Raw genomic sequence first — 65,669 nt, 5'->3', positions numbered from 1 at the left:
CCGTTTTTCCAATTTCTTTTTGGATTCATTTAGCTCTTCTCATCACTTAATTTTGGGCATTCCAAAATTCAGACAACAAGGTTTTATGTCTTTAATGATTAACAGCAGAGATAGTTTCTAAATTTAGAACATCAGCTTGTACCTCTCCCTTCAACTTCATCTACCTTTTTTTGGTTACTATGTTAGTTAATATATTTTTCCTCTGTAGACGCTTTGGCTGCACTCTCCCTACCCCCAAATTGTTGCCTCTTTACTTTTTTCACATTGTTTCTATGATTTGTTGATACACTTGAAAGGTCATTAGTTTCCATTTAGGTCTCTGTATTTTGTTTCTGTCCTTATGTTAATTATGGTTTTATTATGTTCTGGTCTTTAATGTTTAGTATTTCTACCTCTATTCTATTTTTGTAAAAATATAAAATGATGCTTAGAAATATGCATGTTCTTTAATGTTCCAATCTAACTTTAAGTTGTTTCAGTTCTTTATTTTCCTTTGTATCTTTCTGTTATCTAACTTTGAAAGAGAAACATTAAAATCTTTTTCATTTTTATTTTACTTTTTTTCTTGGAAGTCAATGTTTCCTTTGATAGTGGTGTGAGAGATACATTGAAGAGTAATGTTTAGAGGCAAGATGTTAAAAAATGTATTTCAGTAATCAAAATAGGAGATGATTAAGGCTTAAAGTATTGTGACTAGAAAAGAAAAGCTAGATTTTAGAGCTATTTGGGAATTTCATTATGAATTTAGATGTTACACCACTTGGTGTGTGTTTAGTAATGTTTTCATTGTATATGGTATCTTTTAATGTAACATTTCCCCATTTTTCTTTCTTAACATTTTGAATTTTTGTGGCACAATTATTTCAACTTGTTTTCCTGAAATCACCTCACTTGTTCTTGCCCCTTTTACTTTGCATCTTTCCTTATATATTTTTCATATACAGCAAATTGTTGCATTTACCTATTCTTTCATTTTATTGGATTAATCTATTCATGTTTATGGTTAAGAAGTTTGGTTAGTGTTTTTCTCTATTTCTTTTATTTAGGGTGCCTTGACCTCCAATTCCACATGCACGAAAGTCACACTATACTGTCTCATCTGAACTTCGAATTCCACATGTCCAAAATTGAACTTCAATTTTCTTTTCCTAATTTCCATATTTATGTTGCTGGCATTATAATTTTCCTTGCCACACATGCTCAATTTTAGGAGTCCTTTTTGATGTTTCCCTTTTTCTTACCCTCCAGTCCAATTAGGTATTAAGCCTTGCATCTACCAGCTATTCAATACCTCTGGGTATTTTCTTTATACTTATATAGTCTATAGATTATTTTAAGCCCTAATCACCCTATCATCTAACTTTCTCATCTTCCTGCCTCTAGTTTTCCCTATTTCCAATGGATTTTTCATATCACTATTAGAATAATTTTCCTGAAGAAAATTTCCTAATCTTCCTAGTGGCAGATCTAGTCATATCATTTTCTTGTTATGGACTCTTTTGTGGAGCCTCACTGCCCACTAAATGAAAACATTGTGATAGGAGCATTGGATTAGTTACAGAGGATCTGGTTCAGAATTTTAATTATTACTTTTCACCTAAGTGGCCTTGGACAAATTTCTTAACCTCTTCTATTAAATGAAGGGATTAGACTAGATGACCTCTTTTTAATTTAAGATCCATTACCAGTAACCAGCGTAGCCTTTTGTATATAATAGGTACTGAACATCATTTTCCTTTTACTTAGCATTTATTTAGTGTTTTGAGGTGTAGGGTATACTCAAGGAAGACTAGTACCTTTTCAGGGCTGTTTTCCACTGGTGATGTCCACCTGAGCCACCTAACTCTTACCTGTGGGTGGCTCCAAGAAGTTATAGCATGCATAGCGATCACACCCAGAAAACAGTAAATGGCAGGTGGGTCAAACCAGGTTGAGGGTAACTGAGGGAGTCTCAAAACTCATCGGTGAGTTATGAGGAGTATCTATCCCAAGCACGTGAAATCTTCCACTGATGGAATGGGTGGATGAGAACATTTCATTCCACCAACCATGAAGTCAGCTGAAGCAGATGCTGTGGAGGGCTTAGAGCTTGGTTAGACATGGAAAATCCAAGGTCATTCACTCATCTAGAACTAACACCAGTTGTCTTGACTCTGTCTTGCCATGCTGGATCATGGTGCCTTTTTAAGAGAGAGTAAGGCAAATTACTTCAAACAGCTCTACCTCACTTAACAATTTATGCATGCACCAAAAACATCATCCATATGTTACCATTCTTCAAATTCCTGTAGCCACAGGCAAGTGACAAAGCAACAGGTATGGGAGCTGTAGTCACAACCCTGTATACAGATAGCCCCAATGAAAGTAGTAGTGAGATTCGGCAGCCCCCGGGTGATTGAGTAACCTTTTCAAAGATTGCATTGCTCACCTCCTGATGTGAGTAAGGAACTAGAAAAGGCACCCTAAAAATTGTCTGCTTACCCAACCCTGGTTTGGTTACCATGGCAGTCAGGGATCCCACTGCACAGTTGAAACAGAAAAAAAATCTACAAAAGCATTCAAAGAAGATTCCATCCACCATTGGTACATGGAATGTAGGCACACTCACAGACAACATAAGATCCAATAGACCAGAAAGATGAACAGCTCTTGTTGTGAGAGAACTCAGCAGTATCATATCCAAATAACAGTCCTGAGTGAAACAAGGCCATCTTACTGAAGTTGGAGCTGGATACACATTTTCAGGAGAGTGTGCACTGAAGGGGGAAAGCTGTGAAGCTGGGGTAGGTTTTGAAATAGAAAATAATCTAGTCAACATTCTTTTTTTTTTTCAAGTTTCACACTAGAGTTTATTTTTTCTGTATATTACTTTAATTTATTTTTTCTCATTTTGTACAAATGTTTTTTTTTACATTAATAAAATATTCTTGTTTACAAGTAAACAAAATACCCCTCCCCCCATGAATATAGATAGACTTGCTTGGGCAAAAAAAAGTAAAGTGGAGAGAAAAAAAATTAAAATTAAAAAAATAATAGTAATAATTGTAGGTTATGGCCAGGTGGCACAATGGACAAAGCACCAGCCCTGGAGCCATGAGCACCGGAGTCCATATCCAGCCGAGTCCATATCCAGCCTCGTAAACCCAACAATCACCCAGCCATGTGACATGCAAGCCACCTGATCCCCACTGCCCTGCAAAAACCAAAAAAAGAAGAAAAAAGAAAGACCCAAAATAAAATAAAATAGTAATAATAGTAGGGGTGGCTGGGTGGCAGACAGAGCATTGGCCCTTGAGCCAGGAGCACCTGGGTCCAAATTCGGCCCCAGACACCCAAAGATCCCCCTGCTATGTGGCCCCAGGCAGGCCACCCAGCCCCACTTGCCCTGCACCCTCCCCCAAATAATCATAACAAAAAATGTGCTTCAGTCTTTGTTCCAACACCAATAACTCTGTCACGGGTGGATCACATTCTTTATAAGTCCATCACAAAAGTTACTTCCATATTTTTCCAATGTTGCCATTGTTGATTGCAACTCCCTCCTTTCTTATTTCTCCACTACCATGTACTATATTTTCTCTCTCCTTTCACTCTGACTCTGCTGTAGGGTCACTGAGTGGTGCATCAGAGAGATCCCTGGTCCTGGGGCCAAGAAGCCCTGAGCCCCCATACCACCCCTTAGGCCCAGAATCCACCTGGCCCTATGGTCCTGGGCAGGCCTTCCAATCCCAGCCCCTTGCAAGAAGTAAAAAAAGAAAATGTGTTATATCTGACCACTCTCCCTCCATGGTCCATCCTCTCCTCCTTTATTCACATCCCCACCCCTTCCCCCTGCTCCTCCCTCCTTCTTACTCCAGATGTCTATACCCCATTGAGTATATTTGCTGTTTCCTCTCCTAGCCATCTCTGATGAGAGCAAAGGTTCCCTCATTCCCCCTTGCCTCTCCCCTTCCACATCATTGCAATAGTTCATTGTAATAAAAAAAATCTTATTATGTGAAATATCTTGGACTATTCCCCCTCTCCTTTTTCTTTCTCCCATTCCATTTCCCTTTTTTCCTATTGACTCCATTTTTACACCATATTTTATCTTTGAATTCAACTTTCTCCTGTGCTTCAACTATATAAGCTCCCTTTACCTGCTCTATTAACTGAGATGGTTCATATGAATATTATCAGTATCATTATTCTATACATGCAGTTCATGCTCATTAAGTCCCTCATATTTCCCCCCTCTCCTCCAATCTCCATGCTTCACCTGAGTCCTGTATCTGAAGATCAAACCTTCTGTTCAGCTCTGGCCATTCCAAAAGGAACCTTTGAAATTCCCCTGGTTCATTGAAAGTCCATCTTTTTCCCTGCAAGAGGACATTCAGCCTTGCTGGGTAGTTCATTCTTGGCTGCATTCTCAGCTTTTTTGCCTTCTGGTATATTGTATTCCAAGCCCTACGAGCTTCCAATGTAGTTGCTGCTAAGTCCTGTGTGATCCTGACTGCAGCTCCACGATATTTGAACTGTGTCCTTCTGGCTGCTTGTAATATTTTCTCTTTGACTTGGGAGTTCTGGAACTTGGCTATAATATTCCTAGGGGTTGGTTTTTTGGGATCTCTTTCTTGGGGGGATCGGTGGATTCTCTCCATTTCTATTTTGCCCTCTGCTTCTAGAATATCAGGGCAATTTTCCTGTAGTAATTCTTTGAAAATGATGTCAAGGCTCTTTTTCTGATCGTGACTTTCAGGTATTCCAATAATTTTTAAATTATCTTTCCTAAGTCTGTTTTCCATATCAGTTGTTTTTTCAGTGAGATATTTCACATTTTCTTCTAATTTTTCATTTTTTTTGGTTTTGAAGTATTGATTCCTGATTTCTAGTAAATTTATCAGTCTCCCTGAATTCTATTCTTTGTCTGAAGGATTTGTTCTCCTCAGAGAGTTTTCTTATCTTTTTTTCCATCTGGCCAATTTTGCTTTTTAAAGCATTCTTCTCCTCAATAACTTTTTGAACTGTTTTATCCATTTGACCTAAGCTGGTTTTTAGCATGCTATTTTCTTCAGCACTTTTTTGGATTTCCTTGACTAAGCTGCTGATTTCATTTTCATGTTTTTCCTGCATCTCTCTCCTTTCTTTTCCCAGTTTTTCTTCCAACTCCCTCATTTGATTTTCAAAGTCTTTTTTGAGCTCTGTCATAGCCTGATCCCAATTTCTGTTTTTCTTGGAGTCTTTAGATGCAGGAGCTTGTGCTTCCTCATCTTCAGACTGTGTATTTTGATCCTTCTTGGGCTCATTTGCAAAATATTTCTCAACAGTCTTCCTCTTATTTCTCTGCTTGCTCATTTTCCCAGCCTGGGCCTGGTTTTGGGGTGCTTCCTGAGCTTTTGGGACACTCCCACAAGGGTCTCAGTGTGTGAGCTCTGTCCTCCCTCCTGGTCTGTGAATGACCATAAGTGCCCCCCTCTGCCACAGGGCCAAGGTGGGGGGGCCCTGTTGTTCTATGGGGGGCCTAGACTGGGATCAGGATCTGAATGTGTTCAGAGCCCCAGAGTCCTGTTCCAGGGGCAGAGGACAGAGCTCAGTAGTCTTCTCTTCACTCCCTTCCCTCAGCTCAATGGGCTCATGCCCTGGGGGCTCCTGCTTACTGGCTCTGCCTGCTTCTGTTTCCGGGTCTGGGCTGCCAAAAGACCAAGCTTCTTGCTGTGTGCCCTGAGGGCTGGGCTCCACGTGCTCACTCTGGCAGAGGTCCCCGCTGTTCCCCCACTTTGTGCCTGGTGCTCCCCGGGGTACAGCTCAGGAGACTCCCCCACTGCTGTGAGCCCTGGCTCCCAGTGCCCTGGGGCTGTGTCCGGGAGGCTGAAGTTCTTTTGCTCTGGCGGGCGCCCCTCTGGTGGGCTGCTTCTCCATCCCTGGGGAGCAGAGCCTTTCTGCTCTTTTCCAGGTTACCTTGAGTAGGAGAACTGCCTCACTGGGCCCCTTTGTGGGTTCTGTCTCTCGAAAGTTTAGTTAGAGTCCTTAGTTTGACGTTGTATCAGAGAGCTCCTAAAACTTGATCCCTTCATGTCGCCATCTTGGCTCTGCCTCCCCTAGTCAACATTCTTGAATTCCTACCAAAAGGAGTGAATGACAGGCTCAAGACATGAAATTGCCATATCCAGGAAAAGACCATGCCACCATCATCAGTGCCTACACTTCCACCATGAACACTGATATGAGGTAAAAGAAAAATTTTATGAAGACCTGGAGACCCTTAGCATCTACTGTGTATCAAAAGAGGACAAGCTTAAAATTCTGGATGATTTTAATGCTAGAGTAGGCTCAGATTACTGGATATGGCAGGGAGTCCTTGGGAGCAAGGGTCATTTACTATTGAAGACTTATTCATGTCATGACTTCATCACAAACACTGTCTTCTATTTACCTAAATGTAACAACACTTCCTGAATGCACCCTAGTAGCAAACATTGGCATCTAATAGATTATGTGATTGTTAGGAGAAGAGACAGAAGTGAAAGTGACAAAGGCAATGTGTGAGGCAGAGTGCTGGACTGATCACAAACTCATCCTCTCCAAGCTAAATATGCACATTTAATCAAAGTGGTAGTCCCTAGAAAAATGACTAGAAGAATTAATGTTAAGAGATTAGGGTGCCTTCTCTGTGTGGGAAGAGTTTGTTGCTAACTTGGAAAAACCAATTCAACACAGTTGGCAATAGTGGAGTGGAAAAAGAGTGGGCAGTTTTCAGAGATCTGTTGAACAGCACTGCATTTGCTCATCTGAGCCAGAACACTCATAAACATCAAGAGTGGTTTGATGGGGGTGGCTAGGTGGTGCAGTGGATAGAGCACTGGCTCTGGAATCAGGAGTACCTGAGTTCAAATCCTGCCTCAGACACTTAATAATTACCTAGCTGTGTGGCCTTAGGCAAACCACTTAACCCCGTTGCCTTGCAAAAAAACTAAAAAAACTTAAAAAAAAAGTGGTTTGATGAAAATGATGGGGAAATACAGAAGATGCTAAATGGAAAAATTAAGAACTTCAGCAAGATGGTTCATCCATTTTTAAGAAGGCAGCATTTAATTCCATCAAAAGTTAAGTATAGGGGGCGGCTAGGTGGTACAGTGGATAGAACACTGGCCCTGGAGTCAGGAGTACCTGAGTTCAAATGTGCTCTCAGACACTTAATAATTACCTAGCTGTGTGGCCTTGGGCAAGCCACTTAACCCTATTGTCTTGCAAAAAAAAACCTAAAAAAAGGTTAAGTATAAGGGAAGCTTAGAGAGATTAAGGACTCCTGGTTCAGTAAGAAGGCAGCTGAAATTCAGTTTTATGCAGACTGTAACAAACCAAAATGCTTTTATGATGCCCTGAAGATTATTTATGGGCCTAGGGACATGATCCTAAAGAGATGGTCTGAACACTTCTATAGTGTTCTTAACAAGCTATCATCAATCAATGCACAAGTCATTTCAAGCTGAAGGCAATCAGTCCCTAACTGGAATTCCAACTGAAAAAGTAGTTTTGAATGCCATTAGACTCCTTTCAGGTGGTCAAACATCTGGTGCTGGTGCTTTTGCAGTTGAGATCTGGGGGGGGGGGTGTCATCCACTGCTTATCCAAAAACTTACTGAAATTTTCCAAATTATACCACATGAAGAGGTTATCCCTCAAGAATTCAAGGATGCCTCCATCATCCATCTTTATAAAGGTAAAGGGCAAAGATTATCCTGTGACAATCACAGGGCTATTTCTCTTTTAGTTACTGCTGGTAAGATTCTTTCCAGAGTTCTTCTCAATAGGCTGATCCTTCATCTGGAGGATGGTTACTTCCCTGAGAGCCAGTGTGGCTTCAGAAAGGGTTCAAGGAACAGTTGATATGGCATTTGCTGCCACAACTCCAAGAAAAATGCTAGGAGCAGAACAGAGGTCTGTATACAACATTTGTAGATCTGACCAAGGTCTCTGATACCATCAATTTATGAAGGTTAATGGAAAATTGTATCAAATTTGGTTGCTTGGAGAAGTACATTATCATCATACATCAATTTCATGAGGGGATGCTTGCTCAGGTTCTGGATGATGCTTTTGAGATTTCCTAGTCACCAATGGAGTGAAACAAGGATATGTCCTTGCTTCCATGCTTTTTAGCATGATATTTTCAGTCATATTATCAAATGTCTTCACTAAGGAGAACATATCCTCAGGTCAGCTATTGCATTGATGGCAAATTCTTCATCTTGTAAAGGTAATAAGCCAAGATCAAAGTGGAGGGAGTGTGGTACATGTTGCAGATGATTGTGTACTCAGTGCAGCCTCTGATGCTGAGATGTAACAAAGTATGGATCAATTCTCCACTGCTTGTGCTAATTTTGGTCTAACAACACCAAGAAAACATAGGTGCTCTGTCAGTCAGCATCACACCTTCCATATATGGAACTATTGATTACAGCAAATGGAGAAATTTTGAGTACTATGGACAACTTCACTTACCTTGGTAGTGTTCTTTCCAGGGAGGTACACACTGACAATGGGGTGAACACATGCATTGCCAGAGTTAGCTCAGCATTTGGGAGTCTTCCAAAATAAAGTATGAGAGAGAAGAGGTATTTGACTAACTACCAAATTGAAGGTCTACAGAGTGGTTGTGCCAACCTCATTGCTATGTGCCTGTGAAACCTGCACAGTCTACCAATACCATGTCAAGAAACTGAATTGCTTCCATTTTAAATTGTCTCAGAAAATTATGAAGATCACCTGGCAGAAGATCACCAGACATTGAGTTCCTTTCTTGAGCTAAACTCCTAGTATTCCAATGTTACTATGAGAGTGCAACCATGATGGACTGGTCATATTTTTAGAATGCTAGAAGTATGCTCGCCAAAAAGACTATTCTATGGGGAACTCACACAGGGCAAGCACTCATAAGGTGGGTCAGAAGAAGCAATACCTGAACATCCTGAAGGTGTCTCTTAAGAACTTTGGAATTAATTGTTCAGGATGGGAGACACTGACATAGGACCATCCAGTATGGCATGCCCTCTTCTGTAAGGGTTCTGTGCCCTATGAGAAGAGCAGAATTAAAGGAAAATCAAAAGAAACGTGACATAAGTAAGTTTAGAGTACCCACCCCAGGTGTTCACAGGGACTATTTGTGCCCAATCTGTGTTAGAGCATTCAGAGTTCATATTGGGCTGTTCAGCCACAGTCAGGCACCCTGTCATTTGTTGCAAACATAATATTTGAACCAACCAACTAACCAACCATATAGTGTTTTAAGGTTCGCAAAGTGCATAACAAGTATCTTACTTTAACTTCCCTACAACCTTGGGAGGTAGGTGTATTAAGATCCCTTATTATCACCCACAGATGAGGAAACTGAAATAAGTGTTTGAGTGACTCTCTCCAGGGTTACTCAACAAGGAAATAGTCTGAGGCCACATTTGAAGTCACTTCTTCCTGATTCCAGGTCAACAGTTCTATTCACTGTACAACTTAGCTGCCTCTGTGTGTTGAATGAAAGTCATTCTTCTCTTCAAAAACATTCATAGGACTTCATTGCTTATCAAATAACAGTTCAAGTTCCTGAACTTTGCATACAAAGTTTCCTAGGATCTGGTTCCAACAAATCTTCCTCCTCTATTCTGTCACTACTACTCTCTATGTAGTCTACATTCCAATAATTCCACTATTCCCCAAACCCACTTTGAACTTTATCACTTCCTTGCTTTTGCTCACATGTTCTCTGTCTAGAATGTCCATGCATTCAAACTCCAGTTATTGAAATTCTATTCATCTCTTAAAGCTCAACTTACGTCCTTCATTTATTCCTTCTTTGATTTCTCTGGATGGAAATACTTTTGAACTTGCTACATATTTGTGGTACTTGTTTGTGTAGAGTCTGAATTAGAAAGGTCCTTAAAGGCTATCCAGTTCATCTGGAGATCCAGAGGTATTGGGGAACTAGTTTTGGATTTGTAGTCCTAAGTCTTGCAGATGTTATTTGTCTCTGGTTTTGGGTCAAGCAGCCTCTCACAATAGTTTGATAATTAGGGAGTCATCAATTACACTTCTGCTGAAATGGAGAGCCACTGGACATGAAAATTTACACAAGCACTCTAAGTGCCATCAGACATTAACTTCTCCACTACTTTGATGTTTAGATTGTGGCCATTTGCCTTGCTTTGTAGCTACCCCACTCCCCCCAAGTGAAGACTAGGACTTAGGTCTCAAAGTTTAGCATTCTTTCCAAAGAAGTCCAAAAGGAGGGTTTCTCATTTATCCCCAGGGAATGCTTTTTACCACATCCAGCATTACCTCTAGTCCCAAGCAAACCAGCTACTATTTTAACAAGAAAAATTATGGATAAAACTATAAGATACATGAAATTTTGCTTTATTCTGATAATAATAGATATTAGAAGCATGCATTCTATTTAATCGAAGTTGGCTATGAGAATTCAGAAATTTTAAATAAGAGTAAAAACTTAAAAGCATAAGACTGATAAGAAGAGGTATAATGAAATAGAATTTTTCCTTGAGAAGGCCATCCTTTTTCCACAAGGAAGGTGACCAGTTTCTTTTTTTCTCCTAGGGATAGAAAGACTGGAACAATGACCTTAAAGTACAGTTCAGGGACTCTTAAAATAAGAAGAAATAAGTTCCTGGTAGTTAAGGATGTCACAACTTTCCAAAAGGCTGCTGACAAAAGTTTGCATAGTCTCCAACCTCTTTAAAAATAGGTTAATCATCTAATTAAGATGATTTTGATACAAATCTGGGGAGACATTCTTGAAAGTCCCTTCTAGACCCAGGGTGCTGATATACCAATAAGCCCAAGTGCATTTAGGGATTATAAGTAATTGCATTCAGCATTTCCTATTTCCTTAAAGAAACATCTTTCAATTGATATTGCTATAATCAACAATCCAATAGAAATGGCCATAAGATATATAACAGATTTACATATTTAAGTCAGATTCTATGCTTTCTCCACTTTTTTTTAAAAGGGAGTGATCAAAGTCATATGAAAACATTAGGGGAAGGTTTATCAAGTTGAGCCAGAAATAGAAATTTGATCCATGTCACCTGAACATCAACATTTCCTGACTGTCTTAAGAGTTATGCTTCAGACTAAACACTAAATTGATTTCAGAATTGTGACAGATTATTTTATGAATGAGGATGAAGGACTGCAAACTTTTTTAAAGCCAAAAGACCTCTGTTAAAAAGTTTCCCCAAACTCACCATCCCTGTCTAAGTTTACTGGAGGATAATCATATTTAAATTTTGATGGAAGCTTTTCTCTTATGTGGATTCCTTGGTGTTTAGCAAGGGCTGAGATTTTGCTGAAGCTTTTATCACAGTGAGAACACTCGTAGGGCTTTTCCCCTGTGTGAGTTCTCTCATGTTCTCTAAATTGTGTACAGTTACTAAAACTTTTTTCACAATTCACACATTTATAGAGATTCTCTCTGGTGTGTGTCTGATGATGGGCACTAAAGTGGGAGCTGTTGGTGAAGCTTTTCCCACATTTACCACATTGAAAAGACTTCTCTCCTGTGTGGCTTCTCTGATGTATTATAAGACTTGAGCTCTGACTGAAACATTTTTCACATATACTACATTTATAGGATTTCTCTCCTGTGTGGATTCTCTGGTGAGCACCAAAGTTTGAGGAGTCATTGAAGCTTTTCCCACATTCAAGACATTTAAAGGGTTTCTCACCTGTATGGATTCTTTGGTGTCTAATAAGGCTCCTGTTTCTACCAAAACACTTTCCACACACATTACATTTGTAGGGGTTATCTTTCTGATGACTTGCCTGACACATAAGAAGATGTGAGCTCTGAAGAAAACTTCTCCCATATTTGAAAAATCTGTAAGATCTCTGTCCCATGAAAGGTCTCCGATGACCTATGACCTTTCCTAAATCTCTCTGTTGGTTAATGAATTTTCCTTGTCTATCTCTTTGAAGGGAATTTCTCCATTGTCTTTTGGACTTGCCCTCCCTCTTGTGATCTTTTCCTGGATTAATATCATAGGGAATGCCATCTTTAGACTTTACTGGTAACGTTGAATGTGGTTCCACTTTGTCATAAATTTGTGATGTATCCTTCTTATTCCTACTACTCATCTCAATACCTGAAAAAAAAAGAAAATAAAAATGTGATTCTGTGCCAATGTAGAAGGAGGAAGTATGAGAATCTATGCTATCTTCTGGAGACTATAAAGGAAAACAACAGTCTCTGCCTTAAAGAAATTTATAATATATCAGGGTCACACATCTAATAAAATACAAAGTTGATAAAGGAAAGGGAAGGTCCAAAAATCTGAGGAAGGAAAGAAAAATTTCAGCTGGGGAAAAGAAGAGTGGATTGGGAAAGGAATTAAGGACGGATTCATGGAAGAACTCATACTTGATTTGAGCCTTGAAAGGAGAATTTTTGTAGGTAAAGATAAGTAGGGCATGTATTCCATGCATGCATAACTGTAAAGAGGCAAGGAAAAACTAGTTGTTCAGTTTGACTTAAACAAGGAGAATCAGGTGGATAAATCTGGAAAAATAGGCTGCATCTAGATTGTGCTTGTCATGTTACAAAGTTTGTACCGTGTATCACATACAAGTAGCCACTGAAGAACTTTAAGTAGGATAGTCAAATGGCAATAATCTTATATTAGGAAGATTATTTTAGTACCTGTGAGAAGGGCTGAATGGAAGAAGAGAGTGGAAAATTAAAATACAATTAATAAGAAAATCAAAGTAAGGCAAATGTGATCCAAAATATCAAAAAAAAAAAGAAGTGTCTGTAAACTGTAGACCAGTTAGCTTGATTCTGCTTCCTGAAAAAATTTCAGAATTGATCATTCAGAGTTGGTGAGTGAAAAAACCAGAAAAAATGGCAAACCCCAAAAGCCACCCAGGAGAGAAGGGCGTGTAATAGAAGATAATAAAAATTGATGGATTGGGAACTATCTCAAAAGAATTTTTAATGGCTCAGAGTCATCTTAGCAGGTCTTCAGTAAGGTGTCCCAGGTTTCTAAACTTGGCCTTATGCTATTTAGCATTTTTGTTAATGACTTTTAGATAAAGGCATAATTGTTATACTCATTGCCTTGACTCAAAACACTAGGTGACAGACAGAGTTAGGATCTAAAAAGATCTTTATAAGACTAGAACATGTAATGGAATCCAATAATATAAAATTTTAATAGGGACAAATGTAAAGTCTTGAAATTGAATTGAAATTAAAATTGATTTAAAAATCAGTTTCACAAGTATAAGACGGAGGTAGAGTGGTCAGGATCAAGTCATCTGGAACAGATCTAGGGTTTTAGTGAGTATGTGGAAACTTAACTGAAATCCTAGGCTACATTGAGAAGCTCTAAGAATAGGGAGGTGATAATTTCATTGTACTTTTCTCATCTGTAAAATAAGAGGTTGGATCAGAAGCTCTTTAAGGTCCCTTCCTACTCTAATGTTCTATAATTCTATGAATGTTATCATAAATAACTCACACTTGATGGCTTGTAAAACTCTTTCCTCACAATCATTCTTTGACTTAGATGTGCTTTAAATATTATCTTCACTTTGTAAATAAACCCAAATATTAAGTGACTTGCATAGGTATTGGAAAAGGTCCTTTATTCAATTCAATTAAGGAAACATTTATGAAGCTTATCTTAATAAGCATTCCTTACTTTCAAAGAGCATGAGTACCCTCTATATCAATAAGTGTAAAAGAATAATAACCTAATAGCCAACATTTAGACAATACTCTGTGCTAACCTGGAAGTTTCCTCATCCGATAGTTCCCTATCCAGTTCCAGGCCCTATCCCTACCTTTGGTGAAATGGTTTGAAGACATCAAGCTGTAGTATTTGCTTACTAAAGGTGTTTCTTTACCTATTTGATAACACTGGCATTATTAGAGTGATATTCTATATGGCAGAGTGACCTCTATTCCTGACTTCTCTTCAGGTGCCTATTCCCTGATGCAGCAGCTGGACATGAAAATGAAACCTCTTACAGAGGGCTGCCCTAGCTGCGAGGAGTGAGTGGAAGGAGACAAGTTGGATGTTCAGGATCTATAACTGAAAAGGATTCCTTTAGTCTATCTTTGCATTTCCCAATGCTAACACATTTTCTTTATCTAACAATTAGAACTCTAGGCTTCCCTAGAAGTTCCTCTTTCCCTTCCTATTCTATCCCCCCCACTCCCAAATCCCACCTGAAATTCACTCCATTATGACTCCTGTTGAATGCTTTCTGCTGGAGTGGTTAGAACAGGGGTTTGAGTTGGATTTGGGTCCTAGCTCTGTCTTTAACTCGTGATGTGCTAAGGACAAGTCACTTTCTCTGCATGGGATTTGTTTTCCACATATGCAAATTGAATATAGTTTTGGATTGGCTCTCTCCTAGCATCAAGGGACTGGGTTATTTATGTTCAATGCTTCCCTTATAATGACACTAGCTTTCTCTTATTTTTGCGATCAGTGATCCCTCCCAATATCTTCCTTGGCATTCTCTGGCTCTCGTCACATTCTCTCTTGTATCATATTTGTGGACATGTATGATTGCTCCATTAGACTGTAAGCTTCTTGAGAAAAAGGACTGGGTCCTTTCTCATCTTTATATTTTCAGAACTAGCACAGCACCTTGAATACTGCAGGCCCTTAACAAATGTTTGAATTAAAAAGAATTTTAACATTCCATGAGTTTAACAAGTATGGAAGTGAAAGTCTCTAACCTGCAATTTCAAAGGGTCTCCTCTGGAACCCTTTCTAGGACTGGAGTCCTGCTGCCAAAATGTCAGCTCTCTGGCATGGTGAGAATACTTTTAACTTCAATTAAAAATTCACTAATAATATACAGTACTCAGGACCATGCAGATACCACCAATTTCAGTGATTTAAACTCAATGTATTAATTTGATTTTTGCTCAGGACTCTCCTATCTTTTTTTTTTTTTTTAGGTTTTTGCAAGGCAATGGGGTTAAGTGGCTTGCCCAAGGCCACACAGTTAGGTAATTATTAAGTGTCTGAGACCGGATTTGAACCCAGGTGCTCCTGATTCCAGGGCCGGTGTTTTATCCACTGTGCCACATAGTCACCCCAGTACTCTCCTATCTTAAAATAGCTTTTCATTACCAAATATCTTGAAAAAGGGATTTAGATTCATTCTTCAACACTTGCCCATTGTTAAACTCCTTACAAATGGGCTTCTGCCCCTACCACACTATTGAAAATGTTATGAGGTTAATCCAATGCTCTTTTCTCAATCTTCACCCCTGTTGACCTCCCTTGAGCTGCCCCCTTGCTCTCTGTCTTGTCTCCACTGGCTCTGCTGCTTGGGTGTCTTTGACTTCAGAGCCTCAGTTTTTCTCTCTTGGAGCTTTCTCACTTCCATCCTCACTGGTCTCTGGAACCAGTACTTTTTTTGGTTACTCCCTACTTTCTCCCTTTTATGCTGTGACCTCATTGAAGAAACTTCTCACCGCTCAGATTTTGATCCAAAGTTGAAGTGCCTTGGGACTCGGGTTCCTCTATCAGTTCCTTGGCCCAAATTCTTTGGTTGTCAGAGTCTTCCACCACAGTTGCTGCTAAGGACTCCACCTGTTCCCAACCTCCCCGCTCTTGGGTTTTCAGGTTAGCACCATATTCTCCTCGATTTACTTTTTCCAGGATGTTGGCAGAGGAAGCAGAAGCCTGGGCATTCATTAGTGCATCCAGTTCCTCATAGAAGGCACACGACTCTAACACACTGCCATTCCTTACTTTGCGGTAACTCTTCTGAAGGCTTTTGAATTTGGTCCGGCACTGTTCTGGTGTTCGAAGGAAGCCACATTCTTGAAGCTGCTCAGCCACTGCCCTGTACACTTTGCTCTTTCGATGACAGGCTTGAAGGGCTTCATAAAACCGAGATTCACTAAGAATGTCAAGGAAAGTCTTAGTTTCCTCATAGCCCCAGTGCACACCTGCCACCAGAGTACAAAGTTAAGAGTTAAGACTAGAAGCTTGGTAGAAACTATAGCACAAGATGAAAGGTTGATTTTCTGTAACAATTTTCTGAGAAATTATCCTTTTATCATTCTGTCACAAAAATATTCAATCAAATTACTTAAAACTGTAATCCAGAAATATCACTCCAAAATGGTTTATACTCCACAAGAGATCAGAGAAAGAGGAAAAGGACTCATATATACAAAAACATTTACAGTAATTCTTTTTGTGGTGGCAAAGAATTAGAAATTATGCAGGTACCAATCAGTTGAGGAATGACTTAAATCAAGGTATGTGAGCATAATGGTATACAACTGTGTTATAAAAAATGGTGTGACTGTTTGAAGATAACTATATGAAATGATGTTGAATGAAGTGAAGAATAATTTATATAATAATAATATTGTAAAGATTAATAACCGAAAAACTTAAGAACTATGATCAGTGTAATGATCAACTACAATTTCAGAGGTCTTATCAGAAAACATGTTTACTCAACAAAGAATGTATTCAAGTTGCAGATTGAGGACTTTTTTTTTTGACAAAATCAAATTTTTTTGGATGACTATACATATTTGTTATAAAGGTTTTGTTTTTCTTTCTTGGAGGGGGTTAAGGAGGAAGAAAAGTTTGAGTTTCATTAATCTTAAAAAATAAAAAATTTAAAATTCAAAAAGTTTTAATACTTTAAAAAGTTTAATAATAGAGCTAAAATATTTTAAAACTCATCAAAACTTTTATTTCTACTGGTATCTATCTGAATTTTGTAGAATCAAAGAATGCTAAACTTGGAGTGGATTTTAGAGATCATAGAAGTCAAACCCTCTCATTTAAAAATTTGGGGACCATGAGTGATAAGAATTGACTGAGAATGAATTTTAAAACTCTTTATCTTTAGTTTTGACTCAGGAGAAGTATAATCATCATAGGGGATCAGGAAAGCAAATTCTTTTTTTGTCACTTTGTCACTTTGTAGACTGTGTCAAACGGAAATAGAAATTGATTCTTGCCACATTATTGACCTAGGAAACCATAAATGAACATTATCTATGTTTTACTGTATTTTTATTTATTTTGTTAAACATTTCTTAAACATTTGAACTTGGGTTCTGGTCAAATTTGGGAGTTTTGTGGGTTGTGAATTTAACACCTCTGGTGTAGACTGCATACCTATGTGAAATGGAACATTCAATGAGGTGTAGTAATTAAGAGATCAGTTTAGGCTTTAACTCTAGAATTCCCCACATGTCATATCCCAATCACTCAGTAGAATAAAGAAGGGATGGTTATGATCTGCACTGATGGAAGGAATACTCATATTGATAAAAAATCAAATCTATGGAAGTATTAAATTCATTCATTTTTAGAACTGTTTATCATTTGGTTCATTTCTCTTCACTGTGGTGAAATCCTTCTATTATTTTCATCACAGTCCTAAGCTTGAGCACTGCACTCTCATGGAAGATATTCTATCACAAAGAACTCTCACTGGACTAGGAACTGAGAAAAACAGTATGGCTCAAGGACACTATATTCAGGAATCAGAAATTTTTATTATCTATGAGGAATCTGTTCTTGTTTCCATTTCATCCTTAAGGAATTTAAGCATACAGTTTACTAAAGAATCACCTGAATGTCCTGAAAAAGATTATCCAGATGTCTACTAAACCTGCAAGAGTCTGTTTGCCTTTTAGTTCTATGTTTATTCCCATGGTACATCTTTCAGAAAACTGACATTTAAGCCCTCCATTGACTGTAGGAGACCCTTAAGAATCTTCTATTGGAGGGAAGCTTGGTGGTACAGTAGATAGAGCACTGGCACTGGAGTCAGGAGTTCAAATCTGGACTGAGACACTTAATGATTACCTAACTGTGTGACCTTGGGCAAGTCACTTAACCCCATTGCCTTACAATAAAAAGAATCTGCTATTGATCTCTAATTCCTTTCTGGATGTTCTATTCCTGAAATAATAATTTCCTTCAAAAATTTAGTTACCACTCTAACTTAAATTACCTCATAGATATTTAAACATCTTTTTTATGTTTTTTTAAAGTATTTTTAAAATGATCTGTTTATTTTAAAGGGGTAAAGGGCCCTTTAGCAGAATCAGTAAGTTTGCAAGTTACAGATAGTTGATGAGACAACTACAAAAGTAGGAAGGATATATGAAACTGAGGAGAGGGAGTAGGTCCTCTGAAAAAGAAAAAAAAAGAATAAATCTTTTTCTGATCAGATAATGTTCCACTGAAGATCAGTTGCATTACCCTTGTTGCTTTCTACTTTTGCTTTTGGTAGGAGAAGCTATAAAAACTTGGGGTAGGAAAAAAGATGAAAGTGCATGCTTTGATGACTGACTGTATAAGAAGGATGGTAGCAAGGCTGTGACAATTGGATGCAGAAATATTTCCATAAACCTGTAACTGAGGCATCACTGTTCACCTGCTGGAAGTATATCCTAATTACAGGCAAACTGAAATAAGATATTTTCTTTATGGCCGAATACTAAATATTCCTTTTATGACAGAGCTAACCTCATAAAGTAACATTCTGTTTATGCAGTTAACACATCTTTGCTTATTTCTGAATTCCCTCATTTAATTATGTTTAAACAATACTCAACAGCACAACACCTTTGCTGATTCAAAAGATTTCAATTGTTTGTTAGTCCTTGACTTGGCCCAATCTCCTCCTCACAATGGGCAATGTCATCCTTCTTTAATATATTGAGCAAGCAACTTAGATGTCAAGTTCAACTAATTCACCACACCTGTTAGAAACATTTTACTGCCAAATCCTGCCACTTCTTCCCCTATAGTGTCCACTGCTGCCAGGAGTTTGGCTGTAACCAGGGAGCCAGAGGGGACAAACACAAAGACCCATGCAGCCCACAACTCTCCTGAATGTGATCTAAACCAGATTAAATGTAACTAGGAATATTTAACAAAATAAATAAAAATATAATACCACATAGATGACATTGTATTTTAAAACTAAGGCTATATGTGGCTTCAGGTATACTTCTGTATGGAATTGTGGCCCTGCTGCATTTTGAGTTTGACACCACTGCTCTAGATCACTATAAGCAACTCTTCCTCTTTAATGGCCTTGCTGCTTTCAGTGCCATATCATTCTCTAATCTTTTCACTCATGTCAACATTTTCTTTTTCACCTGTTATTTGATAATAATGTTCCTCCTTCCTTCATTTTATAACCATAGAAACAGATGTACAAAGCTGGGAAACAAGTTGGCAATAATACAATTTATATAACTGGTGGCAAAGTCTGTATTGGTTGTACATTTTAGCAAATACTCTAATGAAGGGAATGTCAATAAAGAATATCATTGGTTTGTGTTTGAGGTGTATGGCTTAAGACCAAGACTAAGCATTTAAATCTGAAGTCACCACAGATTGGCTCTGAATGTTCAGATTAGACAGATAATTGATGTACAATGTACCTCTTATAAGGGAAGGGAGGTACACAGTCAAGTAGGAATCCTTCTTGCTTCCCTAATGCACCAGAGTGCTGAAACCAGCCTCATTATTCCAGTCTTCAGGTTTAAAAAAATAGTTCAAACTTGGAAAAAATTGCTTTAGATAGGTTACAGATTTCTTTAGTCTGAATCAGTTAAGGTCCTCAAAAGTTCTAAATTCATCTTGGATGGAGGAAGCTCCACCATGATATGCTATGAACTGGATTTATTCCATTAGGAATACCAAATGTCCTTTTATTTTTCCTTGTGAAGAGAGGGGTAATCGATCAATAAATCAAAAGGTAGCTTAGTACCTATTATGTGTCAGATAGTGCTAGAGCATACAAGGGCAAAAATAAAATAGTTACTGCCCTCAAGGGGCTTACATTTTACTGGGAGAAACCATACTCATACATAAAAAGATAAACTAAATATAAAACATATACAGGTAAATACAAAAAAGTATACAAAATCAACAATGCAAGCAATGTATTTTGAGTTACTTTCAAAAATTTGACATTTTTTTTGTTTAGGTTTTTGCAAAGCAATGGGGTTAAGTGACTTGCCCAAGGTCACACAGCTAGGTAATTATTAAGTGTCCGAGATTGGATTTGAACTCAGGTCCTCCTGACTCCAGGGCTGATGCTCTATTCACTGCACCACCTAGCTGCCCCATTTTTTTAGTGATTGAGTTTTGAGAGAAATTAAGGATTCTATAAGACAGAGAAGCAGCTATATGATATATAATTATGCTGTAATTTTGATTTAGTAACTTTCATTCCAATAATTTTTTCCCATATCATATGACATGACATTTATTTTTACTCCAAAATAAGGAAAAAAAAATCTTACCACTTAAGTTTTGGAACACAGTTGGAGCCTCAGAGATCCCAGGTTTTTGGGTAAACCCAATGCCCATTTCATCACCATCAGATTCTTCTGTCACTTCTTCCTGCTCCCATCTGTCCTGTTCTTCTATTTTGGGAGTGATATCCTCTTGCCTTGGGGGAGAGTCAGTCTCTTTTTGGATGTCAATGGTTGTGGTATTGGGTCCAGGATTCAATAGGGCATCCATCTCTTCATAGAAGGCACAAGGCTCCAGCATGTGACCATTCCTTACTTTTCGGTAGCTTTTTTGGAGACTCTTGAACTTGGTCCTACACTGCTCTGGTGTCCGGAGAAAGCCACATTCTCTCAACCATTCAGCCACAGCCCCATAAACCTGGCTATTTCGAGGACAAGCCCGAAGAGTTTCATAAAACCGAGACTCTCTGAGAATTGCAAGGAAGGTCTTTGTTTCCTCAAAACTCCAATGTACCCCAGCAATCTTTTCATCTTCTAAGGCCCAGGGCTGGTCTCTCCAAGTTTTTCCATTCCTTTTTGCCAATGCTTGGATAGGCTCTCGCTTTTCCCCTACATGGATGCCCTGAAGTACATGTCTCTTATTGGAGCTTTGGAGTGCTAAAGACCATGGCCTTTTCCCTTGAGCCAGCTGGGGCATCTTTTTAGCTGTTGAAATTGGGATTCCTGTAGGAAGAAGAAAATATTTCATATTTGTCAAGGAAGGTGCCCCTGAAATCATTCATTTATTAATGCATTTTCCCCATATTATTTTTTCTGCATGGGCTGTTTCTCTACCCTTCAAAGTTTAGTTACAGTCTACCTCCTATTATGTCAGTTCCTTTCAAATAAAATACTCCTTCAATGGCATTTATATATTAGGTATAGTTATTTGGCATAATGAGATGTCTTGCATTTCAATTTAGCTTTTCACTCCTTACCAAATAGACTGGAGCACCAAGAAGGAAGGTATTGGCTTTATGCTCCTTTTAGAAATTTCTTGTATTACTTAGAATGTACTAACCAGATAATAGCCACTCAATGAAAGCATTCAAATATTTATGCTTGCCATGTGAAGGCAAAATGTTATGCAAGTTGAGAAGTGAAAGATTGTGATGAATGAATGAGCTTATAATCTATTATCTTTTAAGGATATGATGAAGCATAAGTAAAAAATTTTGAGAGACATTTTGATTGTATTAAATAGAAGGAGGAGGAGGAAATAAGAAATGGAAATAAACAGGTACAAAATGAGAATGAGTTCATTTATAGCTCTGCAGAGAATGTCCTCTGAGGAGAAAATATTTGCCTAAAAACCAGAACTTAAAAGTTTTTAGTCTCTATAGATTGGAGATGTAATATTAATTAAAGTTCCTTTTATAAGGCCATCAAGGGCCATGACCAGGTAGGATTTATACCAGCTAGGCAGGGATGGTTCAACATTAGGAAAATAGTCAACATAATTAAACATATCAAAAGCAAAACCAAAAGAAATCATACGATTATCTCAATAGATGCTAAAAAAGCCTTTCATAAAAAATGACAAAGATTCCTATTAAAAACACTAGAAAGTTTAGGAATAAATGGATTTTTCCTTAAAAATAGATAATAATAGTATTGAACTAAAATATTATATATATATATATATATATATATATATATATATATATATATATATATATATAAAATGGGAATAAGCTCAGAGCATTTACAAAATCAAGGGTGAAATAAGGATGCTCATTATCACCATTACTATTCAATATAGTATTAGAAATGCTAGCTGTAGCAATAAGAGAAGAAAAGGAAATTGAAGGAATCAGAATAGGCAATGAGAAAGCAAAACTTTCACTCTTTGCAGATGATATGATAGAAAATCATCTAAAAAATTCCTTGAAACAATTAACAAATTCAGTAATTTGTTGTAGCAGGACATAAAATAAACTCACATAAATCATCAGCATTTCTATAAATGAACAACAAAGCCCAAGAGCAAGAGACAGAGAAATTTCATTTAAAATAATTATAGACAACATTAAATAATAGGGAATCTACCTCCCGAGACAGACCTAGAAACTGTATGAAAACAATTATAAAGCACTTCTCACCCAAATAAAGTCAGATCTAAATAATTGGAAAAATGTCAAATGAGCCTGGTTAAGTTGAGCTAATATAATTAAAATGACAATTCTACCCAAATTAAATTACTTATTCAGTACCCTACCAATCAAACTACCAAATAACCACATTTCTGAGTTAGAAGGGAACTGATGGAAAAAATGTAAAGGAAGGTGGCCTAGTTCTACCAGATCTAAAACTATACTATAAAGTGGCAGTCATCAAAACTTCCTGGTATTGGTTAAGAAACAGAGTAATGGATCAATAGAATAGGATAGGTTCAAAAGAAACCACAGTAAATGACTACAGCAACCTACTATTTGACAAACCCCAAAACATCAGTTTCTGGGTTAAGAACTCACTATTTGGAAGATGGCGACAAGAGCGGACCATGTCTTAGGTGCACTCTCATAAATCTTTGAAACTAAGGACTTTAAATTTTCAAGAGACAGAACCCGCAGAGGCTCACAGCAGCAGGGGAGTTTCCTGAACTATGCCTTGGGGAGCACCAGGCACAAATTGGGGGAAAGGGGGGACCTCTGCCAGAGCGAGCACGTGAAGTCCAGCTCTCAGGGCACACAGCGAGCAGCAGGGCCACCGCAGCCCAGATCCAGGAAACAGAGAAGCAGGCAGAGCCAGTAAGCAGGAGCCCCCAGATCATGAGCCCTTTGAGCTGAGGGAGGGGAGTGAAGAGAGACTGCAGAGGTCTGTCCTCTACCCCTGGAACAGGACTCTGGGGCTCTGAACACATTCAGATCCTGATCACAGTCTAGGCCCCCCCCAATAGAACAGCAGGGGTCCTCTCCACCTCAGCCTTGTGGGGGGGGCGCATATGGTCATTCACAGACCAAGAAGGAGGACAGAGCCTCACACACTGAGACCCTTGTGGGAGTGTCCCAAAAGCTCAGGAAGCACCCCAAAACCAGGCCCAGGCTGGGAAAATGAGCAAGCAGAGAAATAAGAGGAAGACTGTTGAGAAATATTTTGCAAATGAGCCCAAGAAGGATCAAAATACACAGTCTGAAGATGAGGAAGCACAAGCTCCTGCATCTAAAGACTCCAAGAAAAACAGAAATTGGGATCAGGCTATGACAGAGCTCAAAAAAAAAAGACTTTGAAAATCAAATGAGGGAGTAAGAAGGAAAAACTGGGAAAAGAAATGAGAGAGATGCAGGAAAAACATGAAAATGAAGTCAGCAGCCTAGTCAAGGAAATCCAAAAAAATGCTGAAGAAAATAGCATGCTAAAAACCAGCTTAGGTCAAATGGATAAAACAGTTCAAAAAGTTATTGAGGAGAAGAATGCTTTAAAAAGCAAAATTGGCCAGATGGAAAAAAAGATAAGAAAACTCTCTGAGGAGAACAAATCCTTTAGACAAAGAATAGAACTCAGGGAGATTGATGAATTTACGAGAAATCAGGACTCATTACTTCAAAACCAAAAAAAATGAAAAATTAGAAGAAAATGTGAAATATCTCACTGAAAAAACAACTGAAATGGAAAACAGATTTAGGAAAGATAATTTAAAAATTATTGGAATACCTGAAAGCCCTGATCAGGAAAAGAGCCTTGACCTCATTTTCAAAGAATTACTACAGGAAAATTGCCCTGATATCCTAGAAGCAGAGGGCAAAATAGAAATGGAGAGAATCCACCGATCCCCCCCAAGAAAGAGATCCCAAAAAACCAACCCCTAGGAATATTATAGCCAAGTTCCAGAACTCCCAAGTGAAAGAGAAAATATTACAAGCAGCCAGAAGGACACAATTCAAATATCGTGGAGCTGCAGTCAGGATCACACAGGACTTAGCAGCAACTACATTGGAAGCTCATAGGGCTTGGAATATAATATTCCAAAAGGCAAAAAAGCTTGGAATGCAACCAAGAATCAACTACCCAGCAAAAATGAATCTCTTCTTCCAGGGAAAAAGATGGACTTTCAATGAACCAGGGGAATTTCAAATGTTCCTGTTGGAATGGCCAGAGCTGAACAGAAGGTTTGCTCTTCAAATACAGGACTCAGGTGAAGCATGGAGATTGGAGGAGAGGGGGGAAATATGACTTAATGATGATGAACTGCATGTATTCCGGCATAGAAAAATTACATTGATAATACTTGTATGAACCTTCTCAGTTAATAGAGCAGGTAGAGGGAGTTTTTATAGTTGAAGCACAGGCGAAAGCTGAATTTGAAGATAAAATATGTTGTAAAAATGGAGTCAATAGAAAAAAAGGGGGGGGAAGCTAGGTGGTGTAGTGGATAAAGCACCAGCCCTGGAGTCAGGAATACCTGGGTTCAAATCTGATCTCAGACACTTAATAATTACCTAGCTGTGTAGCCTTGGGAAAGCCACTTTACCCCGTTTGCTTTGCAAAAAAAAAAAAACAAAAACCTAAAAAAAAAGAAAAAAGGGAAATGTAATGGGAGAAAGAAAAAGGAGAGGGGGAATAGGCCAAGATATTTCATATAATAAGATTTTTCTTTATTACAATGAGCTATTGCAATGATATGGAAGGGGGGGAAGACAAGGGGGAATGAGGGAATCTTCACTCTCATCAGAGGTGGCTAGGAGAGGAAACAGCATATATACTCAGTGGGGTATAGACATCTGGAGTAAGAAAGAGAGGGAGGGGACAGGGGGAAGGGGGGGATGTGAGTGATAGAGGAGAGGATGGACCATGGGGGAAGAGTGGTCAGATATAACACATTTTCTTTTTTACTTCTTGCAAGGGGCTGGGATTGGATGGCCTGTCCAGGACCATAGGGGCCAGGTGGATGCTGGGCCTAAGGGGTGGTAGGGGTCTTGGGGCCTCTTGGCTCCAGGACCAGGGATCTGTCTTCTGCGCCACTCAGCTACCCTATCAGAGTGAAAGGAGAGAGAAAATATAATACATGGTAGTGGAGAAATACAAAAGGAGGGAGTTGCGATCAGCAATGGCAGTGGTGCAAAAATACGGAAGTAACTTTTGCGATGGACTTATCATAAAGAATGTGATCCACCCACGACAGAGTAGTTGGTGTTAGAACAAAGACTGAAGCACATTTATTATTATTATTATTATTATTATTATGGGGCTGGGTGGCCTGCCTGGGGCCGCATAGCAGGGTGATTGTTGGGTGTCTGAGGCCAGATTTGGACCTGGGTGCTCCTGGCTCAAGGGCCAATGCTCTGTCTGCCACCCAGCCACCCCTACTATTATTACTATTTTATTTTATTTTGGGTCTTTTTTTCCCTTTTTTTTTTTTTGGTTTTTGCAGGGCAGTGGGGTTAGGGTAGCTTGCATGTCACATGGCTGGGTGATTGTTGGGTGTATGGGGCCAGATATGGGCTCAGGTGCTCCTGGCTCTAGGGCTGGTGCTCTGTCCATTGCACCACCTGGCCATACCTACAATTATTACTATTATTTTTTTAATTTTAATTTTTTTCTCTCCCCTTTATCGCTCAAGCAAGTCTATATTTTTTGGGGGGAGGGGGTATTTTGTTTACTCTTAAACAAGAATATTTTATTAATGTATAAAAACATTATTTGTACAAAATGAAAATAAATAAATATTAAATATAAAAAAAAACAATGCAATGAAATACAGAAAAAAAAAGAACTCACTATTTGACAAAAATTGTTTGGAAAGCTGGAAAATAGTTTGGAAAAACTAGGCATAAAGCCATATTTCACACCCTATACCAAAATAAGGTCAAAATGTGTACAGAATTTAGGCATAAAGAGCGATACCATAGATAAATTAATAGACCAAGAAATACTCCAACCATCAGATCAATGGAAAAGGGATAAATTTATGATCAAACAAGAATTTGAGCACATTACAAAATGCAAAATGAATGATTATGACTATCTTAAAAAGTTTTTGCACTAATAAAATCAATGCTGTCAAAATTAGAAGAAAAGCAGAAAGCTGGGAAACAATTTTCACAACTAGAAGTTGTGATAAAGGTCTATTTCTAAAACATATAGAGAATTGCATCAAATTTATAAGGTTACAAATCATTCCCCAATTAATAAATGGTCAAAGAATATGAATAGACAGTTTTCACATGAAAAAATTAAAGCTATATATAATCATGAAAAAATGCTACAAGTCATTATTGATTAGAGAAATGCAAATTAAAGTAACAATGAGGAATGATCTCACACCTACCAGACTGACCAAGATGAAAAAAAGGGAAAATGATCAATGTTGGAGAGGTTGTGGGAGGACTAGGACATTGACGCATTGTTGGTGGAATTGTGAATGGATCCATCCTTTCTGGAGAGCAATATGGAACTATGCCCAAAGAGCAAAAAAATTGTTCATACTCTTTGACCCAGCAATTCCAATTCTAGGTCTATATCCAGAAGAAATTATAAAGAAAGGGAAAAGTCCTACATGTTCCAAAATATTCATAGCAGCTCATTTTGTTATAGCAAAGAATTGGAAACTGAGGGATGCCTATCAATTAGGGAATAGCTAAACAAGTTATCATATGTGAATATTATGGAGTACTGCTGTTCTGTAAGAAACCATAAATGGTTGGACTCTAGGGAAGCAGGGAATGACTTACGGGATTTGATGCTGAGTGAAAGGAGCAGAACCAAGAGAACAATGTACACATTATAACAACACTGTGAGATGATCAACCTTGATGGAAGAAATTTCCTCTCAGCAGTTCAGAGAGCTAGGTCTTAGACCAGCCATGGACAATGTTATCCCCATCCAGAAGAAGAAAATCAAAACAAAACAAAACAAAACACACACACACACACACACACACACACACACACACACACACACGCCCCAACCCTTTAGAATCTGATGAACACTTTATAAAAATTATCTCTTATGTATCTCTTTCCCTTAATCCTAATTCCTCATATCGAAAATAACAATCTGTAAACATGTTTATCAAAAATATGTATGTGCAATGTTAACCTGACTGTTTGCTGCTGAAGGAAGGGAGATGGGAAGGGAGGGTAGAAGGATATTTTGTAACTTAAAAATACACATGTACATATGGATGAAAATAAATTTAAAAAAGAAGATTGTAGAGGATGAGAATTTTTTTTCTCCTATGGAACAAATAGAAGTAGGGATAATTCTATAATATTGAAGTTCAAAGGAAAGTAATAATTTCATGATTTGTAGTACTAACCACAGACCATATAAACCTGAAAAGAAAAGAAGTCCTTACCTAGTGAAACCATGTTCCTATAATTCTCCTTCATGATACTCCTGCAGAAGTTCTTGTAAGTAGGATTTAGATGCCCCCCTTTCTTGTGGGGGAGATTTCTGGACATTCCCGAACATATCACAGGTTCCTATAACAACAATGACACCTAGTACCACCAAGAAAACATCATTGCTCTTTATTGAGATGAATTGCTGGGAATGAAACACAGAAAAACTTGGAGGTAAGAAATGTGAACAAGGGCTCTGGGATAGAATATTTGCGGGTAAAGGGGAGGACTTTTGCAGGATAACCATTAGGTATGGGAGATCTGTCAGTATGATTTATAAAAAGCTGAATCTAATCTCCATCAGAAAATGAACACAGGAACCCTCCCAATCATCCCAATGGGATACAGAAGCTGAGAAAGAACAGAAGGAAGAAGTCAGAAATTTAGATAGCAAAGAGATCCTATGACTTCAAGAAAGTCAGAGAAAAGAGCTACAATGTACCTGAGATGCAGTAGTAAGAAGTGGCATAGCCATCATTTTCTGATCTCGACTGTTCTTTTCAGGAAGTTCAAGAACCCATGAAGGAGACAGAGCTGAGGGAAGAAAAAGACACTATTAATACACTGGGCTTTTTAGTCTTTTAGTTATTGCCTCTCATCTTTTTAAAGAACTTTAAGGACTTATGTTTTACTTTGTATTCCCGGTGATTGGTACACAGTGAGTTTTAATGGTTGTTATATGTTTTTGTTTTTGTGGGGCAATGGGTTAAGTGACTTACTCAAGATCTCACAGCTAGTAACGATCAAATGTCTGAGGCTGGATTTGGACTCAGGTCCTCCTGACTCCAGAGTTGGTGCTCTATCCATTGTGCCACCTGACTGCCCCTTTTAATATGTTTTTAATGTGTTAAATAAATACAAATAAAAGGAACAGAAAGATAAAAGCTAGCATTATTATTATAATGACCAAGCTTAGCCCTGGGAAAGAGATGAGAAAATGTCCTTCCCTCCCTTCTTTGAGAGGCAAGGGGACTATACGTGTGCATATACTGACAAATATGGTTTACATGTTCATTAGTTTTGCTAGGTTGATTTTTTCTTTTTTATTTCAAGGAATGGTTTGCTAGATGGAAGTGATATTTATGGAAATGAAGTGATACAAAAATAAAAGATATCAATAAAAATTTTAAAAATATGATTATTGAACAGAATTAGCATGTACAATATGTTAGTTATTATTATTATAACGAGAGGAAGAGATATTCTATTTTAGACACAGCTCAAGCTACGGTCCACCTCTACCCTGGAATCTATCATCTAGAGATAAACTCTATAATGAGAAAATCTTATTTGGGTCTCTAGACCTTTGAATTTGTTACACTTTTAAATCCTTTTGTTGAAATGAAATATACCCCCTTTAGGTGTACAATCATAATACTGCATTTCTCTCTTTGGACCAAATTTTTCTTTAAAAGGAATCAAGGTACCAAATAGTACAAACATTTTAAATCTGGGAATTCCTTCTGTGGAATAACATCATTATGAGAAAATTTCAAATGAATGGTAGATATAATAGAAAATAAAGTCATTCCATCTTAGAAGTACCAATTTGCTTTAGTTAAGGACTGGTTTATTCAGAATATTAGTAACAATTGGATTTTGAAATTAATATGATTCTTTTTGGGGGGTAGCCACAGATTTATTTTCTGAATAGTTTCTTATTTTTTATTAGAAAGAGTTGACATTTTTCAAATGGCTATCAACTATATTGGGGGGATCTCACCTGGGGTTTAAAAACTAGAAAGGATAATCTAATAAATTACTAATCTGTATACAGATGAACTAGTATTATCCCTTGTTATCAGGTAACTAAGTACTATATGTCATCTTTACCCCTTAAAATTCATGTGGAATAAGGGCTTCAAGGAATGAATATCTGGGGAAAAAAAGATCCAGGTTCTTCCTAACAAATTTAAGGGGCTCTTTTCCTTAGAAAGCCTATATGACTCAGTGGTGAGGGTTGTAAACTGGAATATGAAGAAGTCAGAAGGAAGAGCTAGGCACTTTCCATGAGTCTCTCTCTGTGCCACAGATATTCTGCTACTATGATGGGGCTGCTCAAGGTATTGGAAGCCTGTAATGAGTCTAATGCTTCTAGTTTTAGTTTGATCATCTTAAAAATCCTCAGTTTCTATCTTCTTCCTCCTACCAAAGCTTTGCTCCCTTAGGCATCCTGGGAGAGTTTCTGATTGAAAAGAGTTCTGAACACTTCAGCCAATTAAAAAATCTTTACTGAATACACAAGCCATGTGAAATTACTATGGGAGATAAAAAGCTATATACAAGGAAACTTGCTCTTAAGGATTTATTTATAAGAGTACCCTAAGCTGGATTTTAGTTATCATAGCTACCCTTTCTAAGTGTGCATAAACCATCTGTTTAGTAAAGCCTTTTAGAATTTTGCTAGGAATAATGATTTTATATATATATATGTATATATACTTATATACGTATATATATATATATATATTATATATTAAGTCCATTGGTCAAATATAGGAAAAAAGTCATAAAGAAAAATAATATAAGGTAGCAGTATTATTACTAAATGAGTAGAAGACAATAAATGCTATGGAAGTTCAGAGAAACATCACTGTGCACTGGCTGGTCAGGAAGTGGTTTGCAGATTTTGAACCTGAAAGTGGGAAGAAGGCTTCTGTGGCCAGTGTTAATGCCATTCTAGGGATCAACAAATCACAAGACAAAATGTTAGGTATGTAGAGGACCTTGGATCAATTAGTTCAGTCTCTTTATTTTATAGAAGAAACTAAGAACCAAAGAGTTCTTTGGGTCTCTAAGGGAGACACAGGTTCTCATGTGCAGTAAGTACTAGAACCTGGATTAAAGCTTTGCTTGTTCAGAATCAAATATGGGGAAGGTTGCAACTAGTTAAATGAAAGTTGTTTCAATTTCTAATCCCCCTCCATAAACCTACTGGGATTCATCCTGAACCTCAGGGATTCAGGTCCTGAGTGTCAATTGATCTAGGAAATCTAGGCACTTAAATTCAACCTCAAATCATTCTGCTCCAAAGGAGCTCTAGAAATCTGTGAATTCTGAAAATATGGAAGGAATTTGAATCCAAGACCTAGACTCATTTATGTCATTTCTCTGCTTAAATTTTTCTGGGATAATTTTGAGGTATGTAGGTAGAAGTGGATAGAATACTGAGTCTGAAGTCAAGAATACCTGAATTAAAAATCTAGTCCCAGAAACTAGCTGTGTCAGAAGTCACCTAACCTGTTTGACCTAGTTTCCTCATTCATAAAATAGGAATAATAACAGCAGGGTTAGAATGTGGAGCAAATGAGATTCCCTTTCCTTTCCTGAATCATTTTAGGCCATATTTTGCCTGTATTCTTTCCTTAATCTCCTGGAATAAAAGATATTGTAACTTCAGATCTTCAATATCTAGTCAGGAAAACTTTAGTCCAGGACAATTTAGGAGCGCATATAAAGTTAGACAATAATTAGAAAATGTTACTTATGGGCCAGGGATTTCCAGTTCTATTTAAAATAGAAAATGTTCCACAGATACAGAAATGGTTCCATGGAAAAGGATACTACAATTCTGGATATGAACATAGTTAAATATTTATTTTTTTATTTTTTAGGTTTTTTTGCAAGGCAAATGGGGTTAAGTGGCTTGCCCAAGGCCACACAGCTAGGTAATTATTAAGTGTCTGAGACTGGATTTGAACCCAGTTACTCCTGACTCCAAGGCTGGTGCTTTCTCCACTATGCCACCTAGCCACCCCAAGTTAAATATTTCTAACACACATGGAGTCCTCTATTTTACTATTAGTATGGGAATGGAAGAGAAGGAAAAGAAAAGTTGTTCTCTGTATATGATGCATTTTGGGAAGGGCAATGGTAAAAAGGAGGCAATCAGGATGGTGAAGGGTCTTGAAGTTATGTCATACATACCAGCTTGAGTTGAAGGAGCTGGGCATATCTGCCTAGAGATGAGATTTAGAAGAAACATCACTTTTAAAGAATAGGATTAAAATGAAGAAGAGGGTTTAACTTTGTTCTTTTTAGCCCCATAAAGTAGAACTAGGAATAATATTTGGAGTTTCAGAGAAAAACATTTTAGTAGGATGTAAAGAAAAATTTCCCAACAAATAGTCATGTAAAACTGAAATAGGTGACTTTGGGAGGTAGTGAGTTGGATGACTACTTGTCAGAGACAAATGTCCAAGACCAGCAAGTTGGTATATTCTGTTCCTATTAGATCAAATATGGCATATTGTGTTTACTTTGAGGCCTTACATTTTTAGAAAGGACACTGATAAATTAGAGAGCATCTATTGGGAAGCAAGGATGGTGAAGATCTTGGAAATCATCTGACAAGAGAACAGGTTGAAAGATCTGGGAATGTTTTTTGTTTGTTTCTTTTGGTTTTTGTGGGGCAATGGGGTTAAATGACTTGCCCAAGGTCACACAACTACATATCAAGTGTCTCAGGCTGGATTTGAACTCAGGCCCTCCTTACTCCAGGGCTGGTGCTCTATCCATTGCACACACCTGAGGACATGACAGCTGTCTTCATCCATCAAGAGGATAGAGTGGGATTGCAGAAGAGGGATTAGATTGTTAGAGGGCAGAATAAAAAGTGTGAAAACTGTATTTAGGCTTCAGTTTTCCAAGAATGGACTGCCTAGGAACTGTTAATCCTTCCTTGAAGATCAAACAAAGTGAGGAATGATGACTTATCCATTGGTTTCTGATTTCTTTTCCAATTTTGAGATTCTGCAAGTTGTTAAGAAATCTGATGAATTGACTTCACTTCAATGTATTATTTTTAGAAGCAGTTCATCTGACTTCTGGATAGCTTTTTTTTTTTAAAATTAATTAAGTAAATATTTCAGTTTTTCCCAAATCCATACTCTCATGTATACTTATTCCCATTCTCTCTCATACAGAGTCCTATGCCTAAATTTCTTTTTTAAAAATGAATTGTGGGGCAGCTAGGTGGTGTAGTCGATAAAGCACCGGCCCTGGAGTCAGGAGTACCTGGGTTCAAATCCGGTCTCAGACACTTAATAACTACCTAGCTGTGTGGCCTTGGGCAAGCCACTTAACCCCGTTTGCCTTGCAAAAAAAACCCCTAAAAAATGAATTGTTTAGGTTCTAATGAGAGATCCTTAATGTCAGAGGAAAGGGAAGAACTTGGAGAAAGGCTAGAAAAGAACTAAAATGATTAAAGAGTTGAAAAGAAGACATATGCAAAAGGGAACTGGAATATATTAGTTTGAGAACAGACTTTCAGTATTTAAGTTGCAACTAAGAAATAATATGACTAATTAACAAACCTTTCATAACTCATACATCCAAATAAGTGATATCCCTTGGGAGGCTATATACTTATTCCAATGATGCTGCTACTGCTTCAAATGTTTGTAGAATTCCACTTTGGGAATTGTCTTCAGAATTTCCAACACATTCTTTTCAATATCCTAAATGATAGCATATCTTCATTCTCTGAGTGTGGATTTGATATTTGGAAAGAGACAAAAGTCATCCTGAGCCAGGTCTGATGATTAAGGTGGGTAATCAAGCTGTGTAATAATTTTTAAGGGGAGTTACAGAAATGAGGAATAATTATAAAATAATGAAAATAAATCATTTTTTATTACTATAAACTACTTTTTGAATAAAATTCCACTTAAAATCAAAATGACACCCCTTTGAATGTAAGGCACTTGGCAATTCCAAAAGAGAAATTACAGATATGTTCTGGGCAATGAAAAGAATTCTAGAATAAGCATATTTTCTACCAAAGCATTATTTGAAGGACAAGATTTGTTTGGATGTATATGCTCTCCAATGTGTGTAAGCAAATGACAAATTTCATATCTACTGGGGATAGAAAAAAGAGACAATCTGCAGTAGACAAAAGATAATACACAATTGTACTTTTAATTTTTTAGTACCCTTTCACGTATAGTATCTCAGGTATCAGACACTAAAACTTGTTACTTAGGTAGGTTAGGGAGTCTTATCTGGAGAGCTTTAAGAAGAATAACTACTTCTCTATTTTTCTTTGTATAGATAATGAATATGTTGCAGTCCTGTGCAGAGGCCTAGAGGCAGGAGAGTAGTCTAGATAACTGGTTTGCTTTTCAATCTGTGAGGTGTTGGAAATGAGGGACAAAGAATTTAAAATCTGAAGCAAGAACTTTTTAGGTGATGGTGATAGAACCTTGCCAACTTAGTAGAATTAAGTAATTGGTAATTCTGCTCCTGGCTATTGAACAGACTTCATAATGAAGTTTTCTATTGTCCAGTAAGACAGACAAAATCTTGTTACTTAAACTTTTTCATTAGCTAGTCGAATTGATGATCTACATTATTAGTCATCAAAATGATGAATAATGAATTTATAGAGTTAACTGTAAAAATGCTATGCCATAAAGCAAAAAACATACATGATGACTAGAAAATGGGAAATGATATTAAACAGTAAGTCTAGATGACCTCTGGAGGCCTTGACAAGTCTAAGACTCAAGTCTGGTCAAGACTTCCTCATCTACCCAAGATAGACATTTGCTTCTTACCATTCTTTTGTAAGGATTGGGGCTCCCCTTTATGGCTTAGGTGTCCCTGAAGTCCTAAGCGTAGGTTCCCAACCTTCTCCTGAGTTACCATCTTAGGCTGGCCCTCTACTTGTTCCATTTGAAAGCTTGATACTTCCCATGCTGCTCCAAGGGACACTGTCTTCTCTAAGTGCACGTGATTTGTAACCTGGTAAATAATATCCATCATCACAAATGAAGATGGGGGGAGAGAAGGGCAGGAATCAGAATTAAAATCCCTAAAGAAAATGTTCTTCAGGAATACAGGGAATGGAGAGAAAGAACCAGAATTTATTGTTTTGGGGGCAATGAAAAGCAGACTGGAATGTTATGAAGAGTTATGTTATCATGAATCCAGGAATAAGTATCTGTGTGTTTAATTCTCTTAAAAAGGAAGAGCTAGTCAGGTCTTCCTCACTGCCACAACATAGGAAAAAAACCTATTCAGACACAAACTTTACAGGTTCCCCAGAGACTTCAGATAGCTGCATAAAGAAGTCTCCTGCCACATGGCCACAGCACAAGTACTACGCATGGAAGAAAATACACACTTAGAAGCTAATAGTGAAGTAATATAGACTAATTTATCCCCACTCTTCTATAACCATGTATATGCTCTTCCTTTATCCCTCTCCTTTCTAATAATTATACAGATCTGCATTTCCTCTTCTTACCTGTTGCCTCAGTCTTCCAGACTCTTTCTCCAAATCTGCAATTAGAGCTACAGCTTTTTCACCACTCTCTGGACACTGCTTCCATGTCCAGGACTGAATCTCCTTGGGCAAAATGGTCAGGAACTGCTCAAGGACCAATAATTCCAAGATCTCCTCTTTGGAATGCACTTCTGGCTTCAGCCACTGGCAGCAAAGTTCCCAGAGTCTACTGAAAGCTTCATGTGGTCCAGACGCATCCTCATAACGGAAATTCCGAAAGCTCTTGCGCAAGGACTCGGAATCAGAGTCCTTCCCTTGAAAGGTTGATTCAGAAGCCCGTGAAGTGTCCTTTTCTATCTTCATCATCAGATGTCCCTCTAGCTCCAGAGAGGCCTTCACTGGAGGGAATAGAGCTGTGGCCATCATCTACTTTGAGATCCAGTTCACTCTGGCTAGAAGTTGGGTCACAAATCTTGGTCTCCCTGATAAGTATCCTTGAGGAGCTTCTCTGAGAAGGCAGAAAGAAAAAAATGTCAACAGAAACAGCAAAGGGCAGACATGCTAGCCTGATTCAACGTCCTCTCTAATTTGGAAGGCAAGGGAACTTACACATTCATTGGTCTATATGCTCTGCTCCACATTCCATAGAGGTTAGGGGAAATTGGGTTTTTGGATACTTTTCCCTTCAATGTAATTACCAGAGCATCAGGTTCTGAAAAGGAGGCAGAGGAAGAAGCTAGCGTGGTATTATAAAGAACCAAAAGGAACTATGTTCTAGATCTAGATTTGTAACTAATTTCCTGGGTGATCTGTGTTGGGAAAGTTGCATTACCTCTGTGGTGTGCCTTAGATTCCATGATCCAAGGTCTCTTCTCACATTATTAGGTGCTTCTCATCTGTGACATTCTAAGTTTTAAAGTCCCCTCCAGCTCTGACATTTTAGGTTTTGAAGTCTTCTCCCCTCTAGGTGCCATCTGCCACACATTCTAAAGTCTTTCCAATCCCAAATACTACGTTCTAAAATTTCTTATAGCCCTCTCATCTTATGATCTAAGATCTCTTCCAGTTCTGCCACCCTATGGTAAAAGGTCTCTTCCAGCTCTAAAATTTTGTCTCTTCAAACCCCAATATCCCATATTCTAAGTTCTCCTCCAGCCCTGACACCTCATAATCTAAGGTCTCCTGTGGCCCTGCCATCTCATGTTCTAAGGTCTCCTCAAGCCCTGCCACATCATGATCTAGGGTCTCCTTTACTCCTGCCACCCAACCCTACCATCCCATGGTCTAAAGTCTCTTTCAGTCCCTCCAGCCTATGACCTAAGGTCTCCTCCAGCCCTGACACCCCATGCTCTAAAGTTTCCTGCAGTCCTGCCATCCCATGTTCTCAGGTCTCCTCCAGCCCTGCCATCCCATATTCGAAGGTCTCCTCCAGCCCTGCCACCCCATGTTACAAGGTCTCTTCTAGCCCTGCCATCCTATGGTCTAGGGATTTTCTCCAACCTTCACACCCCATGTTTTAAGGTATCCTCTAGCTCTGATACCCTATATTACAAGATCACTTCCAGTCTAAGGTCTCCTGTAGCCCTGCCATCCCATATTCTAAGGTCACTTCCAGCCCCGCCATTCCATGGTCTAAGGTCTGGTCTGGACCTGCCATCCCAAGGTCTAAGGTACCTTCCAGCCCTGCCATCCCATGGTCTAAGGTCTCCTTTTGCCCTACCATCCCAAGGTCTAAGGTCTTCTCCAGCCCTGCCATCCCAAGGTCTAAGGTCTCTTCCGGCCCTGCCATCCCAAGGTCTAAGGTCTCCTCCAGCCCTGTCATCCCAGGTCTAAGGTCTCTTCCAGCCCTGTCATCCCATGGTCTAAGGTCTCCTCCGGCCCTGCCATCCCAAAGTCTAAGGTCTCTCTGCCTCTGCCATCCCAAGGTCTAAGGTATCTTCCAGCCCTGCCATCCCAAGGTCTAACGTATCTTCCAGCCCTGCCATCCCAAGGTCTAAGGTATCTTCCAGCCCTGCCATCCCATGGTCTAAGTTCTCCTCCGGCCCTGCCATCCCAAGGTCTAAGGTCTCCTCCAGCCCTGCCATCCCAAGGTCTAAGGTCTCCTCCAGCCCTGTCATCCCAGGTCTAAGGTCTCTTCCAGCCCTGTCATCCCATGGTCTAAGGTCTCCTCCGGCCCTGCCATCCTAAAGTCTAAGGTCTCTCTGCCTCTGCCATCCCAAGGTCTAAGGTATCTTCCAGCCCTGCCATCCCAAGGTCTAAAGTATCTTCCAGCCCTGCCATCCCAAGGTCTAAGGTATCTTCCAGCCCTGCCATCCCATGGTCTAAGTTCTCCTCCGGCCCTGCCATCCCAAGGTCTAAGGTATCTTCCAGCCCTGCCATCCCATGGTCTAAGTTCTCCTCCGGCCCTGCCATCCCAAGGTCTAAGGTATCTTCCAGCCCTGCCATCCCAAGGTCTAAGGTATCTTCCAGCTCTGCCATCCCAAGGTCAAAGGTATCTTCCAGCCCTGCCATCCCAAGGTCTAAGGTATCTTCCAGCCCTGCCATCCCAAGGTCTAAGGTATCTTCCAGCCCTGCCATTCCAAGGTCTAAGGTATCTTCCAGCTCTGCCACCCCAAGGTCTAGGGTACCTTCCAGCCCTGCCATCCCAAGGTCTAGGTTATCTTCCAGCCCTGCCATCCCATGGTCTAAGTTGTCCTCTGGCCCTGCCATCCCATGGTCTAAGGCCTCCTCCAGCCCTGCCATCCCATGGTCTAAGGCCTCTTCCGGCCCTGCCATCCCACGGTCTAAGGTGCCTTCCAGCTCTGCCATCCCAAGGTCTAAGGTATCTTCCAGCTCTGCCACCCCAAGGTCTAGGGTATCTTCCAGCCCTGCCATCCCAAGGTCTAGGTTATCTTCCAGCCCTGCCATCCCATGGTCTAAGTTATCCTCTGGCCCTGCCATCCCATGGTTTAAGGCCTCCTCCAGCCCAAGGTCTAAGGCCTCCTCTGGTCCTGCCATCCCATGATCTAAGGCCTCCTCCGGCCCTGCCATCACATGGTCTAAGGCCTCCTCCAGCCCAAGATCTAAGGCCTCTTCCGGCCCTGCCATCCCATGGTCTAAGGTCTCCTCCGGCCCTGCCATCCCAAGGTCTAAGGCCTCTTCTGGCCCTGCCATCCCATGGTCTAAGATCTCCTCTGGTCCTGCCATCCCATGATCTAAGGCCTCCTCTGGCTCTGCCATCCCATGGTCTAAGGTCTCCTCCAGCCCAAGGTCTAAGGCCTCTTCTGGCTCTGCCATCCCATGGTCTAAGGCCTCCTCCAGCCCAAGGTCTAAGGCCTCCTCCAGCCCTGCCATCCCATGGTCTAAGACCTCCTCCAGCCCAAGGTCTAAGGCCTCCTTCGGCCCTGCCATCTCAAGGTCTAAGACCTCCTCCGGCCCTGCCATCCTGTGGTCTAAGGCCTCCTCCAGCCCAAGGTCTAAGGCCTCTTCCGGCCCTGCCATCCCATGGTCTAAGGTCTCCTCTGGCCCTGCTATCCCATGGTCTAAGACCTCCTCCAGCCCAAGGTCTAAGGCCTCCTTCGGCCCTGCCATCTCAAGGTCTAAGACCTCCTCCGGCCCTGCCATCCTGTGGTCTAAGGCCTCCTCCAGCCCAAGGTCTAAGGCCTCTTCCGGCCCTGCCATCCCATGGTCTAAGGTCTCCTCTGGCCCTGCTATCCCATGGTCTAAGGCCTCCTCTGGCCCTGCCATCCCATGGTCTAAGGCCTCCTCCAGCCCAACGTCTAAGGCCTCCTCTGGCCCTACAATCTCAAGGTCTAAGGCCTCCTCCAGCCCTGCCATCCCAAGGTCTAAGGCCTCTTCTGGCCCTGCCATCCCATGGTCTAAGGCCTCCTCCAGCCCAATGTCTAAGGCCTCCTCTGGCCCTACAGTCTCAAGGTCTAAGGCGTCCTCCGGCCCTGCCATCCCAAGGTCTAAGGCCTCTTCTGGCCCTGCCATCCCATGATCTAAGGTTTCCTCTGGTCCTGCCATCCCATGGTCTAAGGCCTCCTCTGGCCCTGCCATCCCATGGTCTAAGGTCTCCTCCAGCCCAAGGTCTAAGGCCTCTTCCAGCCCTGCCATCCCATGGTCTAAGGTCTCCTCCAGTCCTGCCATCCCTTGGTCTACGGCCTCCTCTAGCCCCAGGTCTAAGGCTTCTTCTGGCCCTGCCATCCCATGGTCTAAGGCCTCCTCTGGCCCTGCCATCCCATGGTCTAAGGTCTCCTCCAGCCCTGCCATCCCGTGGTCTAAGGCCTCCTCCAGTCCAAGGTCTAAGGTCTCATCTGGCCCTGCCATCCCATGGTCTAAGGCCTCCTCCAGCCCAAGGTCTAAGGGCTCTTCCGACCCTGCCATCCTAAGGTCTAAGGTCTCCTCTGGCCCTGTCATCCCAAGGTCTAAGGTCTCCTCCGGTCCTGCCATCCCAAGGTCTAAGGCCTCTTCCAGCCCTGCCATCCCATAGGCTAAAGTCTCCACTGGCCCTGCCATCCTGTGGTCTAAGGTCTTCTCTGGCCCTGCCATCCCATGGTCTAAGGTCTCCGGCCCTGCCATCCCGTGGTCTAAGGCCTCCTCCAGCCCAAGGTCTAAGGCCTCCTCCGGCCCTGCCATCTCAAGGTCTAAGGCCTCCTCTGGCCCTGCCATCCCGTGGTCTAAGGCCTCCTCCAGCCCAAGGTCTAAGGGCTCTTCCGACCCTGCCATCCTAAGGTCTAAGGTCTCCTCCGGCCCTGCCATCCCAAGGTCTAAGGCCTCTTCCAGCCCTGCCATCCCATGGTCTAAGGTCTCCTCCGGTCCTGCCATCCCTTGGTCTACGGCCTCCTCCAGTCCAAGGTCTAAGGCCTCCTCTGGCCCTGCCATCTCAAGGTCTAAGGCCTCTTCTGGCTCTGCCATCCCATGGTCTAAGGCCTCCTCTAGCCCAAGGTCTAAGGCCTCCTCCGGCCCTGCCATCCCATGGTTTAAGGCCTCCTCTGGCCCTGCCATCTCAAGGTCTAAGGCCTCCTCTGGCCCTGCCATCCCAAGGTCTAAGGCCTTTTCTGGCCCTGCCATCCCAGTTCTAAAGTGTTTCTGGCTGGACGCGGGCATTCAGGGCCCCAGTAAGATAGTCCCAGGGCCGGGAGGCGGCCGGGCTTCAACGGGCTCCTTTGTCTGGTTAGGCCCGTGTCCGGGGTGTCCGAGGGGGCGGAGGGCACGGGTCCCAGGGAGCCTGGGGCCAAGCGGCGCTTCTCCCTCCCCGCCCCCACGCGGCCCCGCCCTCCCGTTCCCCCAGCCGCCCCAGCCCGGCCGCAGCGCCCCGAGCCCTCCCGGCAGCCCGCGGCGGGGCCCCCCGGCCCGCTAGGCGGCTCCGTCCCCACTCACCCCGGCCCCACGACCACGGCCCCGCCTCAGCTGTCAGGCTGCAAGCCGAGCCCCCTGCGAGCAGGACGCTGGGAGCCGTGCGGGCGCCGACTGCACCGCGCATGTGCGAAAGCTCCTCCCCCCCCCCCGACTTAAAGGGCGGGACGGGGAGGGGCGGGGGTCCACGACCCCAAAACGGGGAGCCCTGCCCCAGGAGAATGGCCCTTCAGATCGGGAGGGCAGGTATGCTCCCTTCTTGCACTCTGACCCCGGCCGAGTCGCTTTCTTTCATTGAGCGTCGCTGTCCTTTTCGAGCAATGAACTTTAGAACTCTAGGAGCATAATACGTCCTGTCTCGGGGACCCCCTTGACAATTTGCAAGCCTCTTCTCCCGCATGACCTCATTTGACCCTCCTAACTGCCCTCTCCGGGGTTAGGGAAGATCAGGCCATCCTGGCCGCGGGTGGGGGCGGGGAAGAAAGCTCAGAGATCAACCCACACCTGTGCCGAAATACTGGGCTGTCAGCCTGGCTCTGCCGGAAAATTGTATAACCAGGAGGAGCCCATATTAGGGAAGGATCATGCGATTCCTCATCTTCCCTGACACTAGGACAGTCTAGGAATTATCTAACAAAATTATATCTTTTTTTCCCTCTCAGTGGTTAGTTGTCAAAGATGGGATTTAAACTCAACCCTTCCAAATTCTTAAGGCTATCTCTAGGAAAAACTAAATGGATGAGAAATGCTTATTGTGAAAATTATGACCAGGTCATGAAGTAGATTGTCTGTCTGTCTCTAGAAAAGGGCAAATTGGGCTAAGAATGAAAGAAGATGGAAAATTACATTAAAGCTGAGGAAATGAAACTTTTTAAAAAAGTAGTGCCCTGTTCCTCAAACTCAACTTTGAATCAAAACTCTTCTGTTGATGGTTGCAAGTCTGGCAACAGTATATTCTCTAGAGAATTGAAGCTGCAGGTCAATGGAGAGAGCCACAGTGAGTGTAAGTTGATGGTAGAACATTTTGCAATAACAACTTATGTATTAGAGATGACATAAGAGACATCATTCAGGAAACATGATCAGGAGTTAAGCCTAGTTCTTTCTTTGAACATACTTAAGTATTAACTTTCATATATATATATATACATATCAGCTACCTTTAGGGGACCAGTACATTCTGGTTTTTACCCTTTATACATACAAAGAAACTTTAAAGCTACTAAACAAAGGACTTCAGACAGTACTTTGGCTATGGAATCTGAATGCTTTATAATACTCCATTAATATGCTCCAACTCTCTGCCACTTCTGTAACATTAGTTTGGATTCAGATGAATTAGGTTCCATTTGATGATTGTCTCTTCTGTTTTGGTCACATTTCTATTTTATCATCTAGTTAAACCCAGCTGATTGAAGGTACCCAATTTAATTCTACAGATAGCATACTTTTAGGCAGAAATATGAGACTTCCTGTCACACTTTGCTATGTTTAGATGCCCTTCTCCCTTTGAATCACAAAATACTTTCACCTCCTCTGTAGAAAGGTGTTACAGTTTCTGATTCATGATGTAGCTAAACATAGACCATCTGCAACTAAGTTACTCCTTCATGAATTATATTATACATTGTATTATAGATAAGTTAACATTTATATAGTGCTTATTGCATGTAAGATACTGTGTTTTATAATTATCTTTGATCTTCACAACAATTCTGGGAAGTCGACCATACTTTATTACCCCCATTTTGCAAATGAGAAAAATGAGGGAAAAGAGGTTTAATGACATGCCCAGGATCATACAGCTATAGTAAATGTCTGAAGCTGCATTTGAATTGAGGTCTTCTTGATTGCTCTATCTACTTCACGTAAGGGAACTATATAGATCTTGGTTTGTAGCACTGTTTGATAGTCATTGGCATTTAGGTTGCTTGGTTGTTCATCTATCATCTCAAAGTACTTATATAGCCTCTGAGATTCATTAATGATGGCATTAACTAGCAGCAACATCAATTGGTTCTTTAGGTACTCTTTTCACTTCAATCCCCCTGCCAGAGAAACAGTGTATACAATTTACACTGAGAATAGCTTTAATCCTATCTATGCACTCAGGTTTGAAACTTTGAAGTCATCTTCAATTCTGCATATTCCCCATATCCAGTCTAAAGCCATCTGTCAATTTTGCCTTTGCAGCATCTCTCAAACACTCCTTTCTTCTCTTCTCTTGACACTGCCACCCCTTTAGTGCAGGTCCTCATCACCTTATACCTGCACTATTGTAACTGCTTGTTGGTGGGTCTGCCTGTCTTAAATCTCTCCCCACTCCAACTCATACTTCAAACCATTCTCCACTGACCCACTAAAGTGATTTTCTTAAAGCCCAGATTCAGTCATGCCCCCTCCTACTTATTAAAATCCAGGGGCTCCCTATTGCCTCTAGAATCAAATACAAAATCTTCTTTTTTGGTGTTCAAAGCCCTTCATGACAGAGGTCCTTCCTACTCATTGTTTTCTTACACTCTATTCCCTTCCATGGACTCTTCAATCAAATGATACTAGTCTTCTTGCAGTTTGAAGAAGATACCTATCTCTCAGCTCTGGGCATTTCCTCAAGCTGTCTCCCATACCTGGAATGCTTCCCCAACTCAGTTGTTGACTACTTTCTCTGGCTTCCTTTCATTCTGATCTAAAAATCCCATTTCCTGTAGGATGCCTTTCCCAACTTTTTAATTCTAGTATCTTCCTTCTTTTAATTATTTGCTATCTATCCTGTATATAAGGTATTTGTACTCTTTCCTTGTGTTGTTTCTCATTAGATTTTTGAGCTCCATGAGGACAGGAACTACCTTGATGCTTTTTGTAGCTTCTGAGTATAGCTCAGTTCCTAGTACAGTTAGGTGGTCTAGTAGATAAAGCACCAGCCCTGGAGGTAGGAAGACCAGCATTCAAATCTGGCCTCAGACACTTGACACTTATGATCTGTGTCACTTTGGGCAAGTCACTTAAATCTTATTGCCTCACATTCAGGGTCATTTTCAGTCAACCTGATTTATAACTGGCCATTGAATCCAGATGACTTCAGATGATTTAGCATAATACCCCCTTCACTCAAATCCAACTCACTTGCTTGTCATGACATCACCTCCTTAATGTCATGATCTTCTTCAAAAATGAAGGACAAACATCATCATCATCTTGGGACTGACTTTCGGTATCCAAAGACTGATGATTCAGGGAGAAGTTTATGCAATGGAGCTGTGAATGGTTAGGTTGCTGCCTTTACAGTAGGTGCTCGTTAATAACTGAAATTTATCCCACTTAAAGCAGAAACTGTATTAATTTACCTGCCAATGCCCATGATTTCTCCAGAAAATCCTAGAGCTGTGACTTACTCCTGATATGGGTAGTCTTTGTTACTAAAGTCATAGAGAGTGAGACCTCTAGAAGCCATGATGATTTCCTAAAACACTGCTAAGTATAACCAAACATTCTGTCTCCTTAATCTTTATAAATACTTTAATTCATACTTTAGGAAGTCCTAGGGAAATGGATTCAGTAAGAATCTTAGGCTGAAGTAGTTCCTTTCATTTTGTCCTTTGCCAGTTCATCTATTAGAATTTAATTTTTAGCATATAGAAGGTTAATTCTCTTCTTGGACATGCTTAGTCTACAGATTCTGTTCACAATAATTTTTTAAAAGGAGCTAATTGAATTATCCTAGTGGACTCCCTTAATATAGTTCCAATGACTAATCTCATTGCTCCCTGAGCTTGAGTTTTTCTTGTTCCTTAAGTAGGAAATTGAATTGCATCTTGGAATACAACTTTCAAGGGAGGGAGCTTCCCTCAAACAATCTTCAGTACAGAACATGGTAGACTAAGTTTAGTTTCTTCCTACAATTCTTTTCAATAGTTTTTTCTTTTTCTTCTTTCTTAATTCATTTTTATCAGATGCAAATAATTATGAAGTAGATGCTGGGAGGCTATTCCTGCTTCTTAGACATCTGTACTTACCATAATAACAATTCAATAAGCCTCCTTCCAGTCCTAACTTGAGGTAGTCCATCCTTTCTCAGGCTCTCTAAGGTTGTTAGCCTTTTTTAAAATCATTGCTTTCTCTGATCCCTTTCCTCACCTCTAACTATAGCTGGAAAGTGTTTTTTACCCTCTTCTTGGATTGTGATTAGGATCTAGATGAGAAAGATACTCAGTACAAAGTCCACTCAAAGTAATCAATAGCCTGGGGGCATTCCTGATCTTTGACAAAATGGGTTTTCCATTTTTAAAGTAAGTTACTCATAAAATGTAGATGCTCTGAGGCCCTCTAGCAGTTGTTCTCACTTTTCAGTGTCTGACACCTGTCATTCTTTTGTTTTTGCTTTTTCCACTTGCCACTCATAACATTTCACCCACAGAAGACTACCAGAGTTTGAATTTCTCTTGCATCTCCTCATAATAATGGTACTTTTTTTAGGGATTATATTCAGGGTACAGCTGTAATATCAGTTTCGGAGTCTGCCTAAAGACCTCTGACTTCTAGTGACACAGCCATGTTTGAAGCTATAAGTTTTGCTATATGTGAAATAATTCCTACTTCCTTGGGAAAAAGTGAATCTCTTCAACAAAAGCAATACTAGATAATATTCATATGGTTTTTTAAGGTTTGCTTTACATATACTAATTTATTTTATTTTCACAACAAACCTGTACAGTAGATCTGATTATTAATCTGTAGCACTCAGAGATTAAGTAGTAAGTACATAATTGACATTTAATAAATGCTTATTGACTGAGTTTGAAAAAGTTTAAATGACTTGCCCAGGTATACACAAAGAATAAGTTTGTGAGGCAAGATTTAAAGAATTCAGAGTTTGAGGTATGAGACATCTATATGATCACTTTTTCATATGCCTCTCTTCCTAAGATATTGATCTGGGAAATTTGGAAGATTTTTATCAACTCAAAAAGCTTAAACAATGGCAGCATTTTCATTGCCTTCTTTTCTGAACATTTTAATACTTTATGCTGCTCAGAGACTACAAAGCAGCATGTAGGGTCTTTTCAATAGTACATTATCAGTGGAAAGAGCACTAGCCCTGAAATCAGGAGGATCTGAGTTGGAATCCAGCCTCAAACACTTAACAATTACTTAGCTGTGTGACCTTGGGCAAAAACAAGAAAAAAATAGCACTTTATCACAGTTTAGTGCCTTTTATAAGTCTTTGTAACTAATAATCTAAATAACTCCTGAGTTCCTGGAAGAATGCTTCCCCACTTTTGAATTATTTCATGAGTTTTTACTTCCTGACATTTAGATGGACTTTTTCTTTCTCTTCCTCTCTGTCTTTCTGTCTCTCTCTGTGTCTGTCTCTCTGTGTCTGTGTCTGTCTTTGTCTTTGTCTCTGTCTCTGTCTCTCTCTCTCTCTCTCTCTCTTCCACCTTCTCATGCCCCCTCCCCCCCTCCATACAGATTTTATTTCCAGTGGGGGAATTCACTCACTGTGTATTGTATGGAATATTCTAAACTATATAACTTATTTGATTGTTAGCTGCTTTGATAAATGGATTTATTTGCTATTATCTGACTGTGATAATATAATTTTATAATTATTATCCAATGGAAAGAGATCAAACCTTTGGATGTAGCTTGGGGTAGACCTTCCTATGTTTAAATTGTATCTTGTTTGGGCTCCCCTCACCATTCCATGTCTTCTTCTAGTTAGTATAGTAAAATTATAAATAGTATAAAGTAACAATAGTAGGAAGTAAGATTGCAAAGGGAAACTTAGAAGTCATATATAGACTGTCCTATAAATTAAAGGAGCAGGTTACTTGCAAAATGTTTCATAGAAACCACTAGAAATTTTCATAAATGAACTAAAATCACATTCTGAGATTATGTGCTAAATCAGGGAAAGCCAGTTAGGACTAACTGTAAGGACTTCTTAGTTCTGCCCATATGTAAGCCTTAGATGAACTCCAAACATCTTCAGTAAGACCAACCAGTAAATTTTATGCTAATGAAATAAACCTAAGGTATTATTGATAACTTTGAGATGATATAGATATATTAATAAACTAACCCTAAGATGTTTCAGATAAGTTAGTTTGTTACCTCCAAAAAGAGATCCCCCCAATAAAAAGAACATGTCAAACACCTGCCTTCCAACACTCCTCCATCTATTTTGGATCCATGTGGTCCTAGTGCTCCCAACTCTGATTCATGATTAGGTGACTACTCTTCTTCTTCCTGTGTCTCTCCCCCTCTCCCTTGTCTCCCTTATGTTGACTACTCCCTCCACCACCCCATTCCTGACCCCACTCTGTCTACCTCTTCAATCCCTCCCTTTAGATGTTTGTCTCTGTACTCTCTGTGTTCAGTCATTTCCCACTATTTGTGACCCCATTTGGGGTTTTCTTTTTTAAATTTTTAAAAATCATTTATTTATTTATTTATTTTAAAGATTTTATTTATTTTGAGTTTTACAATTTCCCCCCTAATCTTACTCCCCCCCCACAGAAGGCAATTTGCCAGTGTTTACATTGTTTCCATGGCATACATTGATCCAAATTGAATGTGATGAGAGAAAAATCATATCCTTAAGGAAGAAACATAAAGTATAAGAGATAGCAAGATCAGACAATAAGATATCAGTTTTTTTCTAAATTAAAGGTAATAGTCCTTGGTCTTTGTTCAAACTCCACAGTTCTTTCTCTGGATACAGATGGTATTCTCCATTGCAGACAGCCCCAAGTTGTCCCTGATTGTTGTACTGATGGAATGAGCAAGTCCATCAAGGTTGATCATCACCCCCATGTTGCTGTTAGGGTGTATAATGTTTCTCTGGTTCTGCTCAACTCACTCAGCATCAGCTCATGCAAATCCCTCCAGGCTTCCCTGAATTCCCATCCCTCCTGGTTTCTAATAGAACAATAGTGTTCCATGACATACATATACCACAGTTTGCTAAGCCATTCCCCAATTGAAGGACATTTACTTGATTTCCAGTTCTTTGCCACCACAAACAGTGCTGCTATGAATATTTTTGTACAAGTGATGTTTTTACCCTTTTTCATCATCTCTTCAGGGTCTAGACCCAGTAGTGGTATTGCTGGATCAAAGGGTCTGCACATTTTTGTTGCCATTTGGGTGTAGTTCCAAATTTCTCTCCAGAAAGGTTGGATGAGTTCACAGCTCCACCAACAATGTATTAGTGTTTCAGATTTCCCACAACCCTTCCAACATTGATTATTGTCCTTTATGGTCATATTGGCCAGTCTGAGAGGTATGAGGTGGTACCTCAGAGAAGCTTTGATTTGCATTTCTCTAAAAAGTAATGATTTAGAGCAATTTTCATATGACTATGGATTGCTTTGATCTCCTCATCTGTAAATTGCCTTTGCATATCCTTTGACCATTTGTCAATTGGGGAATGGCTTTCAAAAAAAATTTGACTCAGTTCTCTGTATATTTTAGAAATGATCCTTTTGTCAGAAATATTAGTTATAAAGATTGTTTCCCAGTTTACTACATTTCTTTTGATCTTGGTTACAGTGGTTTTTGTCTGTGCAAAAGCTTTTAAATTTAATGTAATCAAAATCATCTAGTTTGTTTTTAGTGTTGTTCTCCATCTTTTCCTTAGTCATAAACTGCTCCCTTTCCATAGATCTGACAGGTAAACTTAGTCCTTGATCTTCTTGTTTGCTTATAATATTGTTTTTTTTTATGTCTAAATCCTCTATCCATTTGGATCTTATCTTGGTATAGAGTGTGAGGTGTTGGTCTAATCCAAGTTTCTTCCATACTAATTTCCAATTTTCTCAGCAGTTTTTATCAAAGAGAGAGTTTTTATTGCAATGACTGGACTCTTTGGGTTTATCAAACAGCAGATTGTTATAATTGTTTCCTGCTATCACACCCAGTCTATTCCACTGGTCCACCACTCTCAAATAGAATTTATCTTAACTTAAATTGATTCCAAAATTATTTACTGAGAGCCTACCTGTCCTGGGGCTCCTGCTGTCCTTATTAGTGAGAATGATTGTACTAGGTATTGAGACCCTAACCCAAAATGACTACTCGGATTCCTCTCAAAGTGGCAGCAAAGATTTAAAATTTAATTCGGTTCTTGCAAGAAGTGGGGCAGTTCCTAACTCTCTCTGAGAGAGAGAGCAGGAAAAGCCAAATTACAGAACCTGAAGCAGGGTTTAAAAAACCCCCACAAAAACCACAACCCCCTTCCCCTCCTCTTTTCTGCTGACCCTTACAACAATTGGTCAAACTTGATGGTCTGAAGAGAAGGGGGGGTTGCTTGTCTTTGTTTACACCTTATATGGTTAGGGTGACATAATTTTTCTAGCCAGAGATCTGGGTTCTTGTGCTCACCTGATTCTTTTTTTTAAATTGTTTTTCAAGGCAATGGGGTTAAGTGGCTTGCCCAAGGTCACACAGCTAGGTAATTATTAAGTGTCTGAGGCCAGATTTGAACTCAGGTACTCCTGACTCCAAAGCTGGTGCTCTATCTACTGCGCCACCTAGCCACCCCATCACCTGATTCTTGAGAAATAGAAACTGAGGCCTATAGCTTAGACTAATTTAGCACTATGTTTCTGAAAAGTCAGCATTTTTGCCCCTCACAATGATCATGGTGCTGCTACCTTGAGGCTGGCTCTTGTTTTATTTTTGTCCTCTAGCATCTTTGTTGCCAGCTAGTCTTCCTTCCTTCCTCCACCTTATTCTCCATCTCAAGCCTTGCTTTCCAGTAATGGAACCATAACAATCAACATAGTTATTGCTATAAGAAAGGGCATGTCAAAGCTCTATTCATTGCCACCAAAATATTCATTCTTGGCCACCCCCTCCTCTATATGTTGTCCTCTTCTTCAGAATGTGAACTTCTTAAAATTAGGGACCATCTTTACTTTTTCACTTTTTATTCCTAGTGCTTAGCACACAATAAGTACTTAATAAATATTTTTTCATTCATTCATACAAAGACAAAGTATTTAATCACAAACATATTTTAAGCATCTGCATAGTATGTGCAGGGCTACCATAGGGAATACAGTGAATCATTGAAAAGTCCAACAAAACATTTATCAGACCCTATAATATACAAGACGCAGTTCTAGAAAACTGGGTACAAATATGAAAAAGAAAATCCTGCGATTCTTCAAGAATAATCTAGTAAGTGGGTCACATAGGCAAGGGCAATACAAATCAGAATATCATTAAGTGTATAGGACATGTAATAATGAAAGAAAGGAGAGATTTGTTGAGAGATGACTTTTTGCTAATGGAATCAGAGAAGTCTTCATGGAGGAGTTGGAACAAGAACTTGAAGGGTAAGAAAGTGAACAAAAAGTGAAAATATGGAGAGCTGAGGGGAGGTATCAATTCCAGGCATGGAGGATGGATGGCTCAATGTAAAGGCAGGAAATAAAAGACCACAATTGTATTAGAGAAGTAGTATCAAGCTAAAATAGATTTTGATTTATTGATGCCTATTAACTTAGACAAGCACAAATTAACATGGTCTATGCTTTATTGTATTTTCTTATTTTGTTAAACATTTCCCAATTTTAATATAGTTCAGCATGTGACTGAAGGCTGTGTTTGATACTTCTATATTAGAACCCAGAAGGATTAGTATCAAGTAAGACACCTCATTTCTTTTATTTAACAGGACAACTACACTGGCAGGTGAAGGGAATGCTGTAGACATTCAACATATTTAAATTTTAGTTAAATATTTGACAAAATTTTAATATCATCCTTGTATCCTTGTGGGAGAAAGAGAGAGAGAGAGAGAGAGAGAGAGAGAGAGAGAGAGAGGAGAGAGAGAGAGAGAGAGATTAGATGATCACTGTGAAGTTGATTTGGTGATTAAATGTGAGTCAAAGTCAGTTTGAAGAGAAGTCCCCAATATAATTCTGCAAGATTTATTTTTGGCACTTTGATGTTTCTCATTTTATTAATGTCTTCATTTTTCTTATATAGATCAGACCAACCTCTTTGAAAATCATGGATTTTATTGAGACTTTGTAGGGTTCCTGAGCTTAATGAGTCAGCAAAATATCATTCTGAAACAAAAGCAATCTATGGTACTTCACAATTTGGAAGGAAAACTTCTACTTGGGTTTTATGCTGATCATCCTTTACACTAGTAGCAAACACATGTGAAGAGTATCAGTCTTCCTACACCTTGCTTAATGTTAATAATGACTGTAGAGCAAACATCTGTAATTTCATCCATCAAGGGATGTAATTTTAATAAATGCATAGGAGGGTAATTGACTGGGAAAAGAAAAACTTGAATGTTGCTCTACCAAATAAATCATTATATTATAGACTGAGGCATTTTGTTGGTATAGTGGATGGAAGAGATAGGAAGACTTGAATTCAACTCTAGCTTCAGACATTAGCTGTGTGACCCTTGGCAAGTCACTTTGTGTCTGTCTCTGTTTCCAAACTGTAAATTTGGGATAATAACACCTACCACTCAGTGTTGTTATCAGGATCAAATGTGAAGAGCTTTAAAACACTTCACAAATGATAACTCACTATATAAGTATTAGTTTTATTATCATTATTATTATTATTATTATTATTATAGTCAATAAACAATGGAAATTTTGTATTCTCTATACCTGTCAGGCAATTGTACAATTCTAAATATGTGTTCTGCTATTGAACATTATTTGCAATCACCAACCTGTGTCTCTTATATTTTCTTCAGTCACCCAAAATAAGGATTTAGATCATTTCTATGAAATAGTGCAGAGCTCTTAAGGTAGGTATTTGGGTCAATAGTCAGTGATCCTCTCCTTCTTCAGTTATATCAAGAATCAATCCCCCAGAACCTTCAAAATTGTGTTACCTTCAACATATAACTCTTCTTGCATACTCACTCTGATCCATCTACTATTGTTGCCTTCATTTTCTTTAGTATACTTCCTCATATGGCATACAGTAGGCATTTATAATATTTGTTAACTTGAATTTACTTTTATAGCAAACTATTTTCTGGAACAAGAGTGAAACCACCACATTTTAATTATAATATTTGATGAGTACAGAATAATTTAGAATTAATCTCAGAAGCAAGACATTATTAAGGAAGTAAGGTTTTGTGCAGAAGGTGTAATGTTAGCTGAGACTTGCAGGAGACCTTTGGTATTTTTCATTGTTAAGTTGCTCTTTTTTTTAGTTTTATCATTCACTGTCTGAGGGATGATCTGGCTTAATTGGGTCTCATGTCAAGTTTTTTTAGAAGGCTGCTTTTCCCTTCACCACTTTTCAATATCTTCTGAGGCAATATTGTTCATAATCTACCACTACTTGTCTCTGAAAGTTTTTAGAAATGAATTTATATTTTAAAATCAGTGTAATTCTTGACTAGGAAATCAAGTATTTGCTGGATGAGGTGGTTTCTAGTATATTTTGGCCTCTTTATTGTTGTGATTATTTTAGTTAAATTTCCAAAGGGAGGGGCGGCTAGATGGTGCAGTGGATAGAGCACCAGCCCTGAAGTCAGGAGTACCTGAGTTCAAATCCAGCCTCAGACACAATAATGACCTAGCTGTGTGGCCTTGGGCAAGCCACTTAACCCCATTTCCCTTACTAAAACTTAAAAAAAGAAAAAAATTTTCCATAGGGAATGATAGTCCATGTCAATAGTTGTTACTTTATCCATTTTCCACTTTGGGACAGTAAAAGCTTGTTTGGTTAAGTCAAGTTGGAGGTAGTCTTATATCATATCTTTTAGTCTTTATCCTTTCAAGAATCTATTTTAATGGTCTGACTATGCACAAACAGGTAGTTTCGAATTAACTCCTCTATTGTTAATCATTTCTTGTTTCAGTTTATAGTCAATAGGTGATAGTAAAGTGCTATAAAAAGTTGAGTCATTAATGTGTATGTGTGTGTGTGTTTATTGGGCATATATAGATCTCCTATTTCTAAGTAGAATTGCAGGGTTTGTGCCCAATGTTATTTAATTCTGTCTTTCCTGGGTTCAGACAAATAGAAAAATATTAGGAAGTGAATTTCTATTATCAAAATTAGCTCTTAAAGAACTAGTAGGCCACAATTCTCCTTTGGACAGACATTCAAAGAAGAAATATGTTGTCATCTCTCAAGCAAATTTAGATCTAAGAATGGTAATACTTACCCATCTTCTACTTATTCTTTGATAATAGAAATATCAGACCATGAAAGGCTAAAAATTGTTGCTTAGTTTTAGATAAAATGAAGTTAAGGTATAGAAAAAAATCACATAGTGAGTGAAGAGTAGGTAGAAATATTTGATTTGGTACCCATACAGAGACAAAGAGATGTGGGATGAGATAGTAAAAGATGGAGTGGTAGATCAAGCATTAAACCAAGATTTCAGAAACCTGGATACCTGCAGTAGTCTCCCCTGCTATGGGATCTTGGAGAAATCACCTTATCTCTCTAGGACTGTTTTCCCCTAGGGAAAATGAAGGATATGTATTAAATTATCTCTGTGGTCCCTTGAAGTTCTAACATTCTATATCTCTATAAATAAACATGTAAAAGGCTTAAATTTTGAGAACTCATTTTATTCACTGTGTCTATTTCATATCCAGACAAACATTCCATGGGAAAATCTTCTGCTTTGAATTATTTTTCATTAGTTGAAATACTACCGGGGAAAGCCAAGATGATTTTGTAAATTAAAGTGAATTGTGGTTCAATAGCAAAATCTTTATTTGAAGTGGAATTAAATAACAGAATTGACATGAATATAATGCAATTACATCCTTAGTCCTCACAGAATTCTTTTACAAAGAAGATAACTGTCTCATCAAAGACATGATAACCAATATGCTGCAAATAAACTTTTTGAGTAGTTGATGAATAACAGATATATATAATTCAAGAACTTGGTGGTTTTTTTAAAAGGATAGCACTGTGAAATTTTTTTGAGATCAAGAAATATGAGTTGGTTATTTTGGAAAGAGCCAGGATGCTATGGTTCGAATCCCAGCTCTGCAATTAATAACTCTGTGAATATGGGGAAGTACTCATCTTCTCTGGATTTCAATTTCCTCATCTCAAAGATGAAATGGTTGGCCTTAATGATCTCCAATTATTAAATTTATGGGCATATGATTTTCATCTTTTGTTTTGAAAAAAGAAATTTTGAGTCATAGTATTCAGGAAAAGACACAAGAGAATTATTTCAGAAAAATCTCATCATAGGCAAGAATTTCTTCCTACCAAAAGAGGAAATGACCTTTTAATTATCAGAAAGCCCAACAGAACTTCTCAGAAAGTATGAAGCATTTCTTTTTTTAATATTTTAATATTATATTTGTTTTCCAATGATATACAATAGTAATATGTATCCATCATTTTTGCAAGGCTGTGTATTCTACAATTTCCCCCCTTCCTCCCCCCGACAGAAGGTTGCCTGATAGTCTTTACACTGTTTCCATGACATACATTGATGTAAATTGAATGTGTTATAAGAGTAAACATAAGAGTAAACCCCTCCCCCCAAGAAGATGAGAAACCTCAAGAATAGAGAGAGAAAAAAAATTGTACTTATGAAGTATTTCTAACAGAAAAAGAGACTTTGTAGTTTCACATCAATGATGATGATTCAAAATTTCTGTTAAATTAGATTCTGGTCCTATCTTTGGTTGAATCTAGAAACTTTTTCCATAACCCTTACTGACTTACTTTGATATTTTAATAGATCCATTACTGACATAATCAACATGAGCTCTACTTCCTCTAGAGAGGATCCACTAGGATCCAAATTGATCCTAGTCTCTCCACCTACTGTGGTTCCTATCCATGTCATTCTCTAAGGAGGATCTCCGCAATATACTATGAATCTGCCAAATCTCAGGTTCTTTCCATATTACCAAACCGGGACAGATCCAACAGCTCCTACAGTCTTTTGCACATGTTATGCAGCATTTTCACTGTCTTTCATATCCCAATGATGCTACCTTACTGACCCAACTCTCATTACAGTCATACATATCATCCTTAATGTTTTTTGTATCATTTCTGGCATGCAAGTCATCATTGATTAATATTCTCCAAGTTATATGCACCCACATGTGTCCTTTCCTTGCCCTTTAATTCATCTGCTATTGCGATTCTTCAGAAATGTTGGAGTTGCATTATTCTTTGTGTCATATATATGTATATATATATAATTATATATACTATATGTATATATATATATATATATATATATATATATATCCTAGTATTGCATATAGTGTAACATTTCACCATACAACATTATTATTTTTAAAAATGGGATTTTTACATCATGGAGTTGTGTAATTTTCCAAATGTTTCCATCTGAGGTTCTTCACTTATTCAACTATAAGTTCATCTCATAAGTTCATCTTCATGCCTATTTTGTGAAGGAAGGAAAAAGTCCACCATATAGACATATATATATATGTATACATATATATGTATACATATATACATCAATGTCTACATTGCTTCACATGTATTATTATTTTTATCTTCAATTCCTGTGTTGTAAGTATCACAGAGTCCATTCAAGCCCATGGGGTATGTCCTTGAAGAAATAGCCCAGTAGCTAGTTCTTGTACATTTGGACATAGCCTTTGAGGACCCAGAATTGTATCCATGTCAGGCATGATAAAGCCATGGAGGAATACATGAATGAAGCACATCTCCTAACTTTGCCACAATCTCAGTATGATAATGAAATTTAAAGCTAACCAGGACCTACTGCTCTGTCCCTTAGGTCCATAGATATAGTTGGTTCTTTTCCTTCATTCATTATAGAAGACCAAAGCAACATCACCATATCAGAGACAAGTTATAGTGTGTCCAACTGTGACTGATCAGATTAAACTCAGAATTCTCTACCACAGATTGTGCACAAGAAATCCATGTGAACACCTGGAGTGAGTACTCTAAGCTCAAGTATCTTAGCTATAGAGGTAGAAGGTTCCTCAGAATTCACCTAATTCTATACTTTCATTTTACAGAAAAGGATACTGAGGTCCAGGATGTTTAAATGATTTGCCAAAGGTCACACAAGAAGTAAGAATTAGAGGCAGGATGTGACCCAGGCTCTCTGACTCTAGCCTATGTTTGGATCTAAATTGTAAAAAGGTTGAGGGATTTGACAAAACTTACATAGTGAGTAGTAGAATCAGGATCCAAGCATAGATCCTCCAATTCCAAATAAATTACTATTTCCATTACAACATGGTACAAAGGCAAAAATTTTTCTTGAGAAACATTTAAGGTATTTGTGATGTGTACAGTCAGCTGAGGATTTGACAATTAAATGAGGGTTTGCACCAATGCTTCTGTAATTCAGACAGCCTCACTGCTGGACAGCAACCAGTGCTGATTTAGAAAGGAACTGTGTTATGGAATACTTAGCCAGTCTCTGCTACCTGGGTGACCTTTCAGCCCAGGAGGGTGCAAAGTACTTCTTAATCTTTTGGGCTACAGGATGTATACTCTAACACTTCTAGGAGAACTGATGAATGTGAAGGGAAAGGAAGGAAAATGTGTTGACTGGCAAACCAAGTGCTAAGCCTCTAGGCGTGAATCTCCAGCTCTTTGTTCCTCCTTAGGATATCAAATCCATTTCTCTTCCTGATAAAGAAGTAGACCATTTTCAGTGTTAACATCATAGGACCTGAAGTTGAAAACCACCTTAGAGATGGGATGATCCAAACCTTGCATATTTCAAATGCAGAAACATAAGGGGCAGCAAACAAGTCACTTGTCTTGCACTGCATGGTTAATATTTTTTAAAGTGTTTTTCTATTGCCAAATCTCAGGTTCTTTCCATACTACTTTCCATACAACAAGTACAGATCCAACATCTACCAACTAGAGTCTTTTACACATGTTGCTCAGAGCTGATTCACTTTTTTCCTTATTGTGGAATTTTAAAATTAAATCACATAATTCACATAACGTCATATTAGAATTGGGCATAAACCTAAAGAATTTCAAAGGTAAATATTTCCTTAAGGCTCAATTAATACAATCTCATTTCACTGGTAAGAAAACAGAGGCCTGGGAGAGGATATGACTTATCTGAGATCATGCATCTATTTAGTGACAGAGGCTTAGACTAGAACACAAGCTTCCTGATCCCAATCTAATATTCTTTTCCTTTCACTTTATCTCAATTTTTTTAGTTTTATTTATTTAAGACAATGGGGTTAAGAGTTACTTGCCCAAAGTCACACAACTAGGCAATTATTAAGTGTCTGAGACTGCATTTGAACTCAGGTCCTCCTGACTCCAGGGCTGGTGCTCTATCCACTGTGCCACCTAGCTGCCCCATCACGGCATAAAGAAGAAATGAAAAGGACAAAGAAGGTGTGTGAGTTGTTCGAGTTCCTAGTAACAGTTCCTAGATATGCTCATCATGAAATTCTACAGTTTGTAAAGGCACATCATGAATTTTTCTCAGGCTCAAATATCAAAAGATGTTAGTAAGTTTTTTTTAAATTTTTACTGTCTATCCCTTGTAGTTCAAATCCTGACTCAGATATTTATTAGCTATGTGATACTGGGTAAATGATTTAATCTCTTTGTACCTCACTTTCCTCAGCTATAAAATGGAAGTTAAGGTAATACTGGTACCTACATCATAGGGTTGTTTTGAAAGTAAAATGAGATCATAGATGGAAAGAACTATGTAAAGATGAAATATAGTTGTTATTGATTGCACATGCCAAAGCTTCTTAGCTTATTCATTTCTATATAAAGACCCTGAATTTGGAAACCATCTCCAAAGACCTGAGGATAACAGAAGAAGAAAACAAGTTTGAGTTCCTTGGAGATATACAGATATGACTTCATTCTAATGCCAAATAGAGATTTAAAAAAAACTACTTTCAGATATCTCATAGGACTGCCACAGGATGTCAGAACCACAAGGAAAAACTGGGAAAGACTTTAGAACAAAAATATGAGTATTTAACATAGACCAGATCTTTGAACTCTGAATTAAATTGCCAGTGTCAGGAAGGCCTTTAAAGATTCCTTTTTTTTTGCATAAAAAAGGAAACTGGGGTTCAGAGAAAGGAAGTAGTTAAGAGTAGTGAGTGGCAGAGTTAAGACTAGAATCTTGGTTTCTTGAGTCTCTCAACTCTAATGAGCCTCCAAAGAGAATGCTTCAGTCTTAGAATGGGGCTATAAGCAGAGAATAGTCTTAAACCCTTTCTTCTACTTGACCTTCCATCATTCCTCTCCAGATCAGTGTTGGAACTTTGGTGGTAGTGGGAGGATGGGGTAGAGGATTGTGAAAGAATGGATTTTGGTTGCCTCATGGAAGACAGCTTTTGTTTGCTTCATGGCAGCCTCTAAAGGTGGCACCTCTTTCTGACATAGCTGGGTGTTACATGGCAATCTTTATGAGGAAGATAGTGGCATCCAACTTGACAACTTGGGAGGGTTCCTAAGTGTGCATTCAGCACTTTTAGCCCTACTAGTAGGCCCAAAATGACTGTAATGCTGACAAAGAACTACCAGGAGTTGTTTCCCTTCAAGGCTACAGTCAGCATCATCTACTGATTCATTCACAAATCTAGTATAGGCATTAGAAGGGCCCTTAGAGGTCAACTAGTCCAACTTCCCACTCAGCATGGGAACCTTGCCCACAACATTCCTGGAATACAAGTTGATAACAGTTCCCATTTCTACTGTGCTTTGCTTTACAATTTGCAAACCTTTGCTCACACTGACCCTGTTAGGTAAGCAAATGCAAGCATTATTATCCCCACTTTACAGGGGAGGAAACTGAGGCTATAAGAAAGTGAGTACTCTTTTTATCCCTTTTCCTCTTTCCCTTGTATTCTTTGTATTCCATTGATCCAGTCTCCACTTGAAGAATTCCAAAGAAAAACTCACTATCTCTCAAAGCAGCCAGAGAGAGAAGGGAGAGGAAAGAGGAAGAGAATAAAAAGGAAAGAGACAGAAAGGGGAAAGAAAAAAGGAGAAAGGGAAGAAGAGAAGAATAAGAGGAAAAGTAAGAATAGGAAGGAAGGAGGAGGTGGGGAGAAAAGTAGAGGAAAAGAGGCTTGAGAAGAAAGAAGTTGAAAACAGAATGAGGGGGGAAAGGAGTTGGGGTAGAAGAAGAGGAGGGAAAGAGGAACATGGAGGGAGGTAAGGAGAAAAGAGAGGAAAGGAGGGAGAGGTAGACAGGCAGGGGAACAGAAACACATGGAAGTTATACATTTGCCTTTATCCAAGCAGCTGGAGAAATGAAAGTGAGAAGTAATTGTGCGGTCTCTAAATCACATGAACCCAGGAAAGTTTTTAAATCTGGGTTCCCTGGACCAAGAAGAGGTAGAACAACAGCCACGGAAAGTAGAACCATGGGGGTGGCTAGGTGGTGCAGTGGATAGTGCACCAGCCCTGGAGTCAGGAGTACCTGAGTTCAAATCTGGCCTCAGACACTTAATAATTACCTAGCTGTGTGGCCTTGGGCAAGCCACTTAACCCCATTGCCTTGCAAAAACTAAAAAAAAAAAAAAAGTAGAACCACACAGTGGAAGAGTGGAAGTTCCTAAACCCCAATCTTGTGGAGAAGCATTGAAATCCCAGTTTTATAGAGTATAAAGAGGATTAGAGCTGGAGGAACAGAAAAGAAATGGTTCATGATACTATGACACAAAGGAGCAAAAAAAAAATGACCTTCTATTCCTACTGTGAATTGTTGAGAAGAGTCAAATGCAAAAAAGATGTTGCCTCTCTAGAAATCTCAATTGTTTTCCTTCTGAGGGCATTCTAAACCTTATAATGAATATCATCAAGAGACTGCATGTCTTATGGAATGGAGAAGTTTCACCAGAACATCAGGGGTTGCCTTTTTACAAGCATCAAGATTATTTTCTTTTGAAAGGAGTTCAAGACCTTAACTGGAGGCCAATACCATAAGTTCAAAGACCTATGTGTGTCCTTGGGATATAAGTGAGACTCATCAAAATGTAAGATAGTTCAAATTTGTCTTCCTTTATCCAAGAGTTCAACCTACAAGATGTTGCTATGAGGCAATATGTATATCTTCCCAGAAAGCAAATGGGCCTCATCAGAGAGAAAGGACAATTCCTTATAGGCTACTCTAAATCCTATGTATTTATTATATATTACATGCAGGGTGACATGAAGACCTGCACTCCATATACATTGTTATTTTGAATATCTACATAAAAACCAAAGAACCTATATCTATGAAAACCTAGGTAAAACCTACATTCTAAGACTCCCAGAAGGGGCAAAATAAATCCAAGTTATGCTTGAGAGGAGAAAGGGATAAGACTTCCAACATTAAACCATGTAAAACCAGATTCTAGACTCTAGAGTATAAATCACAAATAGTTTGACCAAATCTGCTGATTCCAGACTAAATTGTCTTTCCCCCCAGGTTTCATGCTTTGAGAATTGAGAATTGAAAATCAGAGCATCTCTCAGACACAAGCCAATTGAACCTAATTTGGAGCCAATTGAGAGGATTTAGCAATTGGTGGATGAGTCATAGAAGAGGTTTAGATCTCCTGATGAAAATCTGAGTGGAAAACCACTTGGTTCATGAAAGCCTCTTCTAAAACAGATAGTCTAATCCAGCCCCTTCATTTACAGATGAGGAAACTGAGGCCCAAGAAGTGAAATGACTTTTCCAAGTTCACAGATGTTTTGAGGATAAGAGCACAGGACTGCTGAAAAGAGTGCTAGGGTCCTCATTTTCTCATGAGTCTTTGTCAATGGCAATTGTCTTGCTAATCAGGGAAGTTCTGCATTTCCTCTCAATGCACATAGAAAATAGCAGTCTAAATGCTCCTTCCACCCAGAAGTTCCTGTTTTCTCAGGATCACAGACAAAACACAGACCAGGACCTGAGTTCTAAAGTTCAGAAGCAGGAGACAGAAAATCAACATTTCTATTAAGAGTTTTTCTGAGATCCATGGTCCTGTCAGAAATCCCTAGTTGTTCCATCTACTAAAGTGACAAAGTTTCACCCATTGTTAATTTACCTTGTCCTAAGAAAAATGCCACTGTCCAATCATCACTTGAGTCTAAACCTGCTTTCTGACTTCTTGGAAGCCCAGGCATCAGCTGATGAAAATTCTTCATATTTGCATATCTACACCTGGTTTTTTTCCTCTAGTCTACTCTTGGACTTTTGTTTATCCGAGCCTCCATTAGGATATATACATATATATATATATATATATATATATATATATATATATAGAGAGAGAGAGAGAGAGAGAGAGAGAGAGAGAGAGAGAGAATATTGCATGTTGGGTCTTTAGACCTGGGTTCAAATCTTGCCTCAGAAAAACCCTATACAAATACTATTATCCTTGTACAGAGGGCACTCTGTACCACCACATATTCCTTCTGTCTCTGCTTCTCACAAACTCCTCCCCATTCCTCTTTTCTCTTCGCACTCCATGCTGTAATTCCTTCTCTGCCCCCTATAAATACCTTTCCTCCCTGCTACTTAATATATCCCTGAGTTCTGTCTTCCATACAACTCTGCCCTCTGTACCCTCATTTGCCATTACCATATATATATATATATGTATGTATGTATATATATATATATATACTGTATATACCCCTCCCTATTATCTTTCATTTATCCTTCTCCTTTCCTTTTTTTCTCATACATCCCTGCTAGCTCTGCCACCCCATTTCTCCCTCCCCTGTCTGTTCCCATATTCCCTTTTCCTCCTGCCACCATAGTCTTCCTCAGTCCCCACCCAGAGAGGTTTCCCATTTTCTGACCTTCCATATGGTTTCTCTCCTCTCACCCTCATACTTGTGGCTCCTTCTGTCCACCCTATCCTTCTCTGTCCCCCAATATAGTCCTCTCTTTGTCCCTCATTCTTGTTTTCTAGTCAGTACCACTCGCCCTGGCATCAATCACAGATACTTTGCTGTGCTAGAACTAGCTGTCAGTGACCTGAGGCCAACAAGGGGACAAGTAATGCTCCTGAGGGATATGACTGAAGAGGTGGAGGCACAGGCACAGGCACAGGCACAGGCACAGGCACAGGCACAGGCATGGAGTAGGAGACAGATCATCCTTTCCTCCCTTCCTCTCTCCCTCCTTCCCTGTCCTGTCCTGTCCTGTCCTCTCCCCAGGACAAAAAGCTCTGAGCCATCTTTAAACCAAATTGCCTCACAAATGACAAATAACATGAAAATAGGCTTCATAACCTGGAATAATGAAAGAAATCATTCCCTCCTTCTCCCAGGCAATGGTTTGTATTAAAGGAGCCCTTCAGCTAGAATAGCAGGCAAGCACAGAACAATTTTCCTGTCCTCACTCGTAGAAGCAGACATGTGGCTCTACCAGCAAGAAGGCTGTCACTTATTGCTGGGCTCACCATTTGCCAGGAGATCATGCAGGTTAGCTTGACACTAACTGATAAATTTTAAATTACCTCTTTACTCTCTATGACCCAGGGCAGAAGGGTGGGCAGAGGAAAAGGACATTTTTATCTTAATGGAAATGATATTAGTGATATAAATCCTCAGTCCATACTCTGCTCCACAAAGTTAGGGTCATTTTCAGGACCTTCACCTTCATTGGCTTCCCTGAGAATATAACAGGAAAGCAAATATTGCCACAAATATGGAAACTATTTTGAAAAGTTCCCATTTTGTTGATAGACATAATAAGGCCAGGAAGAATGAGAGGCAACTGTAGAAAGAGATAGAACACTGGATTTGGAGTCAGAAGACTTAAGTTGACATCCCCACCTCTGCTATTAATTTGATGATTTTAAGCAAGTCACTTTCCCCCGTAGATGATAGACTCGGAAGGAATCTCAAAGTCATCAAATCCAACCCTCTCATTTTATAGATAAGGATATTAAATCTGAGGTTCACCTAAAATTACCAAATAGGAAACATTAAAGGCATATTTCAAAGCTAGGTCCAGGTTGTACAAGACAAGCTCTAAAATCCAAATACATATATATAGATATATATATATATATGTATATATACATATATATATAAAATCATATTGCAATGGAAGAGTTCCTCCTCATTCGGGATGTTGTGACAGCTGAAAAGTTAAGTTACAGATGTAGCAATAAAATTTCTGTGATTATAATTTATGATTACATAAACTGAGTTTGAGAGGGGGATGATAGAGGATCAAATGTTCCCCACTTTACACTTCTCTTGCATTGCATTGTAGTAAGCCTTACTTACTACAATCACATCTAATTCAATTTTATAAATATTTGTTAAGCATCTTCTATGGTCAAAGTCCTGTGTTGGACTCTCGAGTTACAAAAATGATTAAAAAAAAAACCCAGTCCCTCTCCTCAGAGAGTTCACAGGACCTTGAACATAACAGCCCTTTAATAAATACTTATGGGATCAAATAAGTATAAGATAAACTAGGATGTAGACTACATCTCTCTTTCTAAGACTATAAGGTGGAGAGGAGGAGAAGGAAACAGTCAAATTTGAAAGAAGATCAGAAGAGGTAGAGAGAAAGTGACAGCTCTCAGTCAAATAGAACTTCAACATGAGAAACGATGCCTAGCTTTTCTTGGTTATACCCCACTTTTCTGCTAGAGATGGAGAAGAGGGTCAGAATCATGTTTGGTTCAGTTGATAAACAACATGTTAGGATGCAATCTAGGATGGAGCAGAAGGTTGTTGCCTATGATAACAGAATTATGAGCTAAAAAACAAAATATTGCAAGGATAAACATCCCACCCTTTCTCCCACCTCTCACTCCATCTGAACATTGCCCCCCCACTTGGAGACTATGGGTACATGATGTGTGTGTGTGTGTGTGTGTGTGTGTGTGTGTGTAAACTGCTTTTCCTTAACTCCTGGGTTCAGGGAGGGTCTGCAATCTGGTTAAGCACTCCTGAAATCTGGAAGAAGTTAATACATATGGTTCCAAACCATAAATAGTTTTTTAAATGTATTCCCAATTGTAGTACATTTCTTTAAATTCTATGGATGTATTAAAACAAAAACCTCATGCAATATAGTCAAAGCATAGCTGTCAGCTTCTGTTTCAAATGTTCATATGGCATGCTCAGGTGAGTAAGACTCAGTGAGGAAATGTTTTCTGGTGTAAGGGCCTCAGAGCCACCTGGATTGGGTAAATTCTAAAGAACCATATCTCATAGAGCAATGACTCCACTGTGGACATCTGGAATAAGGGAAAGTTGAGGGTAAAAGGTCACCCAACACCTGAATATCACAGAGAGCTCAACATATCCCTTAAGTTCCCTCTGGTATCAAACAATATCTAACTTCCAATGTGTCAGATTTCTCAAAGTCTCACTCTCTTTGGATATGGAATCAAATTAGTGTTTAGTAGTATTTCTTCATGGTTAAAAGGTGTCAAATCTATACTAGAAATCATGGTTACCTTGACACCAGTCATTTATAGCTGTTAAAAAATCCCAAAGAGAAGAATATTTGAAGATTAACAGTCACCATTTTGCTTTGATATAGATCCTCATCTTACTTTGTATGTATTTAAAGACCCTTTAGCCCCTACTAAATGTGGCCAAAAGGTCAACATTCAAAGCAAATGACACAATATCTAGCACACACAGTAAGCATTCAGTAAGTAGTTGTTAAAGGGAATGAGGTGAGCTGGCAGGTGGAGAGGAAGTGACATATCAGCAAGTTTCACTTCATTTCATCAAAGAGTTGTAGAACGTAGAATTTCAGAGTCAGGAAAAAGGAGGAGAGAGAGAGAGAGAGAGAGAGAGAGAGAGAGAGAGAGAGAGAGAGAGAGAGAGAGAGAGAGAGTCTTAGAAGAGAGAAGAAAATATTAGCCATAAGAAAAACATTAGAGATCATCTAACCTGCTCTCTTCATTTCACAGGTGAGGAAATTAAGGCTAAGATGACAAGAAAATTAATTGACCAATCCACAAACTAAAACCCAAGTCTCTCAACTCCTTTTATACTATACACTGGTCAAAAACACCCTTCGTCACCTTCATTTGCTTGGGTTTTTTTTTCTTTTGTCTGCATGTAGCAAAGCTCTGGGGATGAAAAAAGCAGACATCCAAGTGAAAACCATTAATTTTCTCAGAGGCTTTTATCTCAGCAACAGCAAAGATAATTGCTAAAAATAGGTGAGCTCACACCATGGCACAATTAAAACATTGTCATTTTGGTACCATTCCTTTTTCTTGCATAGTGGGCTCTTCTGGGAGTGAGATTAACTTGATGCCTATGACACATTTTCTCACCAACTGATGGATAATAAATATTATTGCCCAAGGATTCTGGAGTTAGAGGGGGGGCAGAAAGAAACATTCTTGAGTTACCAAGCATTTTCACCACCACCTAATGTGACAAAATGACCCTAAAAAAAGGAAAGGGGTCCATCTTCTGAAGCCATCCCCCAGTGGTCATGAGCTCATCTGTATTTTATTACCTTTCCTATTTAAACGGACCTTTATTGGTCAGTATTCCCAACCAACCTGACAGAATAGCAGCCCCTTTTAGAACATAGAAGGAGCTAGAGGGGACCTAAGTCCAAAGTTCATAGAAAGTCCAAAAGAACATTTTAAAATCTATCTTAAAAGTTTAGTACCACTCTTTGTTTTAAATTTTGAGAAACTGAGACTTAAAGTAGTAGTCAAAAAGGAAATACCAGAGCTAGAACTCATAAAAAGTTTTCCGAGTTCTAATGCCTGTAAAAATATCTTTCTATTATACCAAAATTTTTATCGATGGTATTAACATGCTCCATAGATCTACTAGTCCCAAAACTTCATGATTTGCCTCTAGGAAGGTCCCCAGTCTCATTTAGAGAGGCAGCATGGTGCATATTCCAGATTCAGAGGCAGGGGAGATCCAGTTTTATAATTTACCTTCATTAATTTCCTTGACTATGGGCAGGCATTAAGCTCTCTGAACTTCTGTTTCCTCTTTGTAAAATAAGGAACATATCCTGTTCTAACATGTATCTAAAGTGTTTACCTCCTAAGGTTGTCCTGAGGACTGAATGAGATAATATATGTAAAGCATTTTTTTAAATGGTAATTTTCTCTTCCTTCTCCACAAGTTTTCTTTGTGACCTCAACTCCCATAGATTTAATTATCAGATAACTCCCAGATCTGAATCTCTGCTAGCCCCAGGTCCTCTCAAAAGCTCAATTCCTATATTACCAATTCCCTACTGGACATTTTGAACTTGATATTTCACATTCATCTCAAACCCAAATCCAGATTCTGATTTCAAGTCCAAAATCCTGAAAAGAATTTGTCCTCATAATCCACCTACTTCTTAACTCCCCTATTTTTGTCAAAACTACCATGTACCAATTACTTGGTATATAGCAGGTATATAACAGAATTATGAGCTAAAAATTAATTGACCAATCCACAAACTAAAACCCAAGTCTTTTTATCCCATAGTTTGAACCAATGTATTTC

At 39.2% G+C, this 65,669-nt stretch overlaps 1 protein-coding gene across 4 annotated transcripts; it reads right to left on the bottom strand.

The window, feature by feature from the left end:
* Nucleotides 1–4,968: 4,968 nt before the first annotated feature.
* ZKSCAN2 (zinc finger with KRAB and SCAN domains 2) lies at nucleotides 4,969–40,323 on the bottom strand. Of its 4 annotated transcripts, XM_074197414.1 has the most exons (9): nucleotides 40,242–40,289; nucleotides 35,490–35,592; nucleotides 34,902–35,388; nucleotides 34,210–34,396; nucleotides 28,092–28,183; nucleotides 27,604–27,730; nucleotides 20,315–20,989; nucleotides 15,485–15,964; nucleotides 4,969–12,131 (listed from the first exon to the last, which is right to left on the bottom strand). In XM_074197414.1, the coding sequence occupies exons 3-9, from the start codon at nucleotides 35,304–35,306 to the stop codon at nucleotides 11,212–11,214; spliced, it is 2,886 nt and encodes a 961-aa protein (XP_074053515.1). In that variant the 5' UTR covers nucleotides 35,307–35,388; nucleotides 35,490–35,592; nucleotides 40,242–40,289; the 3' UTR covers nucleotides 4,969–11,211. The 4 variants fall into 4 exon arrangements, with proteins under 4 accessions (XP_074053515.1, XP_074053514.1, XP_074053516.1 ...); XM_074197413.1 differs by lacking the exon at nucleotides 35,490–35,592 and having other exon boundaries at nucleotides 40,242–40,323; XM_074197415.1 differs by lacking the exon at nucleotides 40,242–40,289 and having other exon boundaries at nucleotides 35,490–37,216.
* Nucleotides 40,324–65,669: the final 25,346 nt, after the last annotated feature.

Source organism: Macrotis lagotis, chromosome 8, assembly GCF_037893015.1.
Source record: "Macrotis lagotis isolate mMagLag1 chromosome 8, bilby.v1.9.chrom.fasta, whole genome shotgun sequence".
Lineage (NCBI taxonomy): Eukaryota > Metazoa > Chordata > Mammalia > Peramelemorphia > Peramelidae > Macrotis > Macrotis lagotis.
The sequence above is the reverse complement of the archived record's forward strand: the minus strand, read 5'-3'. Positions and strand labels throughout refer to the sequence as shown.

Excerpts from the sequence above, each read along its gene's own strand:
- ZKSCAN2 (XM_074197413.1), bottom strand. The coding sequence starts at position 35,306 with ATGATGGCCACAGCTCTATTCCCTCCAGTGAAGGCCTCTCTGGAGCTA. Across the intron at positions 34,397-34,901 it reads CTGGAAGACTGAGGCAACAG|GTTACAAATCACGTGCACTT; the intron begins GTAAGAAGAGGA and ends ATTATTTACCAG. Across the intron at positions 28,184-34,209 it reads CCAATCCTTACAAAAGAATG|CTCTGTCTCCTTCATGGGTT; the intron begins GTAAGAAGCAAA and ends TTCTTCCCTCAG.